The sequence below is a fragment of the Peromyscus californicus genome, unplaced genomic scaffold, assembly GCF_007827085.1.
Source record: "Peromyscus californicus insignis strain IS unplaced genomic scaffold, ASM782708v3 Scaffold_4__1_contigs__length_199733344, whole genome shotgun sequence".
Classification (NCBI taxonomy): Eukaryota; Metazoa; Chordata; class Mammalia; order Rodentia; family Cricetidae; genus Peromyscus; species Peromyscus californicus.
In genome coordinates, this window is record NW_026294562.1 from 191,855,391 (window position 1) to 191,916,953 (window position 61,563).

Here is a 61,563-nt window from a genome sequence, read left to right on the forward strand (position 1 = left end):
GGCCTCAGATGTCAGGAACTGAAGATATAGGTGGTTGTCAGCCACAATGTGTATACTTCGAGTGGAAGCCAAGTCCTCTTCCAGACAAGTAGGTGATATTAATTGCTACGTTATCTCAAAAGCCCCCACCCACCCCATTTCCTTGCTTTCCACTGTCACTTGAACACCCTACAACCCCTATCACAAAAACACCTGGTATGTTTGCTACTGTGTACTTTCTGTACACCTTCCAGGGCTCTGTGTTCTGTTCCACAGGTGAGCTTGTCTGGTCTATCAGTGAGCCCTGCCCATGTGGAAGAGATTCTTCAGAAAGCACCTGCATTTCTAACACAATACTGTCCTCAGTAGGTAAAAAGAAAACAAAGTAAAGGTTTCTAAAAATGATTCCCTGGCTCTCACAAAGTACCAGAATATGGAAAAAACACTTAGGGAGTATTTTCAGTTAGCATAACTTGAGTCCCACCACTTCTTCTCAGGGCTCAGTCAAAACTCACGTGCTGGCATTGAAAGATTAGGTTAAGAATAGTCTACACCATCAAGTTTCTGATTTTATCATGGAGCAAAAAGGAAACAAACCTTACACTAGGAAAAACATAAAGGGCAGATAAATACCAGGCAATGCTCTTTCTTTTTTTGTTGTTTGTTTGTTTTTGGTTTGGTTTGGTTTTCGAGACAGGGTTTCTCTGTGTAGCTTTGGAGCCTGTCCTGGAACTCACTCTGTAGACCAGGCTGGCCTCGAACTCACAGAGATCTGCCTGCCTCTGCCTCCCAGTGCTGAGATTAAAGGCGTGTGCCACCACCGCCCGGCTGCAATGCTCTTTCACTGTGAGGATTTCACTTTACTCAGAGATGTGACACTCATGAACACAATGCCCAAACACTTGCAAAAGAGATTCTAAGAAAACCATTCTTACCTACAGAAAGGAGTCTAATGCAATTATGGCACATCCAATCTCTGCACCAAGCCCAAGAGCAAGGCTCATCCTGAGAGAAGTCAGCAGCCACAGAACTAACTGCCAATAAAACCTGAAGTTAAAAACAAACCAAAACAAAGGAAGTGTGTGTTTGAACCAGCTGTGTTCCTGCACAGCTTTAGTCACAGCACTCAGAAGGCAGAGGCAGGCAGATCCCTCATGAGACCCGATATGTCACACATGATGACTTCTGAGTCAGACGGGGCAACAGAGTGAGACACTAATTCAAGTGTCTCAAAGCAAGGCCAAAACCAAATCAAACTCTCAAGCCAATTTGTCCATGTGTCCAAGAGAAGAGGGCTTGTTTTGGACCTAGGAAATAAAAGAAAATTAGAGATAATTTTTCTCATATAGCTGAGTGATTGGAATTATTTAAATGTTGCTTTGTCATTTTGTCCTGGTCTATCGTTCACCTTCTAACTGTGGCCTGATACCCTCTCACAGCATGCAAAAAGATTGAACTTTTTCACATTGGAAGGTATAATATTAGAAGTCAGTATATGACATTCAGACACATTTCTGAATGCTGTATTTACATACTAGAATGCATACATCTAATTTGGCTAGGGAGTGATCACTTTAAACATGGCTAACTTTCTGGTTTAATCAAATATGAAGTAGCTCCTTACTTGACTGATATTTAAAAAGCTCTCTGGCAATGGCCTCATCCCAAGGAACCAAATCCACTCTCTAGAATAGGTAAGGGGCAAAGCAGGGGAGTTAGTTCACACAGATGATTTAAAATTTGGGCCCCAGTGCCTTGGAGTAGCAGGTTGACATTTGTCCTTGAGGCAGAATAAGTGTCTTTATTATCATGTGAGTATCATTATGAAATTCTCCTTAAGAATGTTAAGAGTTCAGGCTGGGGTGTGGTAAGATAATCCATGTCATACATCCTATAGAAGTCACATGGTTAGGACTTCCAGCTTAAAATCTGAAAGAATATTGACTCAAAAACAACATTGCTGCCCGGCTGTGTTGTTCTGAATCTCCTCTGTTTTCATTCACAACGCTGGAATGACAAGGTCCAAGCACTCATTGGGATGGACAGAAGGACAGCGCCCTGGGAATTGTGGATCACAGATGCTAGCTTGACATGGATCTTAATTAGATGTGCTCTTAATTATGTCACCATAGCACTCATTTTTTAATGTTTCAAATGATTTTCTTATAATAAATTGGTTTATTCTGAGCCGCTCACAAACATAACCATGTATCTGACTAAGGTTCTAGTGCTGGGGTGTGGGATGAAATTTCCTATTAATGTCATAGTTCTTTATATGTTCTGTGGAGATGAGTAAATAACCTAGTGTTCTTTATGTAACTCCACATCATAACTCTTTTGGGTGAATTACGGAATATTCTAGGCCTTCTACAGTCTAGGCAAACACTGGGTTCAGTGAAGTCTCAGGGAAGAGGAGAAAGGCTGGCAGCTGGGAACCCTATGTAGATAATGCAGAGAACACTTGCATCAAGAGAAGCTGATTTCCAGGGCCATAGAGATGGTCGCAAGTTCCAGGAACTGTGATGACTTCTTACTTTCTGTGGCACCAGCTCAGATTGCCATGCATATACAACATACAGGGAAAACACTGATATAGATAAATGAAGTAATACCACCTTTTATTAAACACATATAATTTTTTCTTTGTTAGTATTTGTCTTTTTTTTAGGTTGTTTTTCTTTTTGACGCTTGAAAACTTCGGTTGTGAATCCCCTCATCACTACAATTTCTAGTTGTTGAGAATATATAAATATTTTTGTTGTTATAATTGTATAGTAATTAGGAGCTTAGAATGATACCTCAAGGACCAGCCCTCCCTAAATGAAGTCCACTGTTGTTTTCCAGAATGTCTGAACTTAGCATAGTATCCTAGCCTTATGAATATCCTATTTTAAAGGTTTCCATGACATATTTTGTGAAAGGGGCATTAAATGGAAGGGTAGGAAATTAGATTGGTTTTATTCCTTTGACTCAGGCTACTGCAATCTTCCTCTAAGAAATATCTAACATGACTTGTCAAATGGCTGGCTCATGTAAGAAGGAACCCGTTTCCTCGACCTCAGTTCAAAGTTGAGCTCAAGTTCCATTAAACAGCTATTCACACTCCTGTTGCTTTCCTGTCCTCTACGTGAAATGGCAGAGTGGCATACATTTTGATTGTCTATATTAGACTTGATGAACAGTGTAGGCTAAATTGTTGAGATGATATTTTTCCCAATCAGCAGAATTTCCCACAAGCCATTGCTAGTGCAGCAGAAAGGTGCAGAACTGGGTTTTACAGCAGAAGCAGGAATGTCTCCAACTTCAGGGTTGCTGGTGAGTGGGCAATGGTTGTTTGCTGTTTTCTGAACCAGACACAATGTGGTAAACAGAATGGTGAGGTGGAGGTGGGTGGGGTGGGATTATAGGGCACGTGACAGGAACAGCTCTGTGGTGGGCGGGGCCAGGGCCACTAAGGACAGGAAGGAAGAAGGAGCGTGAACACCCGCCATTACGTTTGGGAATCTAAGGAGCTGCGTGGTTTTGAACAGAAGAGGAGGAAGTATGCCGGTGTCTCATGGGTACGTGAAACCTTCCCACAGCCACATTGTCACATGGGGCATCCCTGGGAAGAAACCAGTCACCAGAGCAGTGGTGTAAACCGCAGTCCGCTGGCCCTGGGAAACAGGAACAAACACAACTAGGAGTGTGATTTCGTTTTATGCTGTTGATTGGGAAGCTGGATCTGAAATTCTGCTGTGGGTATATTAACCCTGTCCATAAATTTTAGACCACGTGAACTGGATCTTATCTTGTTTTTTGTTTTTTTTTTTTTTTTTGCTTTTTTAAATTCATTTTATGATTGCCAGGATATTTACAGAAGAATTATCTGATGAAGGACTTCTTTTATCTGTTGTTTGCAAACATGATTGTTTTGCTTGGTGGCAATTACAAAGCCCCTGGGCTTTAAATGCATTTATGCTTTCTTTCTTGCTTGATTGATTTAAAAAAAAAACAAAAAAACAACACATGTCCCTGCAGGCCAGAAGAGGGTACCAGATCTCATTACAGGTGGTTGTGAGCCAGCATGTGGGTGCTGGGAATTGAACTCAGGACCTCTGGAAGTGCTCTTAACCGCTGAGCCATCTCTCCAGCCCCGCATTTATGCTTTCTAACGCCCTTTGTTTTTCGACTTCCCTATTCAAGGGAATGTCCTTTGTCTTTGGGGACTAGTCATCCCAGAGAGCTTTTTAGACACTAGTCACATAAGAAGCCACTGCAGATTTGATTGAATCAGAAAGTATGTTGTGGCAAGCTTTAAAACTATGGTTGTAAATATTAACACTTACTAAGCAAACTTTTTTCTCCAAGTAATTTTCTCTCTGGGACTTAGGATGTGAATACAGCATCCTGAGATGTGTTTTCATATGCTTTGTACTTAATATTACACCTTAGAGTCTGGAAAACTGCAGTATGTATGCATGCTATGAGAGGCTATCAGGTCTTGTTGTCTTTACAGTTTTAAGAAGTAAGAGATTAGAACAAAATTAGAAAGCATCTGTTAAATAATTCTTATCACTCAACCATATACAAAATTGACTATGTCTTTTGTCTCCTTTTTCCAAGAAAAACCATTTTCCCATAATACATGAACAGATTGGCTTGGTGTTATTTGGCTTTATTTTGTTGAATAAGTACATCACTCTGTTGCTGTGTTGGGCTCAGATCTCGCTGTGTACACCAACCTGGTCCCACACGGGATCTGCCTGCCTCTGCCTTCTTAGTGCTGGGATTACAGCAGGGCAGGAAGACAGATGGCTCAAATACTCACTCCTGGTTTTTAATTCTATGGTTTGTTGGCACTCAGTGCTATGACTTTGTACTGCTCTCAGGAAGAGCGGCAATGCCTGGATCGTTGATCAGGCTTTGTACACAGTTTGCAGCTTGCAGAATTGCAGAAGTCTGGGTTTTTTGTTTTTGTTTTTGTTTTTTTATATGTGAGACTAGTGTTCTTCCAGTCTCCATTGGTCCTCCTCAGGATTCCAGGGAAATATACTCTGCAAGTATGTGAGCTTTGTGTGAATGAGTCTCCCATCTCACAGAGGAAAGTGCAAGAAAATTGCATTGCATAATACTATATTCTTCTTGTTTGTCCTTTTAGGAGATATTAGTCTTTTGTTTTTGTTCTATGATGAATTCAGAAAGACAGTGGTGTCTATTATTCCAATTGTTCAGGTCTATTTCACCCTCGAGCTGTGATTAGAAATAGTGGGACTCAAGTTATGGTAACTGATAATGATCCCCAAATATTTTTGGTATTCTGAGACTGCATGATATCTGGGGAATTATTTGGACAACCCATTACTTTGTTTTCTTTTTATCTGGTGAGCACAGTACTGTGTTAGAAATCCAGGTGCCTCCTGAAGAATCTTTCTATTTGCAGGTTTCATTAATCAAGCCAGACCTTCAGTTTTGATGCTGAACCTTGTGCCCTGGTAGGTGGAGAGAAACAATACAGTATGAAATATATCAAGTACTTTGGAGGTGTTGATGTAGGGGTGTTGAGCAGTTCAAGTGACAGTTGAAACAATGGGGGATGGCTGTTGATATGACTTGACATTTAATAGTCCTTGCTTTTCTAGAAAAGGACATGGATTCTTTCCCCTGTACCTACATAGAGGCTGATACCAATCCATAAATTCAGTTCCAGAGATCTGATGCCTTTTTCTTACTTCTGTTCACACCAGGCATAAACACAGAGCTCTTACATACATGCTGCAAAACATTGATACCCATTAGCTAAAATACAATATCTAAGGAAAATTTTTTTTTTTGTTTTTCGAGACAGGGTTTCTCTGTGTAGCTTTGCGCCTTTCCTGGAACTCACTTGGTAGCCCAGGCTGGCCTTGAACTCACAAAGATCTGCCTGCCTCTCCCTCCCAAAAGCTGGGATTAAAGGCGTGCACCACCACCGCCCGGCGGAAAATTTTTAAAAAGAACATGCAAATGACACTTGAGATTGCTTTTGTGAAATTTTATTTCTCTGGAAATGATTCTAGCATATTCTACTGTAAATAATTATCTTATTGTATATGTTACTGGATTTTGATATGAGTCACTGCTAGGAGAAAATATAATTTATTTGACTATGAATGACAGTATTGATTTTCACATCCTATTCCAGTATCTTTTGTGTTTTCATACAAATACTAAATGACTTTCACTACTGGAATTTTAGCATCTTGTAAAATTAGGAAAATTGGTGCCTCTGGGTTTGTTTCCTGACCTTTGACATTTTTGGTAGTTTCTTTAGATTCTACTCCATTTCTTATTTCCTACAATGATGCCTTTGGGACTTTCCTAAGAATTGCTTAGTACCTCTGCAGAGTTTGAAATGTGTCTATATTGTCTTCCCTGTGATACCTCCTGTTGTCTTTCTTCAAGTCAATTCTCAATGGCTTCCATTGCTATAACTTTTAAAATATTTTGAAATCTTGTTTTGTTCTTCTGATAGTTTTTGAACTCTGTGCTTTCTTAAAATTTCATATGAACTTAGCATAACTTTTTCTGTTTTGCAGAAATTACCCATTCCTGTAGAAATGAATTGCTTAGAATTCTTACCCAAGAGAAAGTATCTTTCACTTGTGTTCCACTGTTTGAATGAGAATGTGAGAGCTGAATGTCAGTGTTCATGTGTCATATATGTATTCTTCTGTTTTCCATCTGATTTTTGTATTCATATGCATGTTGGTCAGTGAGTAGTTCATTTTTGCAAGAATGCACTTTAATTAGTCATTTCATACATGACCACATGTGTAATATAGTTGAATCTTATGTGAATTTTTACTTGTGTGGTTCTTGAAGAAGCTGTACCCTGACATGCATGGTGGATGCAGTCAGTTGGATTCCCACTAACACCATGCCTCTTAGTTCTTTATTTTGCATTGCCTGCAGGATTTGTTGTAGAGGAATTTGAGTGTGGACACTGACTTGGCAGAGAGGGGATTTCGTGAGTATTAGGTGAATATTTTTTTCATGCCTAATAGTGTGTAGTATTTTTTAATTTGTAGTTATTGGCCATTATAACTGTTTTTAGCACAAATTTATTCAAATCATTTGCTTCTTCCTTGAATTGATTATTATTTCTTTACTTTGGGATGTTTTTGGTTTTGTTCTTTTGAAGACAGGGTTTCTTTTTGTAGCCCTGCTGTCCTGGAACTCACCAGGCTGGCCTCAAACTTGGAGATCCATCTGCCTCTGTTTCCCAAGAGATGTCCCAAGAGATGAGATTAAAGGCGTGCAGCAATATCACCCAGCTTGCTTGTGATATGTTTTTCTTTATGTATGACATATTCTGGTAATTAACTATGAAAAACTACCTAATAATTTTATGTGCTCTACAGGCTGTTTCTTCTTATTTTTATTTTTATATTTTCTATATATATTTTTAATTGCGTATATCCATTTTATCAGTTTACTCTTCCAACATTTATGAAGGTCTGTGATTCATTATTTTGTGGGAGAGAATCAACACAGGTTCATATTTTATTGTCTGGATAGGTACTTTTCCTATCACCTTTTGTTGAGGCTGCCTATTATGCTATTATTCTTTTGGTGACATTTGCATGGTCATTGCTCTGGTTCTCTTTCTGGATCTGCTGCTCTGTTGCACAGGGCTGTATATCTACTCTTCTGACACTCCCGTCCATGTTCTGTTGGTCATGTGGCTCTGCAGTGTCATCTGGAATAACAGCTAGGATAACCTCAGGTCTGTTCTATGTACCTGGAGCTGCTCTGTATATTCTTTGTGCTTCCACGTGGAGTTGGTTTTCGCCTGACTACTTTTTGTGAAATGTATTCAATGTAGTGAGTGTTTCGTAGATTACCTCCCTATTCTGCTAACACAATCTGTCCTCTCTTCTGTTGTGTTCCCTGGAATTTGAACCAGGTTATATGGATTTCCTCTATGGCTGTGCAGTCAGCACTCATTATCTTAGTTAAGGCTTCTATTGCTGCTATGAAACACCATAATAAAAAAGCAGGTTGGAGAGGAAAGGGGTTATTTGGCTTACACTTCAGCATTGTTGTTCATCACTGAAGGAAGTCAGGACAGGAACTCAAACAAGGAAGGATCCTGGAAGCAGGAGCTGATGCAGAGGCCATGGAGGAGAGCTGCTTATGGGCTTGCTTCCCCTTGCTTGCTCAGCCTGCTTTCTTACAGAAACCCAATACCACCAGTCCAGGGATGGCACCAACCACAATGGGCTGAGCCCTCCCCCATTGATCACTAAATGAGAAATGCCTTACAGTTGGATCTCATGGAGGCATTTCCTCAGCTGAGGCTCCTTCCTCTCTGATGCCTCTATCTTGTGTCAAGTTGACACACAAAACCAGCCAGTACACTCATTAATTCTCTGTATGTAACCAGTTAAAAGTCCCAGAAATAAGTTGTCCATTATATACAAATGTTCTTGGACACTGACTGAAAGCCGTACCAGGCTGTGTTTTGAACAGAACCAGGGAAAGTCAGTCTGAGTACTTGTTCATAAATGTCTTGAGTGGATTCCCTCCCTTGGCCTGTCACTCTCACGGTCATGTTTCCTGTGTAATTCACATGCTTCCTGTTCTGGAACTAGCCGATAATTTAATGACAAGTATTTCATTACCTAGAAAAATGTCTTCACACTTATGGCGCTGTTTTGGGAAACCAAGGGAAAGAACCGCCAAGTGTACAGTTTTAGAAACAACCTCTGTGTGCAAGGCTGAAACAAACAGGATGAGCCAGAGTGTGTTTACACTCTGAGTCCCAAGGTCAGATAAACAGTATTTTACATCCTCTGTCTACCTGCGTGTCTCACATCTTCTCCACATTCCAGCAGTTCTGAGTGATGCTGCAAGCCACAGAAATCTATGAAGTTGGAATTCAGCTGATTATGACAAAGCCGCACCTGGAGGAGTTAAGGACTCTTCCAGAGGATGAGGCCAAGGCTCAATGAGTCTTGTTGATATTGACTTTGGTTATTAGCCGTTTCCTGCTATGAATTTCTCGTGTGCTATGTGGCTTTTCCATCATTCATTGGGCACAATTTCTCCTCTACAATTAAAGTATTTATATAACTTTCTCCAACTGTGCAACAACAGACACAGTCAGAATCCCGAATTGCAGGCCTTTCTGTAATTATCGTCATTAGCAGCATCTGGCCAGGACCATCCCAGGACAGACAAAAGTATCTTATCTGAGATACCTCACAGATTCTCTAAGAATAGACTTAAGCATCCAGACTATCTGTTTGAGAAGGCCTGGCAGATGTGCTAATTAAGCTTAACTTTCTAAATCTTATCTGTAGCTAGAGTTTTCCTGCCTGGCCCACAGTCAGGACAAATCTCTCTCACCTGCCAGTCCCACAGCCGCTCAAACCCGACCAAGTAAACACAGAGACTTATATTGGTTACAAACTGTATGGCCGTGGCAGGCTTCTTGCTAACTGTTCTTACAGCTTAAATTAATCCATTTCTATTAATCTATACCTTGCCACGTGGCTTGTGGCTTACCGCCATCTTCACATGCTGTTTCTCATCGTGGCGGCTGGCAGTGTCTCTCTGACTCAGCCTTCTACTTCCCAGCTTTATTCTCCTCTTTGCCCCGCCTACACTTCCTGCCTAGCCAATGGCCAATCAGTGTTTTATTTATTGACTAATTAGCAACACATTTGCCATACAGAACATCCCACAGCACTTATCTCTAGTTTTAGATCGCCTTTTAATAATTACCAGGTGCGAGCCGGGCAGTGGTGCCACATGCCTTTAATCCCAGCTCTTGGGAGGCAGAGCCAGGCGGATCTTTGTGAGTTCGAGGCCAGCCTGGTCTACAGAGCGAGATCCAGGAAAGGTGCAAAGCTACACAAAGAAACCCTGTCTTGGAAAAAAAATTACCAGGTGCATCTAGCTGTGATGGAAGTTGCCTAGCCAAGTTGCCTAACAACTGAGCACACTTCCCTCACCCTGCCAGAAAATGGCAGATAGCTTGGATAGATAAGGAGCCACAGGAACAAAGAAGGCAGTTTGATTTTGATTTTCACACATGACCTAGTGACTTATAGGTTCTGTAGGCTCTTAACATTTCAACTAAACACTTTCAAGATTATAGTTTGAGCACATAAACCCCCTTTGCTTAGATATTAACTGAATTTAGCCCTTAGTTGATTCATTTCCCCATTAGTCACTTCTCTTTTGGGTTGCAGACGATAGCTAACAATTACTGCTCTTTTGTGTGGATCTTATTGCCCTTCCTTTTGACCCTGGGGAATTCAAGCCTGGTGACCTTGCCATAGCCAGAGCATTACTATTGCATGGGTATATAACTGTAAACCTCGGAGACTTGAGGACATTTTACTGGAAAACTAGATGGAGAACTTGGTGGGTAAGATCGAGATGAGAGAGACCAAGATGGGGCAGAACTAGATGAAGGAATTAAGATAGCATTTAGAGGGTACAGCACATAAATGTAGAGAGTTATCTGGCAAGAAGGGAGCTAGGCCTGAGAGCAGAATAGAAGCTGTGTAGAGAGAGAACTGACTCAGAAGATTAAAGTGAATGGACTAAAGAATGTGTACATAGATTCATTCCATATCACCTATGATTAGATTATAAGCTGGTTCTAGATTCTTCAGGCCCTAGGAGAGGGCTATCAAGGGGCTGGACCCCAATAGCCTGCTGTGGGATGGTCTGTATGTCAAGTGTGTTGCTGATTGGTCAATAAATAAATTACTGATTGGCCATTGGTTAGGCAGGAAGTATAGGCGGGACAAGGAGGAGAATAAAGCTGGGAAGTGGAAGGCTGAGTCAGAGAGACACTGCCAGCCGCCACGATGACAAACAGCATGTGAAGATGCCGGTAAGCCACAAGCCATGAGGCAAGGTATAGATTTATGGAAATGAATTAATTTAAGCTGTAAGAACAGTTAGCAAGAAGCCTGCAACAGCCATACAGTTTGTAACCAATATAAGTCTCTGTGTTTACTTGGTCGGGTCTGAGTGGCTGTGGGACTGGGCAGGTGAGAGAGATTTGTCCTGACTGTGGGCCAGGCAGGAAAACGCTAGCTACAATAGTCTCAATAGAGTGACATAGATTCTGACTGTCTATCTTAAATTTGTTTAATACAATTTGCTGAATTATCTCATATGCTGAAAATTTTCCCCCAACAAACAAAATATACCAGAATGCATTTATAGTCTGGAGGTGAGAAGGGAGGATATTAGTTACAGATAAGACATCGTGGGACACCCCATGAGTGATGTCCAGCCTGCTACTGATTTTCCCTGGTAGTACTCATGGGTCTGTGATACATCAGTGGATGGATATATCATGCCAGGCAGTTTGAGAGTGTGCCACTTTGTGTCCACATCTGGTAAGGTCATTGATGATGATTCTTACCCCTCTACCTTGCACAGCACCTTTTGTTTCTAGGAATGCTACAATGAGAGCATCTCTGATATTTCTTAGACACTGTGGTCATCTTAGTGGTCAGCTGTCTTCTCATCCTCATCTTGTTCATATGTAAAACACCAACTGATTTAAAGCATGAGTTTTAAGCCTTCTTTCAAAGATTATCAGAACTGAGCTTTCTCATGGAATATTTATAATTTTTGAAGTTGAGAATTATATTTCTTATAATTTGGAATAAGTTGCCATCTGAAATCTTTTTACCCCTTTAAATTGAGATTTTTCCCCCCATTTCCATCCTGTTGTGGGTAAGAATTGATTCACCATGCTGAGTTAATATGGACAGAGTGAACCCCCATGTCCCTGTCCTGAGGAGATTGGAATCCTTGCAGTTTTCCTCAGTTAGTAAAATTTTAGATTTATTTTCATGGCTTCTGTTGTTTTTTATGCTGAGATGTGTTCCTGCTATTCCAAGATTTTGACAAGGACCAAATGTGAAATTTTCCCATAGGCCTTTTATGGGTGTTTGGATATGATCATGTTCCTCCTGCCAGAGTCTGGATATTTGCTGTCTGACATGGATATATCTGTTTGTGTTGAAAGAATCTTGTATTTCTCAGTGTTGGAGGGTGATATGGGGTTAGGGTTTGTGTTTTCTGAAAAACTCCAAAGGGATTTCTCCTGTTTGTAATAGTTTGCATTAGGAGTGAGCTCTGCTTTGCCATTTTCTCAGCTGTGTTTTTGGCCATTCAGAAATTTTTGTTTTGCATTATTTTTGAGGAGTTTCTCATTACATAGTTGTTGCTGTGTGACAAGTCTGACAGCAAATGACAGAGTTACCTGCATCCAGAGTGGTGAGCTTCAAGTGGTGCCCGCTGGACTTGGTTCCATTTGTGTTCTTGATTTTTCTTATTTTTATTTTTTTATGTGTTTTTGTGTTTGGCATAATGTGTGTCTATACAGCACATGTGTCTAGTGCCTGTGGAGGTCACATGAAGGCATTAGATCTGCTGGGAGGGAAGTTACAGATGGTTGTGAACCATTATATTGGTTCTGGGATTTAAACCCCAATATTCTGGAAGAGCTATAACTGCTCTGACCCATGGCACCATCTCTCCAGCCACCAATTATTCTTTGTGTCAGCCATTCTGGCTGGTGTGAAATGGAATATAAGTTGTGTTCATGTTTGTACTTCCTTCAAGGCTAAGGAGCATGAACATATTAATGAGTATTTTGGGACCTCTGGATGTCTTGAGCTTCATTCATTGGGATATTGTCCTAATTTATTTTCAGTGTGCTCATTATTGGTGTGTAAGAACTGGTGATTTGTATTTATCAATTCATTTATGTATTCTCTGTTGTTACTAAGACATTTATCAATTCTAAAGGTTTCTGATGGTGTTAAATGTCTTCCTTTCCTACTGTATCTCTTTGCTTCTTTGTCTCTTTCAAATTTCTTTAGCTATTTTTTTATTGTTATTATTTTTAGTTGTGTATAGTTGTTTCCTCTGCACAGATGTCTGTACACCACATGTGTGCAGTGCCCATAGAGGCCAGAAGAGGGCGTGTGATCCCCTGGAACTAGAGTTACAGTTTTTTGAGCTGCCGTTTGGTTGCTGCTCTAGAACCCCAGTCCTCTGCCAGTGCTCCTAACCACCAGTCCTCACCTTATCCCCTCTATCTACGTTAAAACTATACTAAATACAAGAGGAAGAAAGGTCAGTACTGTACATTTTTTTTTCTTTCTGGACTGTAAACCTAGCTTGACAAATATACTCCTTATTTATGTTGAGATGTGTTTCATCTACTCCCAATTTCTACTAGGAATTTTATGGTGAAGTACTTTTGAAGATTTGTAGTAAGTAAGAAATTCTGTTCTTATTGAGATTTTATTTCTTAAGATTTTTAATGCAAAAGGTTTTGCAGGCATTGTTCCTGGTAGATTATTGGTCATACTTTCTCTATTCCCAGTCAGTGTCAGTGCTTTCCTTAGTTGAACATGATTATTTCTTCCCAGTTCTCTTGTAGTAATTTATTCCTCATGTAAAATGTATTCTTTCTTGTCCTTATTGATAATTCATGTCTAATCCTTTTGTGCATATTTTTATCTGATTATTACCTAACTAGGTTCTTAAATGCAAAACCTGTTTTGGTTTTGACCACCTTCAAATACACTTCCTTCACTATCTATTCTAGCAGTCATTTTTTTTCTGGATTTAAACCTGCAGTTGATGGTTATTTTCTTTCAGGCTTTAGAAATATCATTTCATGCTCTGCTGGCTTTAAAATATGGGTAAATATTCATGAATATTATATTTTCCTAGTCTTTGTTGGTGTTAAAGGATAAGAAAAGACAATTGGAGAATAGATGCAGATTGTTACAGCATTTAGATGTGATAATAGCAGGATAGATCTGGGAGATGAGGAGGCCTCTATTTCAGAGAGTATCCTAGAGAAGGCCAGACAAACCTGCCGTGTGTGTGTGTGTGTGTGTGTGTGTGTGTGTGTGTGTGTGTGTGTGTTTTAACAAATCAAGAGTCCTACATTCTGAACACTAAGCATCACTTAAGCAGTTCATGTAGAAATAAGTGACGGTGACATTTGAATGGTAGGCTCAGAAGTACAGAGATAATTTTGTTTCAGAGGCAGGTGTGTATTTGAGGAGATATCACTTCCAAGTTTTCAAGTAGAAGCCCTGGGCAGGGGACTTCATGATGGAAGCAAGTAAAATCATGGTTTATTCATCCCTAGAATGATCCCTTACTCCGTGTCCATGAAATAGAAAATGTCCTTTCTCAAGTAAAGACATGGGCCGGGTGGTAGTGGCGCACGCCTTTAATCCCAGCACTCGGGAGGCAGAGGCAGGCGGATCTCTGTGAGTTCGAGCCAGCCTGGTCTCCAAAGCCAGTTCTAGGAAAGGCGCAAAGCTACACAGAGAAACCCTGTCTCGAAAAACCAAAAAAAAACCCTCTCTGCTTCAAGTGAAGACATGGATAGAATTATATGGTGGGACACATTCTGTTCCCATATTTAATATTCCTGAAACTGAAATACAGAATTTGTTAATTGGGGCGGGAATTCTATCTATCTATCTATCTATCTATCTATCTATCTATCTATATCTATTTTTAGAAGGTTTCTCTGTAGCTTTGGAGCCTGTCCTGGAACACGCTCTGTAGAGCAGACTGGCCTGAAACTCAGAGATCTGCCTGTCTCTGCCTCCTGAGTGCTGGGATTAATGGCTTGGACCACTACCACCTGGCTGGAATTTTTTTATTTTGTTGCTGATGGAGGTGATAATAGTACTCAATCTAAACATCACAGGCTAGAGTCATGAATTGATGTACCAGGTGAAAATGTCCTGGTTTTTTCTTGCTAGAAAATTCAGGCATTGCTATGCCCATTTTTCCATACCATCCTGAAGCTGAACATGAATCCCTGGTACGTGGAATTTGAAATAGGGTAAATTCATGACAGCATACTATTTTATCCTGGTTTCCAAAATTCTCTTGTGAATATCTGTGTTAGATTTTTATTGCTGTGAAGAGACACCATGATTGCAGCAACTATTATAAATGAAAACATTTAATTGGGGGGCTCACACTTTCAGCTGCTCAGTCCATTATCCTCATGGCGGGAAGTATGGGGACTTGCAGGCAGATACGGTGCTGAAGCTAAGGGTCCTACATCCTGACTCAGAGGGAACAGGAAGTCGACTGACTCACTGGGTAGTATCCTGAGCATAGGAAACCTCAAACCCCACCCACAGAGACAAATTTCTTCCAACAAGGCTATACACACTCCAGCAAAGCCACATATCCTAATAGTCCCACTCGCTATGAGTTTATTGGGGCCAAATACATTCAGACTATCACATTCCACTCCCTGGCTCCCCAAAACCTTTAACAGTATCACAATACAAAATGCATTTAGTCCAACTTCAAAAGTCACCATGGTTTATCACAGTCTCAACAATGTTTAAAAATCCAAAGTTCAGGCCGGGCGGTGGTGGCGCACGCCTTTAATCCCAGCACTCGGGAGGCAGAGCCAGGTGGATCTCTGTGAGTTCTAGGCCAGCCTGGGCTACCAAGTGAGTTCCAGGAAAGGCGCAAAGTTACACAGAGAAACCCTGTCTCGAAAAACGAAAAAAAAATCCAAAGTTCAAAGTCTCTTCTTAGATTAATATAATGTCTTAACTATAGTCCCCTATAAAATCAAAATCAAAAAGTAGATCATATACTTCCAACATATAATGGCACAGGATTTACATTACTATTCCAACATAGGAAAGGAAACATAGTGAGGAAATATTGGGCCAAAGCAAGACTGAAAACCAACTGGGCAAACTCATAACTCTGCTTCAAAACATTTTTCAGCTCTCTAACTCTGTTCAGCTTTGTTGACTGCAACACACTTTTTTTCTTGGGCTGGTTCCACTCCCAGTTTTCACCTCTCCTCAAAAGGTATCCCACGCCTCAGGCATCTCTAACATCTCGAGTTCTCAAGGCAATGCAAGCTTCAACATCACAGCCTCATGGAATTGCCTCTCTACTAGGCCTCCGTTCATGAACACCCCTGATACATACCTGGCCCCAGAAGTATTCCTTTGGCATGGAGGCAAATCCCTTAGTCCTTGTCTTCTATCCTTAAATGTAAAGCCAGAACCACATGGCCAAAGCTGCCAAATTCTGCTGCTTGCTGGGGCTGGAACATGGCCTCCTTGTTTAATTACATCTCCACTGGCTTTCTGTTGTCCACCTTCACTGCCTAAACTTGGCTGTTCTTGATCTTGCTCTGTAGATCAAGGCTGGCCTCAAACTCACAGATCCACCAGCCTCTGCTTTCCAGGTACTGGGATTAAAGGCATGCATCACCACACCCAGCTCTAAGCTTCTCTTAAATTCCTTTTCACAAATTGGAAATTTAGCTGGATGAGATCTGCCTGTCTCTGCCTCCAGCGTGCTGGAATTATAGGCGTGCCTCATCACACCCAGATTGAAGCTTTTCTTTAGTTCCTTTTCGTTATAAATCTTCATTAGAGTTACCACCAAAAACCACAAGACAGAGTCTATATTAGGCTGTTTTGAGATTTCCTCTGTCATTGGAATTAGTCCAACATTCTTTACTTTACCCTTGAGCAAACTTTTCAGACAGGGGCAAAAAACAGCCACTTCCTTCACCAAAACATCACAAGAACAATCTCTAGGCAACATACTAAAATTCTTTGCTTCTGAAAACTCTTGATGTAGCCTCCCACAGTTCATCAAACCACATGCAGCACCACTGTCTTCCATGCTCCTACTAGTATAGCCTATTAAGCAGTGCTTAAAGTATTGTACTACTTTCCTAACCCAAAGCCCATATTACTCCAAGCAAAAGCATGGACAGACCTATCATAGCAATACCCCAGTCCCTCTTATCAACTTCTGCCTTAGTTAGGTTTTTATTGCTATGAAGAGATACCATGATCATGGCAACTCTATAAATGAAAACAATTTAATTGAGGGGGCCTCACAGTTTCAAAGGCTCAGTCCATTATCGTCATGGCAGGGAGCATGGTGGCATGCAGGCAGACATGGTGCTGGAACTGAGAGTCCTACATCTTGACTCAGAGGCAACAGGAAGTGGACTGACTTACTGTGAGGTATCTTGGGCATAGGAAACCTCAGAGCCTGCTCAACAGTAACACATTTTCTCCAACAAGGCTAAGTTGTCGGTAAATTTTCAATCACATGAGCTGGGGATTATCCTCATATTTTTTCATTCATTATGTTTGTTAGAATATTTACAAAGAAATATTCTGGTAGAGTATTTGCATTATCTGTTTTCTTTTCTATTGTATCTATTACAAAACTCCTGGGATTTAAATTTATCCATGCTTTCTAACTCTCCTGTTCTACCACTTGTATTTTCAAGAGAGTGGCATTTACACCTGGAGCTCTCTAGAGAGCTTGAATAGCTACCTCTCAACATTTTCTGTCCCATCCCTCATTGTCTACATTTTCATCTCTTTAGTCCTCCTTGTATTTCATGTATGTTTTGAGGCAGATTTGGGGCAGTTAGCCAGACTGTCCTGTATCCATAATTCCAACTGCCTTGCCACATGACAGTATGGTTTTCTGTAATTCACTCCCCTTCCTCCAGCTCGTACACCTTCCCCATTCTGTAATGTTCACTGAGATTTGGATGTGGTAATAAGAATTTTTAACTCTCAGACTTTTAACAGCAGTCTCTGAAATGAGTTTTCTATTGCAAGCAGTTTCTCCAGGGCAGAGGGAATGCCCTGTTGCCCTACTGGTTTTGGTGTATGAATGGATGAAGGTGGCAATCATATGTCAGAGTTCATTTGTTTTTCCATGATTGCTTTGTTTTACTATCTTTTTCCATCATTCTTTGTTGTCTGTTGGATTTGTGTTTTCAATCTTGGTTGCAGAAATGGAAATTTAACTGAGTACAACCCAATCGCCCATGAGCTTCATGCCCCTGGCTCGCTACAAACTAGCTCCACAATGAAGATTGCTCCATCTAGGTTGATTTATTTAGGTCTCCCCAATTGGCTCACTGACCCCTGCTGTTTAAGCATTGCAGGCACATCAGGTACTTCTCTATGCCTGCTTAAAATAATCAAAGCAGACTTGTTACAAGTTAATATTCCTTCTAAAGAAGTAGATAAGCAAAGTCATTGGACCTTCATCTAAGCATCTAGTCACTCCTCCCAGCTGATAGTATGCAATTAGAGATTGATTGCATAAGACCTCAAGGTTTTCTGGAGAAATTTGGGTGTACAAGGTAAAAACTAAAAAAGTTGGGGTTCTCTTATACAACAATGGAAAAGTTGCTATATGTACTGGGTTAAGGCTCCAAATATTATCTAACACCCCCTTAGGAAAAAAATTCTTACAGCAAATAGTATATTTATTTGTTACTGTTATGTCTCAGGTAATTTCAATTTATTTAAACAACAAAGGATATACATATCTCCATATAAAGATGCCTAGCTCCTTGACTTCTCCCAATTTCTTGGTTCTTGTTTACAAAAATAAATTCCCTCCTTTAAGGTCATGGATATTCAAAACTCTTGCTAAAACATAAACTTTCTTTGTCTCGGAGTCTGTAAGACCATTCCTAGGAACCTATAAAATCTCAAACAAAAAAAGTAGCCTAATACTTGTAACAAAGGTTAATCACTTATACATATGTAATCCTAATTTGAGATTGCATACTTATATTTAACATCAAATCAGCACCTGTTATCTCCTTCTTAAACTAAGGAGAAAAGAGGTCTCCAAGACGTTTTGGATTATGGTAGATTTTTATATAATTTTTGTCCAAAAAATTTTAGATAAAAACCACAATATTTGTTTAATAAATAAAGTATTTTTACTAAATAAGATGTATAAATTCCTAAGGCCTGCTCAGACTAACCATAACTGACTTAAAGATACATGTCTGCCTTCATTGTCTCTGCTAATTTGGTTAAGCTTTTTGGATAAAATGAGATGAGAAATTGTAAAGAATGAAAACAATAAGATTTCCAACTGCTCTGTGGAGTATATTCTTTTATTAAATTTCTGGTCTCTCTTTGGGCTATTTTTTATAATTTAAACTTTTATTTTGATACTGAAAGAGCTTCAATCCAAATATTGTAATTTTTTTATTTTATAATTTCACTTAATTTTACCTGTCAGCCATGGATTCCCCTGTCCTCCCTCTCCCGCCACCCAACCCCCAGTCCAGCTCCCATTCCCATCTCCTCCAGGGCAAAGACTCCCCTGGGGATTCAGCTCAACCTGGTAGATTCAGTCCAGGCAGGTCCAGTCCCCTCCTCCCTTCACCCAGGCTGAGCAAAGTGTCCCTGCATAGGCCCCAGCTTCCAAACAGCCAGCTCATGCACTAAGAACAGGTCCCGGTCCCACTGCCTGGGGACCTCCCAAACAGTTCAAGCTAATCAACTGTCTCACTTATCCAGAGGGCTTGATCCAGTTGGGGGCTCCTCAGCTATTGTTTCACAGTTCATGTGTTTCTACTAGTTTGGCTATTTGTCCCTGTACTTTTTCCAATCATGGTCTCAACAATTCTTGCTCATACAATCCCTCTTCTTTCTCACTGATCAGACTTCTGGAGCTCCACCTGGGGCTTGGCCATGGATCTCTGCATCTGCTTCCATCAGTCATTGGATGAGAGTTGTAGCACGACAGTTAGGGTGTTTGGCCATCTTATCACCAGAGTAGGTCAGTTCGGGCTTTCTCTCGACCATTGCCAGTAGTCTGTTGTGGAGGTATCTTTGTGGATTTCTGGGGACCTCTCTAGAACTTTGCTTCTTCCTATTCCCATGGGGTCTTCATTTATCATGGTCTCTCTTTCCTTGTTCTCCCTCTCTGTTCTTGATCCAGCTGGGATCTCCTGCTCCCCTAAGCTCTCTTTCCTTCAACACTTGCCCTTCATTACGCCCCCTCACGTCCAGTTTGCTCATGTAGATCTCATCCATTTCTCTGTCATTGGGCGATCCCTGTGTCTTTCTTAGAGTCCTGTTTTCTAGGTAGCCTCCCTGGAGTTGTGAGTAGCAGTCTAGTTATCCTTTGTTTTACATCTATTATCCTCCTATGAGTGAGTACATACCATGTTTTTCTTTCTGAGTCTGGGTTAGCTCACTCAGGATGATTTTTTCTAGATCCATCCATTTGCCTGCAAACCTCATGATGTCATTGTTTTTCTCTGCTGAGTAGTACTCCATTGTGTATATGTACCACATTTTATTTATCCATTCTTCAGTTGAAGAGCATCTAGGTTGTTTCCATGTTCTGGCTATTACAAACAATGCTGCTGTGAACATAGCTGAGCATGTGCCCTTGTGGTGTGATTGAATATTCCTTGGGTATATGCCCAGGAGTGGTATAACTGGGTCTTGGGGGAGATTGATATCCAATTTTCTAAGAAAGGCTCATATTGATTTCCAAAGTGGCTGTACAAGCTTGTATTCCCACCAACAGTGTAGGAGAGTTCCCCTTGCTCCACGTCCTCTCCAGCATAAGCTGTCTTCAGTGTTTTTGATCTTAGCCATTCTGACGGGTGTAAGGTGGTATCTCAGAGTCATTTGGATTTGCATTTCCCTGATGATTAGAGATGTTGAGCAATTCCTTAAATGTCTTTCAGTCATTTGAGCTTCCTATGTTGAGAATTCTCTGTTTAGCTCTATAGCTCATTTCTTAATTGGACTGTTGGGCATTTTGATGTTTAATTTCTTGAGTTCTTTATATATTCTGGATATCAGCCCTCTGTCAGATGTGGGGTTGGTGAAGATCTTTTCCCATTCTGTAGGCTGTTGCTTTGTCTTGTTGACCGTGTCCTTTGTTCTACAAAAGCTTCTCAGTTTCAAGAGGTCCTATTGGTTGATTGTTTCTCTCAGTGTCCGTGCTATGGGTATTATATTTAGGAAGTGATCTCCTATGCCAATGTGTTCAAGACTACTTCCTACTTTCTCTTCTATCAGGTTCAGAGTAACTGGATTTATGTTGAGGTCCTTGATCCACTTGGACTTAAGTTTTGTGCACGGTGACAGATATGGATCTATTGGCAGCCTTCTACATGTTGATATCCAGTTATGCCAGCACCATTTGTTGAAGATGCTTTCTTTTTTCCATTGTACAGTTTTGGCTTCTCTGTCAAAAGTTATGTGTTCATAGGTGTGCGGATTAATGTCAGGGTCTTCAATTCGATTCCATTGGTCCACATGTTGGTTTTTATGCCAGTACCAAGCTGTTTAAATTACTGTAGCTCTATAGTAGAGCTTGAGGTCAGGGATTGTGATGGCTCCAGAGGTTGTTTTATTGTACAGTATTCTTTTGGCTATCCTGGGTTTTTTGTTTTTCCATATCATGTTGAGTATTGTTCTTTCCAGGTCTGTGAAGAATTGTGTTGGTATTTTGATGTGGATTGCATTGAATCTGTAGATTGCTTTTGGTAAGATTGCCATTTTTACTATGTTAGTCCTGCCTATCCATGAGCATGGGAGATCTTTCCATTTTCTGACATCTTCAATTTCTTTTTTCAGGGACTTAAAGTTCTAGTCATATAGGTCCTTCACTTGCTTAGTTAGAGTTACCCCAAGGTATTTTATATCATTTGTGGCTATTGTAAAGGGTGATGTATCTCTGATTTCCTTCTCAGCCTGTTTGTCAATTGTATATAGGAGGGCTACTGATTTTTTTGAGTTGATCTTGTATCCTGCTATGTTGCTGAAGGTGTTTATAAGCTGTATAAGTTCCTTGGTCGAATTTTTGGAGTCACTCATGTATACTATCATGTCATCTGCAAATAGCAAAAACTTGACTTCTTCTTTTCCAATTTGTATCCCCTTAATCTCCTTATGTTGTCTTATTACTCTGGCTAGAACTTCAAGTACTATATTGAATAAGTATGGGGAGAGCGGACAGCCTTGCCTTGTTTCTGATTTTAGTGAAATCGCTTTGAGTTTCTCTCCATTTAATTTGATGTTGGCTGTTGGCTTGCTATAAATTGCCTTTATTATGTTTAGGTATGTTCCCTGTATTCCTGATCTCTCCAAGATATTTATCATGAAGGGGTGTTGGATTTTGTCAAAGGCATTTTCAGCATCTAGTGAGATGATAATGTGGGTTTTAGCTTTCAGTTTGTTTATATGGTGTATTACATTGACAGATATTTGTATGTTGAACCACCCTTGCATCCCTGGGATGAAGCCTACTTGATCATGGTGGATAATTGTTTTGATGTGTTCTTGGAGTCTTCTTGCCAGTATTTTATTGAGTATTTTTGCATCAGTGTTTAGGAGGGAGATTGGTCTGTAGTTCTCTTTCTTTGTTGCATCTTTGTTTGGTTTAGGAATCAGGGTAATTGTAGCCTCATAGAAGGAGTTTGGTAATGTTCCTTCTGTTTCTATTGTGTGGAACAATTTAAAGAGTATTGGTATTAACTCTTCTTTGAAGATCTGGTAGAAATCTGCAATGAAACCATCTGGTCCTGGGCTTTTTTTGGTTGGGAGACTTTTAATGACTGTTTCTATTTCCTTAGGGGTTATTGGACTATGTAAATAGTTTATCTGGTCTTGATTTAACTTAGGTATGTGGTACCTATCCAGAAAGTTATCCATTTCTTTTAGATTTTCCAGTTTTGTGGAGTAGAGATTTTTGAAGTATGACCTGATGATTTTCTGGATTTCCTCATTGTTAGTTGTTATGTCTCCCTTTTCATTTCTGATTTTGTTAATTTGGATGCTCTCTCTCTCTGTCTTTTGGTTAGTTTGGATAAGGGCTTGTCTATCTTGTTGATTTCTCAAAGAACCAACTCTTTGTTTCATTAATTTTTTGTATTGTTCTCTTTGTTTATATTTTATTGATTTCAGCTCTCAATTTGATTCTTTCCTGGCATCTATTCTTCCTGGGTGACTTTGCTTCTTCTTGTTCTAGAGCTTTCAGGTGCACTGTTAAGTCACTAGTGTGAAATTTCTCCAACTTCTTTATGTGGGCATTTAGTGCTATGAATTTTCCTCTTATGACTGCTTTGATAGTGTCCCATAAGTTTGGGTATGTGGTATATTCATTTTCATTGATCTCTAGGAAGTCTTTAATTTCTTTATTTCTTCCTTAGCCCATTGGTGATTCAGTTGAGCATTATTCAGTTTCCATGAGATTGTAGGCTTTCTGTAGTTTTTGTTGTTGTTGAAATCTAATGTTAAACCATGATGGTCTGATAGAACGCAGGAGGTTATTCCAATTGTTTTGTATCTGTTGAGATCTGCTTTGTGGGGAAGTATATGGTCGATTTTATGGGGTGCTAAGAAGGAGGTATATTCTTTTTTGTTAGGATGGAATGTTCTGTAGATATCGTTTAAGTCCATTTGAGTCATAACATCAGGTAAGTCCTTTATTTCTCTGTTAAGTTTTGATTTGGCAGATCTGTCCAGTTGTGTGGGGTTTTATATGTGATTTAAGCTTTAGTAATGTTTCTTTTACATATTTGGGTGCCCTTGTGTTTGTGGCATAAATGTTCAGAATTGAAACTTCATCTTGGTGAATCTTTCCTGTGATGAGTATGTGATGCCCTTCTTGATCTCTTTTGATTGATTTTAATTTGAAGTCTTATTTGCTGGATATTAGGATGGTTACACCCGCTTACTTCTTAAGATCATTTGATTGGGAAGTCTTTTCCCAGCCTTTTATTCTTAGGTAGTGTCTATTTTTGAATTTGAGATGTGTTTCTTGTATGCAGCAGAAAGATGGGTCCCACTTTCATATCCATTCTGTTAGCCTGTGTCTTTTTATAGGTGAATTAAGTCCATTGATATTAAGGGCTCTTAATGACCAGTAATTGTTCATTCCTGTTATTTTTTGGTGGTAGTGTGTGTGTGTGTGTGTGTGTGTGTGTGTGTGTGTGTGTGTGTACTTCTCTTCTTTGGGGTTTACTGCTGTGGTGTTATCTATTGCGTGTGTTTTCGAGGGTGTATCTGACTTCCTTAGGTTGGAATTTTCCTTCTAGTGCTTTCTGTAGGGCTGGGTTTGTAGATAAGTATTGTTTAAATCTGGCTTTGTCTTGGAATGTCTTTTTCACTCCGTCTATGATGATTGAAAGTTTCCCTGAGTATATTAGTCTAGGCTGGCATCCATGGTCTCTTAGTGTCTTCATTACATCTGTCCAGGTCCTTCTGGCTTTCAAAGTCTCCATTGAGAAATCAGGTGTTATTCTTAGGTGTTTCCTTTATACCTCTCTTGTATCCTCTACACCAGAGATCCCCTCTTCCATCTCTTTTTTTTTTTTAAAGAAGATTTATTTACTTTTATGTAAATAGTATTCTGCCTGCATGTATGCCTGCAGACCAGAAGAGGGCACCAGATCTCATTACAGATGGTTGTGAGCCACCATGTGATTGCTGGGAATTGAACTTAGGACCTCTGGAAGAGCAGCCAGTGCTCTTAACCTCTGAGCCATCTCTCCAGTCCCTCTTCCATCTCTTGTATTCGGTTGGTTATACTTGCATCTGTGTTTCCTGTTCATTTACTCAGAGTTTCTATTTCCAGCATTCCCTCTGTTTGTGTCTTCTTCATTTTTTCTGTTTCCCTTTTCAGGTCTTGGACTGTTTCCCTCATCTGTTTCATTGCTTTTTCATGTTTTTTTTCAGGGACTTATTGTTTTCTTCTGCTTTATTTGTCTTTTCCTCAAGTTTTTTTATAGTGTTCTTCCCATATTTTGTTTGACTTTTCATGTTCTGTATTGATTTCTTCTTTAAAAGCCTCTAGCATCTTCATGACCTTATTCTTAAGGTTGCTTTCTTCTGCTTCTTCCATTTTGTGATATTCAGGTCTTGCTGTTGGAGGAGGGATAGGTTCTGGTGATGCTGTATTGCTCTTTATTTTGTTGTACTTCTGCCATGACGTCTGCCCATTTCCTCTTGGATTCGTTCTTGGTCTTATCAGTCCTCTTGGTCCAGACTGACAGATTCGGCGTTTCAGGAAGCCTCTCTTGGTCCAATGAGAGGTGGTGGATTCTGCTTCTCAGAAAGCCACTCTTGGTCTAATCAGGGCTGGCAGATTCCCTGTCTCCTGAGTTTACTCTTGGTCCAATAATGGCTTCTTGTCCAATGAGATATCTCTCTTTCTCTGGGCTGGGTGGGAGCTCTCTGGGCTAGATGGGAGCTCTCTGTGTTTAATGAGAGCTCTCTGGGCTAGATGGGAGCTCTCTGGGCCAGATGGGAGCTGGGAGCTGCTCACTAAGTCTCAGGAAGTGGCAGAGGTCTCAGGTGGATGGGTGTGGGGGCAGGGCGTGTAGATTGCAGGGTCTGCCGGGGGTCTTGGAGAAGGGAAACCCCCGCCCGATGGCCAGAAACTGGGGCCAAGTTGGGCGGGTCTTCCCCGGGAATGGCTGGTGCCCAGGGATGGGACCTAAGGGCAGGCCTCCCTGGGTATGACCCCACGCACTCACCTCTAATCCGGATGGGAGCTCTGTGCCAGATGGGAGCTGGGGGCTGGTCTCCCAAATGTTGTAATTTTTACAGCCAAAACTTAACAAGGATAAAATTGTAAAATCCTAGTCTTATTAAGGCTGCTTACTTGTTATAACTATTAAAGATAATTAGGATGTGAAAGCTAATCTTCAGTCACCTTATAAATGATCAAATTCTTTAGTGTGCTCATGTTAAGTACAACTGTAATTCATTTTCAGGGACAAGCTTTATTTAGTCTTCTGTGTATGTTTTCAAGGTTAAGTCTAAAGCAAGCAACTAAAAGCAAGTAAAGTTTATTTAAAATCAAGTCTACTGAAATAATTAAATGTTGACACTCAAACTCCTCAGAAATCTGCTGAATATGCATTTACAATGTTTAATTAGAAAAGCTTCCCATGATAGAAAAAATTGCTAGTTACTAGTGACAGCCCCAAGATCTCCTCCATAGAAGTAGATAGGGCACAATTGACTGCACCACAATTTTGGTAATGCTGATCACTGGGCATAGAACTGTCCCATGTCTCACCTGCCAGCAGGACCTTACCAGAACTGTGTGCAAACAGGACACTGGAGAATTGCCTGCCCCTCCTTACTTCCCAAGGCAGGCCAGTCTCTCAATTTCTCATCTACCCACCCCTCAAAAAAAAACTGTCTCAGATCTTCCAGGTCTACCAACTGAAATCTAATGCAATGAAACACTATGTGACTATCAAAGACTATCAAAGACCTTTGACCTGTGCCCTCAAGAGACCACCATGGAGAAGCCTAAAGTAACCATCTAGGTAATTCTCTGTCATTGTACTTTAAAAGGAAGATATTTGGCTTATACTTCCTGCTCAGATTTATCCTTCTCAGATCTCTGATGATGCTGGCTAACTCTAGCTTTATTGGTTTAACAACAGCAAGCACACAACTGCCTGGTCAGTCTTTCATAGGTGAAAATCAGGACTTGCTTTTCCTTGGGCTTCTAGGTCTTCTCCTGAAAAAGACAGACACATACAGTTTACCTTGCTGACAGGCTTCACACTAAAAGAGATTTGGAGTTTTGAAAGGGTATGAGAGTCTAGGAAAATGATTTAGGCTGTAAGTTCTAAGGATATAAAAGCTCACATTAGTTACGTGCTTCTAAAAATGGAATTTAAGGTATATAAAAGTCATAGGATATGAAAGCTTAAGGAAGTTGTAAGGGTCCAAGAAAATGATTTAAGGTATACAAATGCAAGTTATAAAGGTCTAAAAGATTATTTAAGGAATATACGAAACAATTGAAAAACCTTACCAGATTTCTTTTCCTCTCAGTCAGAGTTCTAATATTAATCAATGAAGGTAAGATTTTCTTCTAAGCTCCTTAACTTTACCTTCTGGTCCTAGTCTATATTTGTTCCATAAGATTTCCTATTAACTAATGACAGTGAACTGCTCTAAACACAGTGATTTTGTGATTCTTACCTTAAGTGATTCTTTGAAATTGGGAAGCTCTTGATGTGCTGAAATCCAATGTAAACCAGATGCTTCTGACAAAATTTCCTACCAACTTGAGCCCCAGCTTTGAACCAAAGCTTCCTGCACTTCATTAACCTCAGGTGTGCCAAAAATAAAAGCACATGGACAGCAAACCAGGTGTACTTTGTATCCTCTGGATTTTGACTGGCATTCTGGCATTCTGGCATTCCTGAACCCTGAGAACAGTGTCCTATTTCAGCTGAGAAACAGTTATAAAAGAGACTATCACCCCTTATAATTAACAAAAGGCTGGAATGTTAGGTCCAAAGGAAATTAGTTCCCCTCTACCAAAGCAGCCATTTCTATTATAATTTCCTTCTACCAAAGCAGCCATTTCCCTATCATTGTCAAAAGAAAAAAATGACTATCTGTGGTACTTATTAACGTACTAAAACATCCAGGGTACTTCAGTATTGCAAATATCTGTAAAATCAGAGAGTTACAAAAAGGTTTACATAAGATAGGCGCTAGGATCTGGTTGAATGTCTTAATTAAAATAGCAACCATTAACCCTACATAATTGTGAATCAGTTATTTGAATCATATGATATAGAGCCAGTGGAGAATGTGATGTTAAAGAAACTCCATTTTATGGTAGGTATCCATCTTGGTACCCAACATCCATTTTTCTCTGACTCGAATCCCTGGAAGATAAATTTTCAGTAACCCTGATTCAATGACACTCACCCAGTCAAAAGTGTACCGCCATGACTATATATTTGTTGTATTTGTTGTCTGTATGTGTCTGTAAGTTGCTTACACAGATACCCCAAGTTTGTTGGGGGTTGCCTTTACCACTTAACTGGGCAGAACAGAACAGGTTTTGCTTACCTGTATAGACACCGAACTTGTTTTCCTCTTTAAAAACCCTTCCTCTTACTCTTCATGTATGATAATTTCAATGTTGACTGAGAAACTGTTCATCTGGCTAGTAGCTAATCAATAAATCTTTTAATTTATAATTGGATTGAGTCTGTGGTCTTTTCCCAGGAATCACAAATTCCATATTGTGACTCCAGATTGTGATTGTGTGTTCATATTGGATACAATTTTCTCTGTTTAGTCAAAGAAAAGAGCATCTTCTACTGCCCTTTCTTCCTATCAGTATGGAAACAGTCATTTCCTGAGCTGTAGCTTATAATGCTGTCATTTAAACTTAATTCTTGCCTTATGATGACATATGGAGAACACAGTGTGGAATTATTCCTTCATGATGCACTCCTGACTCAAGGCTGCATTCTTCCTCTTAGAAACCTCAATTCATGAAGGCAGCTGTTGTCACCTGCCTTTCGTGATACAACCACTGCCAATCCTCCAATACACATTGTTTTCTCTATTCCTGACTCCACTGATGTTCTTGTTCCTACCCCAGCGTTGCTTGTAGAGACAGTTTGAACTTCATTAAGCAGCTTTTTGTTTAACATTATTAGTCCATTGTATGAAGGAAACCTAAGTATCTATTTCACTTTCTTAGTTACCATGCCTTCTTTTGTCCTCTAACCTGAGCAGCTCTGCACTCCATGAAATCCCTCTGCCTTTTTTCCTGGTTAATTTCTGTGCTCCTGGAATCTCTTTCAGCATGTTCACTTATTTCTAAATTATTAAATATTTAATTATGTTTTCCTCTAGCACTTTCAGCATTTCAAGTTTTTCAGGGATATCCTTGATCTGATTTGTGTTGGTTTTCATGTAGGGGGAGAAATATGGGTCTAATATCACTCATTTACACATGATAATCATTTTCCCTGCAGAGAATATTTAAAAGACTCACTTTTCCTGGGTTTGTCTTTGACCTATTCAGCTTACTTAAACCCTCTGCTTTACGTTTCTTTCTGGAATCTCTGTTCTGTTCAATTTTCTACATATTTCTTTATTTGTAGGTCCATGCTGTCTTTATCCTTGTGCCTCTGTATTATGATATAAGATCAGATCCTGTAATACCCCAAGGAATACACATTCTTCGATATCATTTTAATATTTATGATGTTCCTGTGTCTGTGTAGCTGTTTCCATACCTAATACCAGTATTTCCCATATAGGATTGCATCAGTTCTGCTGGTTGCTGTTAATAATATAATCATGTGCAGGATAGTTTTAAGTCAACTTGACAGAAGCTAGAGTTATTAGAGAGGAGGGACCCTCATTTGAGAAAATGTCTCCATAAGAATTGGCTATAGGGTATTTTCTTAAGGGTGATTGGTAGGGAGGGCACAGTCTATTGTGGGTGGTTCCATTCCTGGACTTGTGTTTCTGCCTTCTGTAAGAAAGCAGGCTCCATAAGCCATGAGGGACAAGCCGGTAAGCCACACCTCTTTATGGCTTCTGCATCAGTTCCTGCCTCCTGGTTCCTGCCATGTTTCAGCTCCTGTCCTAACTACCTTCAGTAATTACACTGATATGGAAGTGTGAACCAGATATACTGTTACCTCTCCAGCTTGCTTTTTGGTCATCGTGTTCCATGGCAGATGTAGAAACCCTCACCAAAACAAACCATATACACCATTTTGTTAATCAGTCAATGTGCACGCAAGTCCATTTCTTTGTGTACTATTGTTTTTCACTTTTTTCTGAATACTTTAAAAATTTCTTCATAGAAGCAAATTCATCATTATTTAGCATTATTCTTAGTTCTTTTGGAAGCAGCTTGAATGTCTTTAATTCCTAAAATACTTTGCAAATTGTCATTATTAATAAATAGGAAATGTAGTGATGTTGTGTGTTATTTTTTTCTCTTTAATTATATGTAAAGCACTTATCAAATCTATGATTTTCCCATGGTGAGTACAGCAAGTTTTATATGTGATCACATCATCTTTAAAAAGGAATTTGGTGACTTGGCTACCTGTTTATCCTTAATTCCTTTTTGTCATTCAGATTTTTCTGATTCTCTCTTATGACTCTGAATTCAGTAAGACTGGAGATTGTATGCACCTTCCTCTCCTTAACAGTTTTCCAGCTAATGCTATTCATTTTTTCTGTTGTACTCTTGGCATTGGTGTAGCACACTTGCCCTTTACTGTGTTCAGCTGTATTCCATTTCTTCCTGTTACCTTTAGGAGTTTACTATAAAATCTGTTGGTTTGTCCTACGGCATTTCTATTCTACCAGGATTTTCATATCATGGGGCTCATATTATGTGTTTTTTTTTTCATATTCTGGTTTGTAATACTACTGGTAATAATTTGCTTCATTCTAGTTAGAAATAGTAGTTTGATGGTTTTATTTGTTGGACATAGTCTGTTACTCCCAAGCTCCTCTATTCCTTATAAAAGGAATTAATATATATTATATATATTATAAAGGCATTATTTCCTGTGTTCTGATGAATAATTTCTTTCTGATTTTTCTCTCTACACTTTGCCTCTAATGATGGTTCGCACTGCTACTTGATGGGGTGACCTGTGCTATTTTATAACTTTTTTTATTTGCCCTTTCTTCTCCGTGAATTTTAAGAGCCCGTGTTTCTGGATGCAATGATAAGGTCCGTAGTCATTTTCTTTCTCCATTCCAAATATGTTTTTCAATTCTATGTGTAGGAATGTTGAAAAGTTTACTGGTATCATTTTGGTTTTAAGTCTTTTTATGTGATTGGGCATTATCCATAACAGCTGAATTAATTTTAGCTTTGTATTTTTTGACATCTTGATGTGACGTTTCAACAAGAATTCTGGCCAGTGTTTCTGATAGAGAAACTGAGTGAAAAGCAACAAGAAGAATGAATGCTTCTGTGATGAGTGCTCCTCAGGTCAGTGTCATGTCCACGTTTCTTTGAAAATTGTTTTTGTTATTGAAGCTATTCAAGACTTTAATTCTCTTCCTCTAGTAATGCTATCTAAAGTCTTTATTTTCTATAATTTACCTTTGTTTTTTCTCTGACAATCAAGAGTAAGTCTTTAGATCATTCATCTATGTAGTGCAGCCTGGTCCCATTATATTTTCACTCTATTTTAAACTGTGAGGACATAAAATTTTCATGGAATTAATACCTGCCATTCTGAAAGAGAATCTATTATAATTGGTGCTCCTAAAAATATATTGATTGACAGTTTCTACATAGAATGGACTTGTGTCCGTTTATAGTCATGAGGAAGGAGGGTTTCATGTGCCTCATAGATTGCATTTCTTGGATGGTCAGGTTTCCAGAAACATGCTTATGAGTGTTTACATGCAAATACATTGACCTTCATCTTTCACTGACATCACTGAGCAATTTATGCAAAAGTACAATTAGAAGACACTCGCTGTCTTGAATCCAAATAGGAAATATTACAGCACCCTAGAGAACATGTAGTAGAAAGAATAACATGTCTTTCTCTTTCCATAAAATGGATTTGTCTATGAGAATCCTTGTATCTCTTTTTGGCGTTTTATGTCAAACAGTGATGATGGGTGTGTTGACAACTGAAATCTATCTGTCTCAGGAAAGGTTCTGTACAATTCTCAGTGGTAAGTTCTCAATAGACAGATGATTATTTTTCTATTTCTTTTTTTATTTTTCACAAGGGTCATATGCACTACTGTCTCCACCTTTTAATTCTATCATGTGAAATATATTCCTAAGAATTTTCTGGACAGTATTGACTTGTTGCTGTGCTTCAGGCATCAATTTTCAAGCATGAATGGATGTCCCTCTTAATTACTTTGTGTCTTTATTTTTTGGAGGAAGAAGATTCCTTCCACCCTATGCTTTCCTTCTTGCTGAAGCTATTTTTTTTTTGGTAGGGAGAAATCTTTAAGAGTAGTGGTAATGGTTCTATTTCTCTCTCTCTCTCTCTCTCTCTCTCTCTCTCTCTCTCTCTCTCTCTCTCGATTGGTTTTTCAAGGCAGGGTTTCTCCATGTAGCTTTGGTGTCTGTTCTGGATCTCACTCTGTAGAACAGGCTGGCCTCGAACTCACAGAGATTTGCCTGACTTTGCCTCCCGAGTGCTGGGATTAAAGGCATGTGCCACCACCGCCCGGCTCTATTTCTTTCTTTACAATAATATTCTATGTTATTAGAACTCAACATATGAATGTTCATATGCATATTTTTACGGACACTGCGTAATGCCTTATGCCACGAGATGCCTGTGGTTGGCACCAAACCCTTGGCACTGAATTCAGGCATTGTCAGGAGCTGCCATGTGTGTAGAGATTAAATTATGTTTATCTTCAGAAACAGCAAGTGCCTTTAACCTCTGAGTAATTTCCCAGACCACAGGTTTACATTTTTGTGCACATTTGTGACAAAGACAGTATATAACTTTGTATCTTCTAGTTTTCAACAGTGAAGAAAGAGTTACAGGTGATAATTATCTATGCAACTTAAAATACTGCTAAATGAATGAGCTCTAATACTGAAGAAGTGAATAAAGTTGAAATTAGAAGATTCAAATTTTCAACTGACCCAATCTCATGACAATAATGTAAAATTAGTGAAAAGTCAGTATAATCATCATTCACTTTAATTCATTATTTCATTCACAGAAAATGTTTCTGCTTCATTTGAGTGCATTGTCAGATATGCCATTTATTTACACATGGATTTCTCCTTCTGTAGCGAAACACCATATGGAATTTATGAAATGGTTATATTCTGTATTGCTTTTGTCCATTTTTAGAAAAATGTAAATAATATTCATTCTTTCTAATGCTTCATGGTTGTGAAGATATTCTCATAAAATAACTTTACAAAGTATTTGATTCTATGTGTTGTTTGGGATATTGGATGTGTCCAGTGATATCACAGTGCTTACTCTTTAAAGAAAAAAACTCTGATTTTAATTCATCCATAAATCTGAAATCTATGTTCTACCTATTTGTAATATAGAAAGGCTGCAACATTGTACCTGGGTCTCAGAATGTGAACTGAGAATTTTAGAATAGAGTAAGTTGGGACCCAGTTTCAGACAAGATTAATTTGGTGTCTGATATTTAAGTAAGGCCTACAGTTGTAGAATTTGGAAAAATAGTTTTGCTCATCATAACTTGACCATCTGTGATGTGACACTGGGGTCCTGTTTGATAGTAACACATAAAGATACATTACAGCCTCTAGTGCTCAAATTTGTATCTTTTCTAGCGTGAAACATTTACTGATTTTGAGACTGTTTTATGTCATCCTGTTTTCACAGAGATTATAAATACAGTAAAAACTGACTAGTTTAGAAAGTATCTTTAATTAAAATTTAATTTAATTTTATGTATGTAAGTATATTTGCCTGAATGTATGTGTGTGTGTGCTCTGTATGACTCCTGCCTGTAGAGTTCAGATGAGTTGCATTGGTTCTTATAGAACTGGGGTTAATATTTGTTATGTAATGCCTTGAGGGTGGTGGGAACCATATACATTTTAAAGGACTTTAAAAGCCTTTACAGAATCCAAATTGAAGACAAAATTTTCAAATGTAGTGATGGTGGCAAATCCTTTATGGGCTGGCTGCTCAGGTCTTAGAAATCATCAGAAAATTCATGGAGAAATAGCTTATGAATGTAAGTAATATAATAAGTCATTCTATACATTGTCTATGTAAGAGCAACAATGCTTAACTTCTGACCTCTCTAGAGCACTTCTCAAACACTTTTGTCCCTGATTGATTGCTAATGACTCATCTGCATTACAAAACTATCCCCAGTTCTTTAGATCTCTTTTACTTAGGATAGCATTTTGTGCAGCAGCTATAGTAATTAGGTGATTTTCCATTACAGAGGCTGTTAACATTCAGGGATGTGGCTATAGACCTCTCACAGGAGGAATGGGAAAGTCTAGACTTTGCCCAGAGGGCATTGTACATGGATGTGATGCTGGAGAATTATTACAATCTAGTCTTTGTGGGTAAGAATGTTTTTCTCATACAATTCCTGATTTACCCTTTGTTTCCCCCATTTTGTATATAAATAAATTCTTTGAACTGTTTAGAGACTCCCAGCACTAAGGGGAATTCTGGTCATTAACTTAACTTTTTTATGATGCTTCCTTTACATTTTTTTGTGTTCTCTGGAAGAGTAACCAAATGCTATATACTGTGTAATCTCTCTAGCCCTCTTATATAGTTTTTAATGAAAACTTCAAAATTCAAAAAAAATGTATATTCAGGGCAAGGAACTATATTACAGTACACATAATAATTGGAATATTTTTGATTTTACTATTAAATTAAACTAGTCATTTATTTCTGATTTTAAAAAAGTTCAGAAGGTTATAGGTAGAGAAAGAGCTGTTGGTTGTGAGAATGTTGTTCCTTTATTTATTTAATTTTTGAGAGGTGGTCTCAATATGGAAAATTTCTTTCTGAGAATTCAAAGGGGACCAACTGCCACAGCATGATTTTCACCCTAGCACTTTGAATACTGAAGCAAGAGGGTATGTTGAGTTCCATATCACCATGGGTTATATATTAAGCTCCTAGCTCAGCAGTGCCTCACAGTGTGACTCTGTCTCAAAATCATAAACAAGAAAATAGAGAGGAGCATTTTTCATATGAGCTCCTTTGTCAAAGTTCTTTATTGCTTGATCACCCCTTTGCCCTACCTTCTGCAAGGTACAATGTTTAGATAAGAATGAGACGCCTTTTATTGGTCCCAGCGTTTGATACATATCACATTGGAGGTTCTCACGAGCTTCCATTTAATGATTGTGAATCAGAAAATGCCTTTCCTGAGAGTTTCTAGTTTACATGTCTCAGAAAACATCAGTTATTGAATCTTTTACTCATGCATTAATCTCTGTTATTCCAAATTGTATTAATTTTCCAGAAAACCATTGCATATGTGATAAATATGAGGTCTTGGATCAAGACACAAAGCATATTTCCCATGATCATGTGAATATCCAAGGGACGCCATTTCAATGTAATGAGCTTGGCAAAGGTATTCATGAATCTTCTGACAGGAATGACATTGCAGAAAAGTACAAGGACAGATTGCTTAACCACAGACATGCCTCTGTTGAATTATTAGATATAAATAGACATGTAAGTGGGAACACTGGAGAAGAACCTTACAAATACAAAGAATGTGTAAACTCTTTAGATTTCTGTTCTATCATTAGTCAAAATCAAATAATCCACACAGCAATAGAAGAACAGGAAAATACAGAGTATGATAAATCTTTTGACCCTAAACATATACTCACACTGAAACGAGCCAGTAGTGCAAAGAAACCACAGCAATGCAAGAAATGTGGACAAATTTTCAAGATGTACTCAAGTCTCAGTAGACATCAGAGAGCTCATACTAGAGAGAAATCCTATAAATGTACAAAATGTAATAAATCCTTTCTGCATTTGTCCCAACTCAAAGTGCATTGCAAGATCCATTCTGGAGAAAAACCCTACAAATGTACAGAATGTGATAAGTGCTTTTTTCATACATCAGACTTGGAAAGACATTACAGCATCCACACTGCAGGGAATACTTACAAATCTAATGATTTTGGCAAATCCTTTATCTGCTGTTCAGATCTTACAAAACATCAGACAACTCCTGGAGGAGAGAGACTTTCTGGATGTAAACAAGCTACTAGTACATTCTACACATGTTTACACCTTGACCATTGTGGAATCCTTACAGGAGAGAACTTTTTCATATGTAGTGAATGTGGTAAATCACTTTGCATGTTTTCAGGTCTTAAAAGACATCAGAGAATTCACACAGGGGAAAATCCTTACAAATGTAATGAATGTGAAAAATCCTTTACCCAGGAAGGCAGTCTTAGAACTCATCAGAGAATACATACAAGAGAGAAACCTTTCAAGTGTAGTGAATGTGACAGATACTTTGCCAGGAAATCCTATCTTAGAACTCATCAGAGAATACATACAAGAGAGAAACCTTTCAAGTGTAGTGAATGTGACAGATACTTTGCCAGGAAATCCTATCTTAGAACTCATCAGAGAATACATACAGGAGAGAAACCTTTCAAGTGTAGTGAATGTGACAGATACTTTGCCAGGAAATCCTATCTTAGAACTCATCAGAGAATACATACAGGAGAGAAACCTTATAAATGTAGTGAATGTGACAAATCATTTACCCAGAAAAGCAATTTTAGAACTCATCAGAGAATCCATACAGGAGAGAAACCTTACAAGTGTAGTGAATGTGAGAAACTCTTTACCTACAGCTCTCATCTTAGAAGACATCAGAGAATTCATACAGGAGAGAAGCCTTACAAATGTAGTGAGTGTGACAAATCCTTTATCAATTGCACAGAACTTAGAAGACATCAGAAAGTTCATACAGGAGTTAAACCTTATAAATGTAATGAATGTGACAAATACTTTACCCAGAAAGGCAGTCTTAGAACTCATCAGAGAATTCATACAGGAGAGAAACCTTACCAGTGTAGTGAATGTGACAAATCCTTTATCAGGAAAGTCCATCTTAGAACTCATCAGAGAATACATACAGGAGAGAAACCTTACCAGTGTAATGAGTGTGACAAATCCTTTACCCAGAAATTTAATCTTAGAACTCATCAGAGAATTCATTCAGGAGAAAAACCTTATAAATGTAGTCAATGTGAGAAATCTTTTATCCAGAAAGCCAGCCTTAGAACACATCAAAGAATTCATATGACAGACGCCTTACAAATGTAGTGTATGCAGAAAAGTCTACCTGGATTTCAAGTCTAAGGAAACACCTGAAAATTCATAACTAGGGATAAAAGCTTCTGTAGGAAATAATGTGGCACATGCTTTAACCAGGCTCTGCCCTTAGCTGCACTTGAAGTTTCACACTGGAGAATCATGAACATGAGAAACTTGTGAAAACCTTTAATAATGTTTAATCTTGGAAAGCAAGACATTATGTTGAGGGAAATTCTGAAAATGTGGCAATGCAAGAAAATTTTCATTAAAATTTTTTACTTGTTCATCCTCAAATACTTCATCATGAAGACATCATGGAGAAGCCTAAAGAATATGCTATTGTGTAACAGTATCCTGGAGACTGAAATGATACAGTTTGAAGGGAAGCTGATTAAGACAGGAACTACGTTATTCAAAATAACTTAAAAGAAATCCCTGAACCTGACAAGATTCAGTATGCTTACCTCAATTGAAGAAACCCAGACCAATCATGCCAGTTAGAAGGAGATTTTGCAGATTGAGTGTCCAAGACTGGATGCTCTTAATCTGTAGATATGCCTCTGTGTGCTATGAGTATTCAGTATTCATTAGGTTTATCCCATGCTCTTTGGATTTTAATGATGGCAACTGTCTTTGTGTCCCTTTTGCTCTGGTAAAATACTCTTTCCTCATGTTTGTTAAGTAAGGCAAATAAAGCTGATTAAGTCAACAAGTTACACTTGATTCTGTTTTCATTTCCCAGTTGGGGTAAACAGGTGCATGCATATATGTTGCATCTCTCCAGGAAAAGTGTTTCATGAAACATGTACCGAACACATTAATCTTGTAAACAGAAAATTGGTATTAGAGCATCTGTTCTCAACATCAGGTTTGCCACCCCTTTGGATGTCTAACTATCCCTTTACTGGGGTTGCTAAGACCATAGGGAAACATATTTCTTTTTTTTAAGGGATTTTTTTTTCTTTTTCAAGACAGGGTTTCTCTGTGTAACTTTGCGCCTTTTTCCTGGAACTCATTCTGTAGCCCAGACTGGCCTCGAACTCACAGAGATCCACCTGCCTCTGCCTCCTGAGTGCTGGGATTAAAGGCTTGTGCCACCACCGCCCATCCCATCCTAAGGAACTAAAGCCTCAAAAATTGGAAATAAGAAAAGATGGGTTAAAAATGTTAAATGATTTTCAAAAGTTATTAGGAGACATTCAATGGTTATGACCTTATTTGAAGTTACCTACCAGTGTTTTGAAACCTTTAAGTGATATTTTAAAAGTAGAGAATGTTCCTAATTGACCAAGACAATTAACTGAAAAAGGAAGACAAGTTCTTTTGGAAGTGGAGAATGCTATTCAATAATAATCAGTTCCCAGCTGATCAATTATTACAATTCACTCAAATGCAGTCATTTGTATTTCCTAAGATTCTGATGAAAAATCCTGTAAGAGATGCTATACTACTTTTTACTGATGATTCTTCTAATGGGAAAGCTACTTATGTTATCCACAGAAAAAGCTATGTAGTACAAATAATCCCAGCTCCTGCACAGATAGTGGAATTACAGACAGTAACTATGGTTTTTCAATTTCTTATAGACAGTTTGTTTAATTTATATACAGATAGTCAGTATATTTATAGAGCTCTTCAAGTCATAGAAACTTCCATGCATTGGGTTCAGATGAGTCACCATCAGCCCTTCCTAGGGGCCTATCATATTTATACCCTGATTGACCCAGAGGCCACAGAAAACCAGAGGGCTTTTAATATGGCTTTTGTTTCCCAGTCAGAAATTAGGAAGAAAATTGAGAAAGTAGAAGAATTTTTGGGAAAAGTATTGTCAGATTTAGTTGAGATTACTTCCCAGGTATACAATCATACAGATACCCTAGAGAACAGACAGACTAGGAAACTAGCTACGATTATGATGGCAGCTTACCAAAGGGAAGGATCCCAGAATTCAGAAGAAGAGCAAAGAAAGAGCTAAGTAGACATAAAAAAGAAACTCTTATGAGGAAAAACCATTGTACACTCTGCAAGGATATAGGCCACTGGAAAGACAAATGCCCAAGTCAAGAGCACAAGTCTGCATCTGTGCTCCAGCTAGGGAGAGAATGCTGGAGTCTGGGCACAGCCACCACCCCATCCTTGAGCCCAGGGTTACTCTGAAAGTGTGGTGTGGCGACTCCTGTCAAATTTCGGTTGCATAAGGGAGACACCTACTCAGTTCTGAAACAGGTGGGCCAAAGTAGACTATAACACAAGGAGCTACTTGTTCACAAATTTGCGTTTGGACCACCAAAAGAACTGTACACTTGAGAAATGTGACAGTCACCCATTCTATCCTGGTAATGCATGGTAATGTCCATATCCTCTGCTGGGATGTGATGTACTCCACAAATTGAGGGCAAAAATACATTTTCAGTGGAAAAGATTAAATTTGTCTTAAGGAGTCCTAAATTAACAAATACAATTATGCCAACAACCTTCCTCTGGAGAACTTTCAAGAACATGATGGGAGGATGTGCAGAGATGACCGGCCACACTAGTGGAAGCCCATGAACTGTGGACTGGTGGCTGTGGAGGCTCCATGGGACTGGACTAGGCCCTCTGGATACGGAAGATGGTTGTTTGGCTCAAACTGTTTGGGGACCAGGCAGGGGGATCGGGATCTGTCCCTGGTCTATGGGCAGGCTTCTGGAATCTGGTGCCTGTGGTGTGACACCTTGCACAGCCTTGGTGCAGTGGGAAGGGGCTTGAACCTGCCTAGGTTCAGTGTGCAGGGCTCTGCTGACTCCCCATGGGTGCTGTGGGATGTTCTGTTTGGCAAATGTGTTGCTGATTAGTCAATAAATAAAACACTGATTGGCCATTGACTAGGCAGGAAGTATAGGCAGGACAAGGAGGAGAATAAAACTGGGAAGTGGAAGGCTGAGTCAGAGAGACACTGCCAGCCGCCACGATGACAAACAGCATGTGAAGATGCCGGTAAGCCGCGAGCCACGTGGCAAGGTATAGATTTATAGAAATGGATTAATTTAAGCTGTAAGAACAGTTAGCAAGAAGCCTGCCACGGCCATACAGTTTGTAACCAATTAAGTCTCTGTGTTTACTTGGGTCTGAGCGGCTGTGGGACTGGCGGGTGATAGAGATTTGTCCTGACTGTGGGCCAGGCAGGAAAACTCAAGCTACACATGAGAGACCTCGATTTGTGGGATGTGCGGATGTGGAGTGGCTTGGGAAAGAGGGCTGGGGGTGGGAGGAGGGAGGAGGGGGGAATCTGTGGGTAGTATGTCGAGTGAGTAGAAAATTTCTTAATAAAGAAAAATGAAAAAAAAAGATTTGCAACAAAAATTTCCTTCTGTCTGGGCTGAAGAAAATGCACCAGGACTAGCAGTCCAACTATGCCACTGTCATAGTGGAACTGAAAAGTAACACTAACCCTGTCAAGGCGAATCAATACCGTCTGACTTAGGAAGCAAAACGGAATCAAAGTCCACATAAACAGGCTGCTTGAAGCTGACATACTGGCCACTTGTCACTCGCCTGGTGGCACAGCCATATCATATCTGATGGGAACAGCAAAAATCATAAAGCCAGTACAGCTGCTTGCCTACAATCCAGCAAAGCTGAGCTGTATTATCACTGTTTTTCACTTTTCATTTTGATCTTCATGTGTTGCATGCTTGGGGGGATTTTAATATTTGTAGAACTTTGGGATATTGGATTGATGGGAAATTTCTTATGAGTCATTTAGGCTTTTTCCCAGGAGTGTTGCTTCTAAGCTTCCCCAGGAAAGTCCTGAGCATGCTACCTCCCCCACACTTTTAGGGGAGATATCCCAATCTGGCTCTACTAGAATGTCTTCTTTGGGCCCTGGAGATAGGGACACACACTAAGGTAGCAGAGATCTCCTTATGAGGCTCTGAGATTTTCTTGGAACATCTGCCCCTGTACTTACTTGGGAACAAGACAATCAAAACAAAGTAAACTTATAAAGGTCAACAAGATTTGATGGGCTAGAGAAATTGGCAGCAGATTAGATTACAAGCCTCTTTCTACTATACGCTCAGGCAATTACAATTACGTGGCAGATAAGATTGAGTGCCTCAAATAGCATGACCCTTGAGAGAAAGATATAACAACAGTTAGATTGGGTGGAATTACCTCCACGCTACACAGAGACATATTAATGTGCAAACAATGATGTAGAAAATTGATAAAAGAATGAGGTATCAGGACCTCCATTTCCTAGAAAAATTAGCTTGTACAGAGCCACTGTGGTGGAACAAAAGAATGCCAGATTAGACATATAAGTAAGTTCTATAAAAATATAAAATGTAAACATTATATTATGTCAGAAATTAATAACTGCAGCAGTTTTTACCTGAGGAGTTCCCTTGGGCCTACTATCACTCTGACCATTAAGAGTTAATAATGCTTGGGACTTGGCAATCTGCCTGGGCTAGCTTAGAGATTTTCTGTCTAGGGTCCTTGAAACCACAAGAGCTGCCTAGAAGTTGTGTTATGGGGCTGATGAAGAAAAATAATGAGTGAAAATGACTGTGAAAGATAACTTTGTTCTGACACAAGTTTATCAATGATGACTGAGAGATATGAACGAGGAAGTGAAACACATCAGATGGAAACAAATGATATAATGTTTTGGAGAAATATAAATCTATCCCTGCTTGCTAAATTCTAAATAAATAAAAAAGCATTCTGACTGACAATTAGTCAGGATGCAATATTCTGACCACAATGGCTTGACTCAAACCTCTCTTGCTTATTCCTTGCATATTTGGAATCTGACAACCACTGGGGCTATCCCCCAAGAACTCTTGGAATACTCCATTGATGCTTATCAGAAAGCCAGGAACAGGTGATTATAGGCCAGTTCAACAACCTTTGGGAGGTGAACAAGGAAGTTCAAGACATATACTCAATGTATACACTCCTGTATACACTCCTAATTAGGTTCACTTCCCCTGGAAGGCAGGTCTATTCTGTGATCAATCTGAAGCACACCTCCTTCTTCAGTACTCCTCTGGCTAAATCAAGTCAATTGAACAGATAAGATACTGTGGTGGTTTTAATAGGAGTGCCCCCAATAGACTCATGTGTTGAATGCTTGGCCAATAGGGAGTGGCCCTAGTAGGAGGGGTGGCCTTGTTGAAGTAGGTGTGGCTTTGTTGGAGGAAGTGTATCACTGGGGGTGGGATTTGAGATCTCTGTCATTAACTGAACCAGAGTATGGCAATTCTCTTCCTGCTGCCTGCTGACCCATATGTAAAATTCTCAGCTCCTCCAACACCATGTCTGCCCATATGCTACCATGCTTCCTGCCATGACAATAACAGTCTAAACCTCTAAAACTGTAAAACAACCCAAATTAAATGTTTTCCTTTAAAAATGGTGCCATGGTCATGGTGTCCTTTCACAACCATAGAAACCCTAAAACAGATGTGAAAAAAATGGAACAATGGCCAATTGACATGGACTAGATTGCCTCAGGTTTTGAAAGATTCTCCAGCCTTCTTTGATGAAGCCCTCCACGGAGACTTACAGGCATTGAAGTCCAACACTAAAAATGTCATGATTCTGCAGTATGTGGATGACCTCCTGCTGTCAGCAGAATCCAAGGAAGACTACCACTGTGCTACAGAGAAACTATTAGAAACACAACAGGGATATCCATTCTCTGCAAAGCAGGCTCAACTGTGCACTCATAAGGCAACATATCTGGAGCACAAACTGCAGGAAAGTAAGACATTACTTTTCCCTCACAGAATACAGGCAATTACTCAGATCCCAACCCCTGGATGGTTAACTCCAGGATTTCCTTGGGGTTATAGGACATCACTGGCTCTGGATACTCAGGTGTGCTGAGCTGGCAGGCCACTGTACTTGGCCACCCAAGTCAGTAAGCAAAACTTTGGCTGGTTTCCAAAAGAGGAGCAGGCCTTTTGAGATTTAAAGCAGGTTCTGGTTTGGGCTCCAGCATTAGTCCTACCTGACCTTGCCAAGCCATTCCACCTATTTGTGGATGAAAGAGAAGGCAATACCCTGGGGATCCTAACAAAAACTGGGATCCTGGCAGTAACTTGTTGCCTATCCCTCTAAGAAGTTGTATCTTGTAGCAGCTGGATGGCCAGCATGTCTGAGAGGTGTATCCACCATGGCTCTCAAAGGGAAGCAGACAAACTGACTCTGGGGCAAGATTTGTTGATCACAGTCACACATGAGTAGGAAGCTCTCTTGAAGAGCATTCTGGACAAGTGGATGACTAATTTTCCTGTAACCCATTAACAGGCCTTGCATCTGAATCAAATTTTATCAAACAGCTGCCCGGAATCCCACCACTTTGCTGGCAGAAACTGGTGATGCTGCCATCCAATATGACTGCATCAGCTAACCATTGAATTTCAGGGACTGAGGCTGGACCTGACAGATGGCCCATGGACACCACCAGACTTGATAATGTTTTCAGATGGTAGCAGTTGCAACCTGAAAGACATAAGATATGCTGAAGCAGCTGTAGTGACTATGGACCACATCCTATAAGTGGAGGCCCTTCCCCCAGGGACTTCAAGTCAGAAAGCAGAATTTGTTGAACTCATTGAGTCTCTCAATTTGGGAAGAAGAAAGACTATAAATATATACTGACAGTAGATATGCCTTTTCCACTGCACATGTGCATGGGGCTAGCTACTGGGAGAGAAGCCACTTGACAGCAGGTGGAAAGGATACAAAACTAAGACTGAGATCCTGGACCTGTTAGCTGCAATTTGGGCACCAAAACAGGGCTATTATCCATTGTCCTAGTCACCAAAAGGGATATTAATTAGAGAAAACTGGAAACAGGATAGCTGTAAAAGCAGTAAAATGTCTTCCTGCCATCCCAGAGCCCATTCTTCCTGATAAGCCAAATTACTCATAAGAGGACCTGAAAGCAGCAGAGAGGCTGGACACCAAAGACCCCCCCCCAAAGGTTAGCTTAAACTGAGGAGAGGATAATGCTTCTACAAGTACTGGGAAGACACTTGGCACATCAACTCCATGAAGGGACTCACCTGGTAAAAATGAGGTTAATTGAACTTATGAGGAAAAGATTCTTTTCACAGCAGTGGACCAGCTGATATAGAAAATTGTTTCCAGATGTCAAGTTTGTAAACAGACAAATGCTTCCTCTGGTGCATTGCAACCCCCAAGGTTTAGGGAAGGAGACACATGACCAGGTAGATGCTAAGAAATAGATTTTACAGAAGTCAGGCCAGAACAATACAGGTATTTGCTTGTTTTTATGGATACATTTTTTGGATGGGTTGAAAGCTTTCCCACCAAGACAGATACTGCTCAGATTACAGCTAAGATACTTAGTGATGGGGGAATGTCTTTCTGTATGCTGTGAAAATATGTTGCTCTTATTGGTTGATAAATAAAGCTATTAGACCTATGGCAAGGCAGCTTGGAGGAAGGCACAAAATCCAAAGAGATAGACAGGAAGAGAAAGGAGAGGAAAAGCAGACTCCAGCCAACACCGAAGGAACAACATGCCAGCAGACTGGTAAGCCACAGCCCCATGGCAATGTATAGATTAATAGAAATGGGTCAATTTAAGATATAAGAGCTACAATCTTACCACAAGGACACACGCTCAACTATGTTCATATCAGCACTATTCTTAATAGCAAGAACCAGGAAACAACCTAGATGCCCCTCAACTGAAGAATGGATAAAGAAAATGTGGGACATATATACAATGGAATACTACTCAGCAGTAAAAAACAATGATATCAAGAAATTTGCAGTCAAATGGATGGAACTAGAAAATATCATCCTGAGTGAGGTAACCCAGACTCAGAAGGACAAACATAGTACGTACTCACTCATAAATAGATACTAGATGTGAGGGAAGGGATGGCCAGACTGCAACCCACAGCTCCAGAGAGGCTAACTAACAGGGAAAGACCCTACGAAGGACACACAGATGACCCAGTGAAGAAGCAGATGAGATCTACATGAGTGGACTGGGGGTTGGGGGTGGCAGAGGGCGAGGAATGGGGAATAAGAACACAGGGAAATGGGATGGTGGAGCTGGCACTGGGACAGAGTGTGAGGGTAGGGAGGGAGATACCATGATAGATGAGGACATCATGGGAAAAGGAAGAGGCAGGATGCTGGGGAGGCTCTCAGGAACCCAAAAGGATGACACCACCTTGGACTGCTGGCGGTGGTCCAGAGGGTGCCTGGACTAGTCTACTCTGGTGACTGGTCTAGCGAATACCCTAACTATCATCATAGAGCCTTTGTCCAGTGGCTGATGGAGGCAGATGCAGAGATCCACGGCCAGGCACCAGGCTGAGCACTGGGAATCCAATCGATGAAAGAGAGGAGGGATTCTGCAGGTGGGGAATGTCAAGATCGTGATGGGAAGAAGTGCAGAGATGACTGGCCACACTATTGGAGGCCCATGAACTGTGGACTAGTGGCTGTGAAGTCCCCATGGGTCTGGACTAGGCCCTCTGGATATGGAAGATAGTTGTTTGGCTCAAACTGTTTGGGGGTCACCCAGACAGAGGCATTCGATCTGTCTCTGGTGCATGGGCAGGCTTTAGGGAATCTGGTGCCTGTGGTGTGATGCCTTGTGCAGCCTTAGTACAGTGGGAAGGGCCTTGGACCTGCCTAAGCTCAGTGTGCTGGGCTCTGCTGACTCCCCATGGGAGACCTTGATCTGGGGGATATGGGGATGTGGGATGGCTCTGGAGGGAGGGCTGGGAGATGGGAGGAGGAGGAGGTGGGATCTGTGGGAAGTATGTAGAGTGAGTAGAAAATTTCTTAATAAAGAAAAATGAAAAAAAAGGATATAAGAGCTAGCTAGCAAGAAGCTTGAGCCATGCAATTTGTAATTGATATAAGCCTCTGTGTGTTTACTTGGGTCTGAATGGTTGCAGGACCAGGCGGGATACAGGAATTTTATAAATGGCTGTGGGACCTTCGTACCAGGTGAGACCAGGAAAACTTCTAGCTACACTTTTTAAATGATATAATACCTATGTTTGGACTGCCATTGTCCATAGGTTCAGATAATGGGACACCTTTTATATCTAATGTTATGGAAATTATTTCTGTTGTTCTGGAAATCAATTGGAAATTACATTGTACTTATCATCCCCAAAGTTCAGGATAGTTAGAGAGGATAAATCAGACCCTAAAAAAGACCTTAACTAAAGTGATCTTAGAGACTGGTGAAGGATAGGTGAGGCTCCTTCCCTTTACCTTCCTTAGGGCTCAATGTACTCCTTATGTAATATGACTGACTCCATTTGAAATGCACTTTGGGAGGCCTCCTCCAATCCTCACCCAGATAAGATTAGAAGTAGCCACTGACATTACTAATCATCAGTTGCTTTGACCTTTGCAGAATTTGCAGCTGACTCAGGAGGCTGTGTCCTCCTCAGTTAAGGCTGCTTTCCAGAATCCACCACCTCATTGACACCTCCTCCAACCAGAAGATAAGGTATGGTTCAAGAGACATCCAACTGAAGCATTAGAACCTCTCTGGAAGGGACCCCATTTGGTCATCCTCATAACCCCCATTATGGTCAAGGTAGATGGCACCTGCACCTGAATACATCACTCCCAAATCAAGTGCATCACAGGAAAAGAAACCCCAGTTCCAAGGGAAGCCCAAAATCCATCTCCAGAGAACTGAACCATCACTAGGACCTGCAAAGGTATGCTAAAGAGAAAACTGATGTATGTTTTTTACCTAGTAATGTTAGTATGCCTGATTATGTTGACTCCTGTAGTGTCTTGTGATTTAAATTAGAAACCTTCTCTTATCCCCTCAAGTGCCTATAACCCTCATAGTAAGATTAGGATTAGGAACAGCTAGAGCCACTTTCAATGTGGGCACAGCAATTGCTGACACTAACTACAGGAAATTAGTATGTCAGATAACCCAGGACTTATTCACGTTGGAAAAGTCTATTGCAAAGTTGGAGGAACACGTGGACTCTTTACTCTTTAACTGAGGTAGTCTTTTTTTTTTTGGTTTTTTGAGACAGGGTTTATCTGTAGTTTTGGAGCCTGTCCTGGACTAGCTCTGTAGACCAGGCTGGCCTAAATCTCACAGAGATCCACCTGCCTCTGCCTCCTGAGTGCTGGGATTAAAGGCGTGCGCCACCACCACCCGGCCTGAGGTAGTCTTGCAACATGGTAGGGGACTTGATCTTCTTTACACAGAACAGGGGAGTTATCCTTGGGAGAATCTTGCTGCTCCTATGCAAACCATTTCAGGGATCTTTGTAGATAATTTGTCTATGCCTCAAAATGCCTCATAGAAAGGGAAAAGACTCTATATGGAGGAAATGAAGGGCTCCTAACTTAATTCTCAGGTTCCTTCAGGCTGGTACCTCTGCTGTAACCTGTGGCAAGACCTTTAGCTCTCCAGTAACTACCAATTACTCTAAGCCCCTGCAACTTCAATGCTACTAGATATATGCATCTATACTTAGGAGCCATTAAGCTAATGGTTATTAGGTCCCCACATGAATATGTACCCAGTGCAGAGTGAAGGATTTGACTCAAGCCACAATGCAAGGGGAGAATTGTGATAGTGAACATTATGTTTATATGATAAATTTACTTTGCCTGGGTTGTAAAATCATAATTATTAACTTCTTTAAGCCATGAGAAAGTTGCTCCTACCTTGAATGTACCTTATCAGCTGGCCTGAGATGGACCACATTCTGGTGCAGTTGGGCTATTCTTAAAAAATTGATGATTGTTATAAAATATTTCACTACCTAAGCTGTTTCTGCAAGGTCACAAGATTAAACAGACTACTGCTAAGTTCTCCCTGTCTTTGCTGGACATTTATTACAAAAATCAAGACTTGACCATACCCTGCAGGATATGAGTTAATTTGGCTTCCCCAAATGATAACTTTGTGGATTTTGCCTTTATAATCCTTTGGCAAGTAATAACCTTAACCTTATCTTGAGAACTCTCTTTGGTTTGGTCTTGGACAGTTTCTTTTTTTAAAAAAAGCCTCCAATTTACTGAAACCAAAACTTGTGTTAGACTGGTGAATCACTGAATGGCCACAGAACCACAAGAGTTTATTTATTTAATTTTTGAGGTGGAATGAGTACAGTGATTCTATGATATACTTTTATGCATTGTTACATTAGCATAGTTTTCCTTCCATACAAACTCCTGATGTTTTCTGAGATTTACATATATAAATATGTAAAATATTAAAATATTAAAGGCTTTCATGAGTTTCTTATGTTTGTAATAATTTTGTATGGATCCTGCTCTGGTTTGTGAATACAGAGTGCTGGGTAAACAATGTGTCACATTTCTCACAGCTGTAAGGTTTCTTCCCATTAAGAATTTTATAATAGCTTTTATAAGGCATGGCCATTGAAAAATGTCTTACAGCATTTTTGCTTTAGTAGGGCTTCTAACTAGAATGAATTGTCTGACCAATTTTTATTTTGCAATAGGAAGATGCTGAGAAGTCACCAGACCACCCACAGTGTCTAAAAATATCTTAGGCTCCCTGGTAATATTATTCAAAAGGCTAAAAGTGCTCCAAAGGCTGTTGGGGAAAATAATCAAAGGCTCTAACCATATGCTGGTCCTGTGTGCTTCAATATAAAAGAGCCAGTCAAGGTATATACTGTAGTGATACTTTTTTTTTACTTTAACAAATAAAGCTTACCTGAAGATCAGAGGGTGGAATTAGCCAGTAGATAACCATAGAGGCCCAGCAGTGGTGACACATACATTTAATCCCACCACTTGGGAGGAGGAAGCAGGAAGATCAGGAGTTCAAGGCCACACTGGGCTACACAAGATTGATCCAGTCTAAAAGGGAAACAGAGCCAGGCAGTGGTGACACACACCTTTGATTCCAGTGCTTGGGATCTCACACCTTTAATCCCAGCACTAAGGAGGTGGAGACAGGAAGTGATATGGGTGGGTGGAGAGAGGAAGTGATAAGGCAGGGTGAAGACAGGATCTCAGTACCTTTCAGGCTGAGTTGTTGGTGAGGTAAGAAATGGCTGTGGTTTGCTCATTTATTTCTCTGATCTTTCAGGATTTACCCTGATATCTGCCTCTGAGTTTTTTATTATTAAGACCAATTATAATTTGGGCTACAATGTACATTAGTGGAATCACATCAAGAATATTTTCTGAGTAATAGGAGGCTTTTTAGTTGGATCTGAGGCTGTCCACCATATGAAATACAGGCATGGTGCTGGAAATCTGGACAAAAGCCAATGATTGGAAAGGTTGAATGCTCTAGGAGTGAATTCACTGCTTATCATTTGCTATCTAAAGAAATGCTCAAGCTTCCTGTAAATGGCTTTATTTACACCATAGCATAGTGCCGCTTTCAGCGTGGTTCATAAAACTTTGTTTTCAGAGGACAAAGTTATTTCAGAAACTCATAACTGGTCAAATTCTGAAAACAACTTACTGCTGCCTGAACAATCTATAATGGGAAATCCAAATCCCAGGGACTATTATAGGAGTGGGTAATAAATGGTTATAAGACCTGGAAGATGAAGATGTGAGCTATGAAACATTAACTTTTAAGATAACAATCTTAAACACATGACAGCATTCCTAACTATCAATGAGTGGCACAAAATCATACATAAAATAACAGGAGAAATGATTGGGAAGAAAAGACAAGAAAACAGAACTGGGAAAAGGGAGATAAGATGGGGCAATAATGAAGGGTAACTACTATCACAGTACAGTGAATGACTATGTAATAATTAAACATTAAGATTCATTAATAACAAAGCTTAAACAATATTCAACAAATATAATTTAGGAGGAAATATTACCATCTATTTGGAAGCAAAATTTTTGATATTGTATACAACAAGAAATTAGAATAGCTTCATAACCTGTTATTACTACTATAGAAAAAAAAGAGTACTGAAAACAAAAAATAATTTAACAAAATGGAAAAATGGAATTAACAGAAGACAGACCTCTAAAATGAAAATTTGAAATCACTTAAAAAATGTAAAGATGGTGTTGGACAATGTGAAAACCTCGTATAATGGGACATGTATAATGGGACAAATATTGAGGAGAGAAAAACCTCAATATTCATAAAAGTTATCAATATGAGCAATCTAAAAATCGATGACATACTTCACAATACAATAAAGAGAATCCTAAAAATTTACATGGATATGAAAAACCCATAAGAGTAGCAACCTCAGGCTGAAGTGGTATCAGTAGACTACACAATGAAATAAAACAACAGATCTACAATCAGACCAATAGCAATGATCATGTGAATGTAACCAAAATACCAAAAACAGGTGTTGCATTGTAGGACACTTGATCAGCCAAAATTATTGGTAAAAGTATCTATCCACACATAAAAGACTAACCTGGGTCACATTCTTTCCCAATGTACAATACATCACAGACCTTCATCTATGATCTGGAACACTAAAAACTACAGACCTACACAATAGGGAAACACATTGATTTGTGGACATAGGAAAATAGTTTCTGACTGGAACAACACATCACCAGAACACAAGAGCAGGAACTTGAAAATAGGACTGTATGCAATCAGGATCTACAAGAAAATTATAATAAATAAAACAATGACCACACAGCTTACATAGTAGTGATCTGCTATGTATTTATAGTGAAATAGATTAAAACCTAGACTACATTAAGAGCTCAAGGAAACCACAAAACAAACACAAGAATTAACAACCTAATCCATAAGTAAGCCAAAAAATTAAACAAACCAGAGAGAAAACCACTTGAAAGCACCAATAAGTATGTACTAAGTATGCTTTACATTGTAGGTCACAAAGAACATGTTCATCTATATAACAGTAAGTTTCCCCTGTGCCTGGACAGTAAGAATAGTGATTGTGACAATTGATGGAAAAGAACATAGAGACACAGTGTCAGTCAGAATCCAACTTGTTGCAGCCACCATGTACATCATTACAAGCCTATCAAGTAACAAATGCTGCAACTAAACAAACAGACAAAAACCACAAAACTTCACCAATATCTTAAGTATGGTTTTGTGTGAAATTATTAGGAATCAAAACAAGTTCTTATAATAATCAGGTAGCTTCAGACACCCCTGTTATAAGGAAAACAAAAGAAAATTCAAGAACAGGATGAAATAAAATTTACAAAGAATGAAATGAGCTGGAAAATGTCAATGAAATATGAAATAATTCAGAGACTGGAAAAGCGATATAAAGAATAAAAATAATATGATGCAAGTTGTTTACAAAGATAAAATCATTTCAGAAACTCATAACTGGACAAACACTGAGAACAACTGACTGCTGCCTGTATAGCCTATAAAGTGAAAGTATAAGAGCTGGAAAATGGAGATGTGAGCTATGAAACCCTGTCTCTTGAGATATCACATTGGGGTGATCATGAACACATGTAATGGCACACAGGTGAAGCCACGGAACACATGGCAGCATATAGATTAACAAAAATGGGCTGAATTTAAGTGTAAGAGCTAGTCAGTGGTAGGCCTGAGCTAATGGCCGAGCAGTTTTAATTAATATAAGCCCCTGTGTATTTCCTTGGGTCTGAGCAGCTGCCGACCAGGCATAACACAGGAAAACTTCCAGCTACAGTATTCCTTCAATTCCTGTACTCTCTAGGGAGCTAAAACATTTAGTAGTAGGATTCACAACAGGCTCTTCTAATTCTATTTCTATGTAAATCAATCAGTGATGCCAGCAAAAAGTATATTATTTCCATGCCCACTTACATAAGCCCAGTTCTGGAAACCTGATTGCTGTGGGATGGTCTGTATGGCAAATGTGTTGCTGATTAGTCAATAAATAAAACACTGATTGGCCATTGGCTAGGCAGGAAGTGTAGGCGGGACAAGGAGGAGAATAAAGCTGAGAAGTGGAAGGCTGAGTCAGAGAGACACTGCCAGCCACCAAGATGACAAACAGCATGTGAAGATGCCAGTAAGCCATTAGTCATGTGGCAAGGTATAGATTAATGGAAATGGATTAATTTAAGCTGTAAGAACATTTATCAAGAAGCCTGCCACGGCCATACAGTTTGTAACCAATATAAGTCTCTGTGTTTACTTGGTCGGGTTTGAGCGGCTGTGGGACTGGCAGGTGAGAGAGATTTGTCCTGACTGTGGGCCAGGCAGGAAAACTCTAGCAACACCTGATCATCCCTGAAATGAAACCTATGTGGTAAATTAGGCCTGCCTTCCCCATGAATTTATAAGCGCACAAGTCTATCTCAATGCAACTGGGGATTAATATATTCTTTGATCATCAGAGACAACAGAAACACATTCAGAATTGCAGGTCTTAGGTTCATGAATAACATTTGCCCTCACAATAATAATGGGGGAGGGCAAAATGGAGACAAGGCTGTGCTACATAGGAGACTATATTTCAAGACTTGATATCGACTACCAAAACAAAGAAAGTCATAGGAAACAGTTTAGAAGACAATATCAGAAGCAGTGAATTAAAGGCCTGCATGATTTCCATATACATTTTTTAAAATGTGGACATGACATTGATCTGGGGTGTGCTTACCAGAGAAGCAGCCATTTTTTCCTTGTTGCTCTACTCTGAGTCTCTGTCTTAGGAACAAATCTTCTCAATGTTTCAGACCAAGGTGTCAAAAACACAAAACAATTTAATACAACTCTGTTTAGAAACAATGCCAATCTTCATACAAAGAACCAAACACCTAATATGAGCAGATTTCTTGTTAACATTCCCACAGTCAGGAAAGCATGGAAGGGTATATTTAAAGTGGTAAAAGAAAATAGCTGTCAATCATATCACTGAACCAAGAACATTTGGCTCTAAAATTTATGGAGGAAGAAGTACATCTGAAGAAAGTTATGAAACAACACAGTTCATCTATGACAGCATCATGGCAGATCATAATTAGAGCAAACTATACATAAGAACAATACAAGAGAAATTATCCATGCAAAAAAAAATCACAGACCAGTTTCAAGGATGGAAATAAACACATATTTATTTTCTAAGTTACCCCAAAACAGATTCAAGTAGATTTCCTGCAACAGATGCAAAACTATTTCAACACATAGAAACAAGTCAATAAATGTCACCACATACAGGTTCAATGAGAGAAAAAAATCACCATGCCAACAGATTTATCAAAAACCTGTGGGAAAATAATACATTTTCCAGTATAAAAGCTCCAAAGGGGAAAATATGTCAGCACAATAAAGATAATGAAACATTAAACATAACATTTCACAAAATTAGAAGGCTGGAAAAATCCCATGCTAATCAGAACAGAGACAAGGGTGTCAACTCTTTCTACACTAACTCAACAAAATGTATAAGTGAACACACAGGGGGAGGAGATGATTTTTAAAGGATATATTCAGGAATGTCAAAAGTGATATTATCTCAAGTATAATTTTACAATCCCAAATTTCTAAATATGCCAGTTATGGTGGTATATGTCTTCAGTTCCAGTACTCAAGAGGCAGATGCAGGCTCTGTGAGGTGATACCAGCCTGATCTACAAAGCATGTTCCATAGCAACCAAGGCTCCTCAGTGAAAACCATTATCCTAAGAAGTAAATTAAAAGAAAGTATAATTGTCCCAGGAGAAAGTTCAGATCTGATGATGCTATTAAGAACTCATCAAATCCCCATACACCCACACTTGGTCTTTTACATCATAATAAAAAGATGCTGAGAAGTCAGCAGACCTCTCACTCCCAGTTTCTCAAAGTACCTTGGACTCCCTAGCATGGCATTCAAACTTGAAAAATGACTCCACAGACTTCTGAGACAAAAGAATCATCAGTGGCTATATCAGATGCTGACCCTGTGTACAATACAAATCTTCTAGGAAAAGTATGTGTACCACTTTAAGAGTGGGTAACAGACTTTCTGGTTGGATCTTCAGCTAGCTCCACATAAGGAAACACAGGCATGCCATTGGAAACCTGGATAAAATCCTGTGACTGGGAAAGTCAAATCCTAGGAAGGAAATCTCTCCTGACCTTAAGCTATGGGTACAAGTAATCAAATTGCCTTTACATGGTTCTCTTCACATCTCAGCCCAGATATGCTCCCAGCCTAGGTCAGAGAAAATTGTGCACAAAGGGCAAAACTATTTCAGAGATTCTTAACTAGTCATATTGAAAACAAGTACCTGTTGAAGGTAGAGCCTATAATGAGAATATGACACCAATATATTCAAACCACAGGGAACATAACAGAAGAGTTGACAAAAGATTGTAAGAGCTGGAGGATAGGGAGGTAACATGAAAAACTGTCTTTCCATATGACCTTGCAGTTGGAATTATGAACACATCCCATCCTGGCTACCTGCATAAAACCTGCTCAAAATCCTACATGAAATAAGAGTGGGACTAAAGAGAATAAAAATAACTAAAGATGAATGGAACTAAGTGTGTTGAGAAGGTAATGCTGGTTGGATAAATCTATGCAATGGTTTAATATCAACACATATTATAAAATTTAAATCAAATCTATTCAAATAGAATTTAATAAAAGACACAAATGGCTATTTGAAGGCAAAAGTTATTGTCTTCACTATAGCTAAGCAATTAGAATGGCTTCATATGTTATTCCTGCTTGTTCTATAATCAAAATGTAACTGTACACAAAAACTTCTTTCTAAAAATGGAAAAAAACCAAGCCAAGCAGAAGAGAGACCTCTACAATGAAAGCATCAATTCACAGAATGAATTGAATATGAACTGAAAGCTGAAAAATCCTCCCATACCTATGGAGTATTGACACATTGCTAGTACATTATTCAAACAGAGAAGACAATGTAAAAGGAGGTTTATGTTCTGTAAATATTTGAAGCAATTTCTTTTTTCTCTTTTCTTTTTTTTCATTTTTCTTTATTAAGAAATTTTGTACTCACTCCACATACCACCCGCAGATCACTCCTCCTTCTTCCTCCCACTCCTCAGCCCTCTCTCCCAAGCCACCCTGCATCCACACACACTCCAAATCAAGGTCTCCCATGGGGAGTCAGCACACTGAGCCTAGGCAGGTCCAAGGCCCTTCCCACTGCACCAAGGCTTCACAAGGCCTCACACCACAGGCACCAAATTCCCTAAAGCTTGCCCATGCACCAGGGACTGATCCCAATCCCCCTGCCCGGGTGTCCCCCAAACAGTTGGAGCAAAACAACCATCTTCCATATCCAGAGGGCCTAGTCCAGTCCCATGGGGGCTCCACAGCCACCAGTCCACAGTTCATGGGCTCCCACTAGTGTGGCCAGTCATCTCTGCACATCCTCTCATCATGATCTCCATGTCCCCCTCCTGCAGAATCCCTCCTCTCTCTCATCAATTGGATTCCCGGAGCTCAGCCTGGTGCCTGACCATGGATCTCTGCATCTGCCTCCATCAGTCACTGGACAAAGGCTCTATGATGACAGATAGGTTATTCACTTTGAGAATTTCTGTAAAATTCTCTGTATATACTTTGTGAATGAGTAGAGAGAATAATTCTAAAATGACATAAAATGGGATAAAACACCAAGCATTTGGAAATCTTGATAGAAAGCTTAAACCATAACATGATATGTTAATATATTGGAATTATCCCTATGAAAACTATGGGGTACTGTCATGAAAGCAACAGCATGTATTAATGGAAAGACAATTTAGATGGACTTTAATACTTTACAGTGATCCTAGGCAATAATTAGAAAAATCCTGCCAGCATTATTTTAGGAAATGGAGAAATTAACCCTAAAAGAGATAGAATCTATAGGAAAAAACAAAATGAGCCAAAATTCTGACAGCTGGAAAAAGAATGGAAGCATCAAATTTGCAAATTTTATACTACATTAAACATATAATAATGGAAACCAGTCAATATTAGTATGAAGACAGGATCAGTGATAAGAATGGAATAGGGATAGCATCATTCCTTTGCAGTCAAAGACTATTTCCTCCTACTATTAATTCTTACAGAATATTACTTATACATCAATAGGATAATCCTGGGATTGTTTTCAGTAGAATTCCCCAGAATCATTTCTAATGAAACAAAATGTGTCAAAATTGATTTCATGTCTGATTTCTGCTGTCACTCAAACCCCTCGCCAACCTTGTCTCAATGCTTCCAACATATCTGGATCCTTTGCTATCTCCTCTCTCTTCACCATCCAAGATTTTTTCTTCTTCTCAGTGGTAAACAGGTCTGGCTGAGTAATGTGAGAAATGTATGTAGGGAAGACAATCTTCAGAATTCATCTGGATTTCTAATGGAGTACTGTGCTCAGTAGATAAAGAGAAAACAGTGGATTCTAGAAATGATTTCCTAACAGTCATACACTTTGGGAAGGCTGCCATTTTGGGAGCATTTTTACTTTAGATAACTTAAAGCCCGATTTTAACAAAGTTCAGTTAAAACTCAAGGGCAGAAAGGAACTGTAGGATTATGTTGACAATATTATACATTATTGAGTTTCTGGAACAGGGAACAAAAATGAAAGAAGCCTAACACATACCAAAAGGACACATGTGAAGAGAAAGCTTCATGACAATGTGTTTTGTCCTTTGAGAATTTCACTTATTATATGAGACATGAGACTTATTCACACACAGCTCACATACATGCAAAATAATTTGAAAAAGAATCCTGAGGATGAATACAAAAACTGGACATGGTGACTCAGTCTTTTAATCCCCACACTCTGGGGGCAGAGACAGGCTCTTCAAGTTCAAGGTCTACATGGTCTACATAGTGAGTTCCAGCATGGACAGTGCAATATAAAGATACCTGTCTCAAAAATTAAGAAAAAAATGTGCACTTTACTTACAATGTGTATACATCTCAGGTGGAAAACTAAAGGTAACAGTTTATGTTGTAAATGTTAATGATTATAGTCAAACCTGTGGAGTTTCCAAAAGACCATTTAGGGTCTTAGTCACATCTTCAGTTGATCCTCATGTGATTAGTAAGTAACAAGCTTTACAGGATAAGAATTCACAAGATACAAATGCCACATTCTTGAATATGTTAGTGGTATAACATGGAAGTATAAAAGCAAGGATTAATTTAATAAATTAAAATTTTGTTTTATCCAAAATAGGAAAGAGAATACTGTTTGAAACATCAGTACAAAAATTCAGTGCTGTGAGATTATGTTCATGAGAATATTCTGGCTGGGCAGTGGTGGCACACGCCTTTAATCCCAGCACTCGGGAGGCAGAGGCAGGCAGATCTCTGTGAGTTCGAAGCCAGCCTGGGCTACAGAGTGAGTCCTAGGACAGGCTCCAAAGCTACACAGAGAAACCCTGTCTCGAAAAACCAAAGAAAGAGAGAGAGAGAGAGAGAGAGAGAGAGAGAGAGAGAGAGAGAGAATATTCTGGTCAAGGGATAAGGATGAGCCCCAGTTTATAAGATTTCAAACTTCCCTACAACGGTGAGATAAGTGGTGTCCTTATGAGCAGCAGAGAAACTGATCACATCCCTGGTCCATTTCTGCATGATTCCCAGCCCTGCGGCATCTCTGACATGGAAGTTTCCAGAAACACAGGTCTCCAATTCTCACCACTGGAAGGGAAAAATCAGTAGCCATCTTGAGAGACGCTTCCCCCTCCCCTCCTCCAAAGGTATTTGCTGACCAGTAGTTTTAGAAGTGATCAGAAGTTGAATTTATAAAGCTGGGACAATAAATCTATGTATTCTGAACTTGGCAAAACAAGATGTGGGGAGTAATGGACTCAACTGACCAGAAGTTGACCTCAGAGGAGAGTAGGACAGGAACAATAAATCTGAATGTGCCAACAAAAATGGGACATAGGGAATAAAAATTTATGTTTCTATAGATACCCTGAATCCTGTTAGCAATTAGTAACCTTATGCTTACCTCACCCCTATCCCCCTTGTCCAATCCCAAGCTGCGTGTAAACTTTTCCTATATAAACCCCTTAAAGTGAGTGTTCAGGGCTATTCTCCTCTACTCGCTGTGTCAGATGTTGGATGGCAGACCAAGCTTGCTTGTTTTGTTAATAAAAACCACTGTGTGCTTGCATCAGATAATGGCTCTGTGGTGGTCTTGCTTGGGGGTCTTGCAACCTGGGCACAACAACCACCACATGCTCACTGGTGACTCCCAGAACATGCCACATGGCCCCTGAATCTGTGTGGAGGTTTCAAGTCCCTGAAAGACCCAGGACTGTTTCCTCAACCCTGATCCCACACAGGAGGCTCCTGGAATTCTTTCAGCCAAGGGACTTTATCAGTCCCTCAGGCCTCTGAGTCTTTTGTGCCTCCTCAAGCCCCTCCCACAATGCTTGTTATATTTCACCTCTAACTCTGCTCATGCCAGACATGTCCTCTAATCCTATGCAATTTTCCACTCCACTTCCTGACATATCCTTCCCATTCTGTCTCAGGCAGCTTGAGTGGGGCATAATATCCATCCACAGCATACATACTGTACTCTTACAGGCTCTATGGTGTAAAATTAAGACGTCACTATGTAAATCCAGACATGAGAAAACAGCTCTTTAATCACAGCTCTTGGTTAACAGAGGCAGGTGGATCTCTGAGTTTGAATCCAGCCTGCTCTATGAGGTCATTTCCAAGGCAGCCAGAGCTGCATATTGAGAACCTGTCTCAACAAAACAAGCAAGAAAGCAAAAACAAAAAACAAAACAAAAACGAAAAGCACCAAAAGAAGGCATCATATGAAGACACATTTCTGAATGCTGCTTTTATATCCTAGAGCACATGTAATTGTTGGGAAATTAACAAGGCGTAAAAACTGCTCAGATGGGCTGCAGTTACCCACACTGCACTACTGGTGGTTAACTCGTCAAAGGCTACCCCACAGTCTTTCCTGTAGCCATGGGAATTTTTTCTCATCTCTGCAATGTATCACCTCTGCCTTTTGGGTTTTATTCTGAACATGGCTACTGGAGGGATTTCCTGGCCCATCATGCCCTGGTCCAGGTATCCTGACTGCTGTAATTGGGCTTTTACCACCTCTTCCACTATAATGCTGCTAAAATTTCTGAGGCATGCTGGCCTTTGCTTCCTTTCCCCATCACTTCTCTGAAAACATGATTGTCCACATCCCACTGATTCCAGTCCCTCCCATTCTCTCCCATGTTGCCTTGCAGCTTCAGTAGTCAAGCTGCCCTGGATCTGCACTACATAGCCTTCCCATATAGGTGCTGCTGTTACAGACAAGAACTGGGCTTATAAATGGTTATAGAGAGAAAAATTATATTGTGTGTGTGTGGGGGGGGGTAAAGTGAGATGTCTTTACATTATGCATCAGTTTATAAATTTACCATGACACTGGAAATTTGTGGTAAATAAAGCTAATGATCTAAAGATTATCAAGCAGAGAGACCTTGATTCATGGAACACCTACTCTGTCCACCTATTTGCAATCTCCAGATTGTTAAGGGCTAATCTAGAAACCTGGGTTTCCATTGTCTCCTGTCTTAGTTTCATCAGCCATTATACCATAGCAATTGATACAAGTTATCTATGTGAACATTTTCAATAAGACAATTGTTTTAACCAATTGAGCTCATGTTTTTACAAACTCCAATACTGAGAACACTAAAATGTTCTCAAACATTATTTTCCCATTAGTTTAATATGACTATCTACCTGCACTGAAATCTATGAAACACTGATGTAATTGTATAGTTTTGTTTTCTGTAACAAATTGCCTTGTTTAAACTCTAAAATTTCAGTATCTTGCTGTTAATAGTACCAATATTCTAAGGCAGTGTTTTTGAGTTGGAGTAAATAGTAACCCAATCTTTTTGGGGGGATAACTAATTAAATTTATTCATTTATTTTACATTCCAACCACAGATTCCTCTCCCTCTTCTCCTCCTATTCCCTCCTGCTACTTTCCATACACCCACCCATCAACTCCTCCTGTTTCTGTTCAGAAAGGGGAAGGCCTCCCATGGTTATCAACAAGGCATGGTATAGCAAGTTAAGGTAGAACTAAGTCCCTCCCCTTGTATTAAGGCTGGGCAAGGCAACCCAGTATGAGGAATACATTCCCAAAAGTCAGCCAAAGTGTTAGAGACAGCACCTGCTCCCACTACTAGGAGTACCACAAGTATACCACGCTACACAACTGTCAAATATACACAGAGGACTTGGGTCAGTCCCAAGAAGGTTCTGTGGCTGTTGGTCCAGATTCTGGAACTCCTATGAGACCAGGTTAGTTTTTTCTGTAGGTTCCCTTGTGACGTCCTTTATCCTCCTGTCTCATACATTCTTGCCTCTCCATCTTCAGCAGGATTCCTCGAGCTTGGCCCAATGCATGCTGTGGGTCTCTGCATCTGTTTCCATCAGTTACTGGATGAAGGCTCTCTGCTGACAATTAGGGTAGTCACCAATCTCCTGCACTTCCAGTAGTCAGGACAGATTGTAGGTCAAAGCTTAAGTGGCTGGGCCAGTATCCCAGTCCCTGCACTGGAAGTCCTGCCTGGCCACAGGAGATAGCCAGTTCAGGCTATCTAACACTGGGCATGGAGCTTATGTTTAAGATTCATTTGTTTCTCAGTAAGACTTCCTTGGGGGGAAATCATTCATTAGTAAGTGGCTATCAACTGAAGATAGGTTCTCTGTTAGGGATGTGGGTATGTGCCCACTTTGCTCTGCTCTAGGACATAATCTGGTACAGACCCATGAAGGCCTTGTGCATGCACCCATCTCTGTGAGTTTCTATGTGCAACAGCCCTGTTGTGCCTTGAGTCCTTGCTGTTCTCTATCCTCTCTATTTCTTACACTCTTTCTACTTTTTCTTCTTTAGAGTGTCTCTGCTTTAGAAGTCTCTACTTCTTTTCTCCCTGAGCTCAGAAAGAAGGGATTTGATGGAGACATCCCTTTTAGAGCTGAGTGTTCCAAGGTCTTTCACTCTCTGCATATTGTCTGTTGGGGATTTCTGCATTGTTCCAATTTGCTGCAGGAGGAAGCTTCTGTGAGGATGGCTGAGCAGGGCACAGATCTATGAGTATAGAAAAAAGTCATTAGGAGTCATTTTATTGCTACAATCCTTAAGCAGAGCTATTGTATTTGGTTTTTCCCTAGGTCCTGGAACTATCTAATATATTCTTGTTCACATAAGCACTGTTGTGTTTGGGTACCATCTCATTAAATGGGCTTTAAATCCAATCAGATATTGGTTGGTTACTCCCATAAACTTTGTGCCACTGTTGCACCAGTGTATCTTATAGGCAGGTCACTTCTGTAGATGGAAGGTTTGTAGATGAGTTAGCATTTATCTTTCTCCTTTGCTAGTATAGAAAGGACGTTCCAGTACCATAAATACCAGTGCATAAGGGTAAAGGCTCTAAGTAGACACTGGGTCCACTTCTCCATGTTCAATGAGTTGTATAAGTGTCATCAGCAATGGGGCCTTACTTTCAGTTTGTGGACAGCCACCAATAGATATGGCAATACCTTGGGTTCTTTGGAGTTTCCTGTGGGACCTGTTTGGCCAAAAACTTAATTAGATGTAACCCATTTGGGGTACTATGAACTTCTTTTGGTGATAAGAGAAGTAAAGCGGGGGCTCTGTCTTCCCTATTATTTGGCAATTCCATTTAGATCACCTTCATAGATGTATAAATAATAGGAAGCTTCTACTGTATTAGGTTTACATATGACTCCTCAAATGGTCCTTAGTTTTAGCTGTTCCCATGTATCCCCTCCCTCTTCCTCTTACACCTTCCCATTCCAGTCCCCACCTCTCATCCATCCAGAACTATCTTTTGTTGTAGAACATTATTTTAAGATGTGTTACATTTGTTTATGGTCTGGAACATTTGTTTAATGATGCAGAGACATGTTGCATTCTTCTATGTTGCATTTGTTTAACTGTGAAGCTGTGTTACTTTGCCTGTCTAAAAACACATAATGATCGAATAAAGAGTTGAATGATCAATAGTGAGGCAGGAGAAAGGATAGGTGGGGATGGCAAGAGGGGAGAATATATAGAAGGAGCAATCAGGTAAAAAAGAAAGAGCAAGAGAATAAGGAAAAGAGGGATCAAGGAATGAGAGAGGGAGGAGGACACAA

At 39.7% G+C, this 61,563-nt stretch overlaps 1 protein-coding gene across 1 annotated transcript; it reads left to right on the forward strand.

Moving 5' to 3' along the window:
* Positions 1 to 29,162: 29,162 nt before the first annotated feature.
* LOC128124264 (zinc finger protein 420-like) lies at positions 29,163 to 37,077 on the forward strand. The gene is given in 6 exon segments (XM_052760437.1): positions 29,163 to 29,177; positions 29,754 to 29,787; positions 30,584 to 30,624; positions 33,567 to 33,693; positions 34,614 to 36,435; positions 36,437 to 37,077. Coding segments are annotated over 6 exon segments (2,118 nt in total). The 3' UTR covers positions 36,516 to 37,077.
* The last annotated feature ends 24,486 nt before the right edge of the window (positions 37,078 to 61,563 follow it).